The following is a 56,148-nucleotide window of genomic DNA, read 5'->3' as shown; positions in this document are numbered from 1 at the left end:
AAGAATTTGATGTTCTCTCTCACTCTAAAAAAGAAACTGTTGGTTGCGACGATCCAACTACAAAATACAACGAAATTTACATCGTAATGTCTGAAGCGCTTTTTGACGTCTCAACGAAGTGATACGCCACGACATCAAGGACATTGACTATCACATTTTTATTAGGTTTTTATTACCGTAATTATTAACATCTGTAACAAGCTAATCATCTAAATTCCGTCAAAGATGTATCCCTATCTCATATCTGTTGATGAAAACTAAACAAATATACACCGAATAAAGTTTCAGGTATTTTAAGTGACTTAATATGAGTTCAGTAAGGTGTAAGGCACAGTGGTAGTTGGGAGATTGTCTGTGACACCGTCTGTCACTGACTGTACTGTGTTGTTTCCCAGCTTTGGTTGTGATGAGTGTTATTGTACGAGGCTTCCTATGATGTGTATCACTGTGGTGCAGACTGAGTGCACAGTGGTACATAGCGGAGTCTGTCAGCCGCAGGCCGGCGATGGTTAAAACGCTGATTTTCTTGGCAGTGTCAAGAGAAGCAGAAATATGATCTCCAGTGGGGTTTCCTTCCTCTCCTGAGGGTTTTCTGCGGAACAGGCATTTCAGTTCCTCGCCAGGGGACTGACGGTACCAGGAGACGCTGAAATTCTGTCCACAGAATCCTGAGTATTGGCAATGTAAATTTATCCTCTCACCAGCAACAGCAGTTTGTTCAGGCGGTGACTGAGAAACTGTAAAACTTGATGCTGCGGAATGCAAATTGCAGGTTACTTAGAATCATGGAATTATGGAAATTTGCAGCACAGAAGGAGGACGTTCGGCCCTTCTTGTCTGTATCGGCTCTTTGAAATGAGCTATTCGATTGAATCCCACTCCCCCGCTATTGTCACATAACCCTGTATCATTCCTTCTGATGCATCTATCCCATTCCCTTCCGAAATTTATTATCGAATCTGTTTCCGACATTCTTTCAGGCAGTGCATTGCAGTCAGTAGCAAATATCATTTGAATTAAATTCTCCTCCTCTCCCCTCTGATGCTTTGACGAATTATCTTCAACTTGTGTTCCGTGGCTACTGACCCACTTAAGTAAGGAAACAGTTTCGGATTATCTACTCCATAAAATAACTCTTACAAGTTTCAACACTGGCATAAGTTCAGCAGTAAATATTCGATGCTCTGAGGAGAATATTTTCAAGCACTTTTGCCTTCATACACATGAATCCTCTCTTCACAAAAATTCATTCTGGTAAATTTCCTTTTTTTCCTGTCCAAGGCCTGGAATTTCTTTATACTAAATGTAAGGATGCTTTTAATAACAATGATAGAAAGAGAAGATTAATGCACTAAAATAGCGAGCTCTTGAAAATCAGACACTTTAGTCCAGACACAAGCTGTATAGCTATTTCTGCGACAACGTTCATGATATGCAATAAAATGACCATTTTAATTTGGCTTTGTTTGTCTAAACTTATACTCGTTTGCTTTGGTGAAGTCCACATTTAGTCTTTGGGTGTCTGTGATCATGGGAATGTTTAGCAGAGAACCAGGTGTCAGTTTTTACCGTTGACTCAGTGGGTTTACAGTTGAGGCAAATGGAAAGTTTCCCTTCTGTAAATGTCGTTACTTTAAAATCGCTGCTGGAGGAGGTTAAGTCTCTGGCTATTCGCCAACATCAGTAGCTCTCCGTACGAGAACAGCTCATTCAGTTCCATTTGTGCCAGAAGCAAAGTGCTTTTTGTCTGTCCCTCTCTATCTCTCTCACTTTCTTTCTAACATTTTTATGTGTTTATCTTTCTGTCGTTTTTTCAATGGAATTTCTTTCTTTCAGGAGTCGACTCAATGCACTTGTGTGTGAATTATGGTGCAATCTGTGTTTCTCTGTCTTTCTTTCACTTTCGTTACGACTTGTTTACTTAGATTTCTTGCTCCCACCTTAGCCCCACATAAATCTAACCGTCTCACTCCTCTCGGTTGGCCACTGCATCTGTGGTCGCCACAGTGCCTGCTCTATCATTTTATGCCGAGCCTTCAGGGTTTTTGCCCCCACACTGTGGCACACGGTCTAATAATCCCTAAGCCTCAAGCCTTCCCTTGTCTCTTTCAAGGGGCTGAATCACCTTACACTCCAACTCACTGGATTGCAACCTCCAAGCTCGGGTGTGCAGCGCATTGAGTCTTATATAATTATTTCAAATAAGAATAAGAGTACTGTATTGGTCACTAAAACTATCAGTGTTTGTGGGACACTGCTGTGTGCAATTGTCTCCCGCTTTTTGCCCACAAAATACAGTCAATTCACTTCGCAGGATATGCTGTGAAAAGCTTGGAGACGTCTCGATTGTGTGATAAGGCTCCACATCAAACGCAAAGATCATTATTATTAAAGGCCCTGAAAAATTTAACTTGATGTTGCTCCTTTAATTTCCTTTTATTATTTATCCTTGCATTGATTTTTCCAGTGTCAACGTCTGTTCATTCTTTGTACCTCTTTCTTATCTTCTTTGTAACAATCCTTGATATCTCATAGTTCATCTGTTTTCCAGTCTGCTTACCTAATATGCATTTATCTGTTCGCGATAATGGAATAATCAGTTCTAAGTTAAGTTTAACATCTTTCAAGACATAAAAATGGCTCAAAGCTCTTTACGTGATTATATTATTTTATGTGAACTGACGGTGAATGAAGGACACCTCAATACACCCCACGCACAGCTTTGTATTTGAGTGTTAGCTCACACTAGAATAGTTGAATATCGCGATATGGCAACTGCACACATAACCTTTCAACACTGAATGCAGTGCTGGAAACTGTACTGTACAGCCTAAGCCTCCAAAGCACTGCTTGTTGCGAAGTTACAGTTTTTATTATTACTTAATGTAACATTAGCAAATGCAAATTGTATCCCTGTCTACCAGATTTCAACATATTGAATCATTAGTTATTTATTTGCGTGATTGTGTATAATGATGCCAGGTTTCGCTGTTATCAGCGGTGACCTGGAATACTATAGACGTCTGTCACAGAAACTGGAATAGTGACGGTCGCACTGAGCGGAATTATTTCCTACATCCTGTGGCCAAACATGTCACCTTGGATCTGGCAATGAATCCGAACAATGCATTAGCAAATTCATCGGAATCAGTTTTTAAAAATAATATTTTCTAATTGTTCTCACTTACTTTTTGTTACAGTAACTGCGGTTCCTGTTCCATCTTTAGTTTTCTCTCTTTTTCCCACAGCGCAGCGATTTGCGTCATATCGAGCTCTGCAGTAATAGGTAGCACCGTCTTGAAATTCCAAGTCATTGATTTCTAGAGAAAATGAAGCCGAACCCTTATCTGCTTTTACAACAAATCGACCATCTACTGGGATCGACAACAACTGTGTCCCTTTTCCAATCTGTCTGAAAAATTCCATACTCTTGAAAGTCTCACCAGATCCGGCTTCAAAGACACAACGAATGGATACGGATCCGCATTCTTTTCTCGTAAGAGAGTTTGGTGTCTGCTTTACTGCGACACCGGCACCATCTGAAATATATACACAACATTTTAAAAATCATTAACTTTCTCTGCTCCAAACCTAATTGAATCCCAAGATTGGCTTGAATTTGTTTGATATTTCACATTGTAAATGTGATAGTTAGAGCCTCGGGACGCCCTCCAGGTGAGAAAGGCACTACGTAAACGCCATTTATAGTTGTTAACTCCAGGGTAACATTACAATTTAAATCTGCACTTTTGAAATGATAATATATTAAAGAGGCACAATTTGTAATCTGGTTACTATTCGCTTGCTGCCTTTAGTCCTCTCTTTGTATGTTGGGTAACAAAGGATAAAGTTGTATTTTAATGGGCAAGGCTATGGGGATAGGCAGTGATTGTTCTGCTCTTCCAAATTGTCTAAATCACCGCATTTTGTGCTCTAATATTCAATGATTCAATGATTTCATTCTGCTCAACACGGTATGCGAAATAGGCCAGAAGCCATCACGAAGCTTAACAGTACCGAAACTAAAATAAGGTTCCTGTGCCTTTCTAACAATATGCCCCTAGAATTTACACTATTCACCCCCATTGGAAACATGCTGCAAAGCTTGTCGTTGAAAATAATCTCTTGCGAACTATGCCACTGCTAGTCCAGCTTGGAAAAACGTACAAAACATTGCCACTTTTCCTTGCAGGGTTAATGGGAGCGGAGTGGTAAGAGACTATTTCCCCAGTTAGTGTACTGCTCTTCCAAATCATGTAACCTTGGAGCCAATTCAGTTCCGAGGATTTCGCCTTTTTACTCCGCTCGGGTGGATAGAGGGGATTCTGGACAGTATTTCGATCTGGCAGAGGCTACGTGAATTGGTTACATCCATTAAATTGAAATACGTCCTCTGGGCATATTCAGCTGGAAACGATGTCCAGGCAAAGTCGGTGACTTTACGTAACACGGAAATAAAAGCAGGTTATTTCAGAAGCAAGCTTCACACTGGAAGCTGCATAATGTTTTCCACATTATAAACATTTTTTTTAAGATTGCTCAAGTGTATTGCTAAAATGGCACAGTGGCATACAATTGGAAGCAATGAGTTCGAAAAATGCATTTTACATATTATTGTGAATAAAATGTAATTGCAATTCGATAGAATTTTTTTCTCACTAACATTTCGTTACAGTTACTTTGGTTCCAGTTCCATCTTCTGTGTATTCTGTGTGTCCATACCACAGTCCCACAGATCTCGTTCTACGAGGTGCAAAAACTGTTCTATGAGATCTTGGTTTAATACTGGCACGAAAACAAACAAATGCTGACAACATGGTCATTGATTCCTATCTTTCCAAAACTGTCCCATCTTCATAGCTTTCATTTGTATAAATCATGTTTATCTTCAATACTATTGCTACCAAACACAGATAGAGTGCACGTCTCATTGAATAAATCTTTACAAATAATTCCAGAAAATGTCTGCTTCAAATAATTAATTTTGAAAGCAAACTTTGGTCACCTTCAGCATCATTAAATAGGACACAGTTTTCAGTGATTAAGTCTCATATATTTTCACAAAAATAACTGTGCAGTATTTGTGCTGATGTTGTCCAATGTGACCATCCTACAGCGAACACAGTATTTAATGTCAATACAAAAATCAATGGATGGAAAATCAATTGGAATATTTTCTGCCATTTACACATGGCCAATCAATGATGTAATGTGGAACATTCTTTTGAATATTATTCTTTACAATCTGTCTCTTGCAATAAGCTGTTATGTACACGAATACGAGCAAAGTTCTAACATCAGATTCAAACTCGTTCACTTTTCCTAAGTTTTCATAACCATTGGTCGTGTCTCAAAGGCAGTGCTATTAAACAGCATTGTACATCACATCCTAATGGGGAACGTGCATTGAACTCATTGACAAGTTCACAATATCTGTGTTTTACATGCGAGTTGGTGAAGGGGCTTTTTGTATTGTTGGAAGCCCAGATACGGCATTGTGGTCCAAATTCGAGCTGTACATTTGTAGTCAGCGCTGTCTTCAACTTGCAAGTCATTAATTTCCAGAGAAGACGACTTCGATTCCGTGTCTGTCTTTACAGCAAACCTCCCTTCACGAGGGATGGGCTTCCAATCTGTTCCAATTGGGAATTGCCGAAAGAACTCCATACTTGTGAATTCGTCTCGACAACTTGGTGAGAAGACACAGTTGATGGTTAAAGCGTCGCATTCTTCTCTCATAATGGAGGATGGTGTCTGCGTTACTGAGGCGCTGAAAACATCTGAAAATTATACCCAATATTACATCAGTTTAACAGATTTTCAACATTGAACAATTCTATTAGAATTCCATTACAAGTTTTGGCTAGATCTGCCTTGATATCAGTTGATATAATATAATCAGGAATATGTAGTATAATTATAATATTAATTAATACACATGATTATAATATATAATGAAATTAAAGCTAAATAATTGACTGCCGCGTTTCGACCACAAAATTCAGTGCACAAACTATTATTTGAAGCGAACTGAGACGTCCCATCCACATCGTAACGATATACATCAATTTCAAGGATAATTTATATTGTTTAACTATACTACTGATGATACTCACTGGTGCTGTGTAGTGCTGTGTTATGGAAACAACCACTTACATTGTAAGAATAGGAAGAAGATGGAGATACAGAGGAGAGACATCCTTCCACCGCTGGGAGATACCGTCAGTCCCGACACCTCAGAGTGACTGTGAGTAAAACAGAGCTGTTCTGTAAGAGCGTTGGGGACTTGGTTTATTTGTGATGAACAACGTCACATCATGGCTGGTGTCAGTTGCTTTCAGGGGAGGGCGGGGTAGTGATTTGCGTGTGGAGGGGAAGAACATACATGAGGAGAGTGGCTGAATAACAGTGCCGGAGGGCATTTGGCATAGAGGGGAATTTGGGGATGACTGTTCCAGGATCATTTTATTTTAAATGGACAATTGACGGGGAAGCCAACGGGAGGGAGTGTAATCTGTCACTGAGAGGGTCAACGGCTGTGTGATGTGGAGAGGGGCTTTATTGAGAATTCGGAAAGGCACATAAAGAAACTACTACAGATTCCTGTAGCTCAGTGGTTAGAACACTCGCTTTGCAAGTGAGAGACCTGAGTTCAATTCCAGGCAGAGGGCGAAATCTCGGGCAAGTTTCCTTACTCCACACAGAGCCTAAAAATAATCGCTCATCAAACCAAAAACAATAACAAGTTGATCACTTTCAATCTACGACTGTTTGTGGGACATTGCTGTGCGCAATTGGCTGCCACGTTCGCCCAAAAATATACAGTCAATTCAATTTACAGTGTGTTCTGTGAAGCGCTTTGGGACGTCCTCCCGACGTGAAAAGCGCTATATCAAATGCAAGGATTATTACTATTATTATCATTATTATTAATTAACTCGAATTTTCTATCTCTATGTCTGTATTTCTGTGTGTTTCTCTTTCTGTTTGTTTGTCTTTCTCTCTCTCTCGCTCTCTCTGTCTCTCTGTCTCTGTCGTCAACTATATTTATTTGATTCCCCAGGAAAGTTTCCTTGATGCGCATACACACACACACATACAAACACACAAACACACACAGAGACACAGACAAACACAAATCACACACATACATACACACAAACACCCAAACACACACAGAGACACAGACAAACACACACGTACACAGATTGAGTGACCGAATTAATATTTTACTTATGAAATTATTGACATGTTTTAAAATAAACATGTAATTGGTTTATTTTAAGGGATTATGGCCGCCGGTAAGTTGATCTACAAACGAATAACATAAGTGTTCCTATTTACTGTTGTATATACAAAGGCGAGTGGGTCTTAACGTTTCTCCCCACCCGAGATCGAACTCAGATATTCTCGCTTGCGAAACTTGCGATCTAACCACTAAGCTAAAAGACTCCACATTATTGCACGAATGAGGTATCTTCCTAATGTGAAAACTGCTGTTGAAAGTCAGTTTTATTGTATTGTTATATGTCGACATCTGTCGGCATTTCAGTAGAATGTCAGTGTGTATTCTTGTTCTGAGTGACCTAATTATTATTATTTTATAAAGAGCTTATTATCCCCAGAACAGCAATCCATTAATCGACTAACAATCGTGATCCTGTTTACTGCTAAACAAACTGAGGTGTGTGGAGTAAGGAAAGTTGCCCAATATTTTGCTCGGCTGGGAATCAAACACAAGTCTCTCGCTTGCGAGGCGAGTGCTCTTACCACTGAGCTAGAAGGCTCCACGTTGGTTGGGTTTTTGTACAGGGAAGTCATTGAATTGCAGCACTGTGCTTCTGTACTTCAGCCGCAATAATAAGTGGCAGCGTCAGTAATAATGACACAGCATATGTTTAATGTGGTTTGTCTCTGATTCTTGTCAAGCTGTGAAGTGAAACGCCCTTTGGCGAAATCTGCAGTGTTGTCATTTCCATCGGTATCACGAGAGAGAATGTATTGGGCAGCGAAGCCTGGGTGATATCTGTACCAATACAGAGCAGCAAAGGACGAGCTGGTGGTATATGAGCAGCTCAGACTAATTGTGTCTCCCTCTTGTTTGCTCAGCCCCGCTGTCTGCTGTCAGACTGAATCTCCCAGCATCACATCTGCAACTAGAGGAATGGATGAACATCAAACATGGCGCTATTGCAGTCCTGTAGGTAAATGGTTTGTGCACTCGCCCAGCAAGCGACAGAACCAGAGTTCGATTCCCGGGCAGGACAGGGAGAAACCTTAGGCAGGTTTCCTTACTACTAAAAACACGCCCTACTAACCAAGCAATAAGGAGGAACCCAGTTGTTAGTCGATTGGCGGATTGTTTTTCGTCGGATAATAATGGATAAAAAATAAACGTGGTCTCTCAATGCACCACTTTCTGTGGAAGTATTCTGTGTCCAGTGGGCTGCCGCCTTTCTCTCACAACATATACGGTCATTTGACTTGTCAATGAATACTAAGACGTGCTTTGAGACGCCTCTTTATGTTAAGGCGTTTTATCAAATATAAGAATTACTGTTATTAGCTTTCCGTTCCTAACATGTCAAGTCGCAAACCCAACTTGGGTGACTAGGCAGGACTGCCAAACAAAATGAATCATCCAACTGATGAAAAAGCCTCTATATCAATCTTAATCTGCACTGTATGTTTCCCAACCTCATCTGACATAAAGTTCAATAGAAGAAGGTAGTCAATGGACAGCCACATTGTCGCTCTTCAGCAAGAAGCGTTTGCCATCAGAGTTTGATGATGGAAAGTGTGTGACGGGTTTCAACATCACATCCGTGGCACCACAGCAGTGTTTTCTTGACAAAATTACCCCGTGATCTTGTTGTCAGACTGCTAAATATGGCCGTTGGGCTACACTCATTTTCATGTTCATTCAATTCGGATCCACCGCAAAACGGTGTAAAAACTGATGTGAATAAAATTTTGGTGAGAAAGAATCTTAGTAATCCTTTCATTTCATAAAGCGTCGTTGAATCAACAATTACACCAACAAATTGTATTAAATAGCGCTTTTTGTTACTGCAGAACGTCCAAGGTCACTTGAGCGTGAAGGCTTTTGCATTCGAGCTGCAGTTTGGGAAGAGAGAGGGGTGGAGAGCCTGTTGTGATGACAAGGGATGATCCCTAAAGACACAGTTGTAAGGGAAGCTCTTGAGATGGAAGCGAGTGGACGGAGACAATTTATTTGTTGTTATATATCCTCCTACCACGATCAGTGCTACCCAACCTCAGCGCCTGCACGAACACTACCGTCCCGGACACTTATTTCGCTCTGTCAGGATATCGATAATCGTTTCGAGTCGTTACGTGAGATACTTAACATACACTTGAACAGACATGGATGGAGCTACCAATATTAAATATGACGGGCTTAATATCCCCCACAAAAGCGATAATTCGATCGATTTACAATGATTGTGCAAATGTTCAGCTGACAAGTTGATGTGCGGTGAATGTGGTTTCCTCTCAGTCTCGCTACAGACATATCTGCTCCCCGCAGGGCCTCAAGATCCGCAAGTTTCCGCACACACTTCAACAGACAGATCATCCCATGTACAAAGTGAAGGCAGTTTTTGTACGAGACCTGCAGTGCAGTCTATCACTGTGGTGACAGTAAAGGCGCAGTAATACACAGCGCTGTCAGACAACACCAGCTCAGAGATGGTTAAACTGGTGGTGGAGTTGGATTTCTGTAGCTGAGCAGAGAAACGGTTTCCAAACCCTTCTCCTTTGTCTTCATCGTCATCCGAAGAATATAGCACAACTATAAACTCTGGCTGCTTGACTGGGTAACGTCGGTACCAGAAGAGACGGTAATTGCTTTGAATCGTGGAATATGTACACTTTAACTTCACGGTTTCTGCTTCTCTCTTAAGCCTCGAGGCTTCTTTCTGATTGACAGTGTCCCCACCACAGAGTTCTGTATTAAACATGGAAGAGCACCGCGGTATATTATTTGCTCCTTGGCTGACATTCGGACCACATATTGGGTTATCCTCCACAAAGTAAAGGACCGATACACATGTCATTTTTTAAGAATAAAATAATATTTTTTACGGCGCAATTTCCCGGTGTTGAGACGTCTTTTTGCGCTGCATAAAGTACACTATAAAGTGAAATTGGTGGGCAAAATTGCTGTACATCAGTATAACACGACCGGTTATGGAATCCGTTATCCAATTATTATTGAAAAAAAACCTAATGTGTTATTCTCGCCGGAAAAGTGACCCGGCAATCCACTGAAAATGAATGAAGGGAGAATTATTATTTGGACGGTTTATTACCCACGCGCTGTATACCAATGTGCATGCTGCTTACAGCTTGATGAACAGAAGTGTGTCTGTATGTATCGAGTGAGAAAACTTGCCTTATAATAATAATAATCCTTGCATTTAATGTAGCGCTTTTTACGTCAAGAGGACGTCCCAAAGCGCTTCACAGAACACACTGTAAAGTGAATTGACTCTATAGTTGCGGGCGAACGCGTCAGCCAATTGCGCACAGCAATGTCCCACAAACAGTCGTAGATTTAAAATGACCAATTTATTATTGTTTTTGTTTTTGTAGGGATTATTATTAGGTGTGTGGAGTAAGAAAACTTGCCCAAGGTTTCGCCCTCTGCCTGGAATTGAACTCAGGTCTCTCGCTTGGAAAGCGAGTGCTCTAACCACTGAGCTACAGGACTCCACTTGGTTTCACACTGCCCGGGAATCGAACCCAGATCTTGTCGCTTGTTGGGCGAGAGCTCTGTACACTGAGCTACCGGTTTTCTTACTCCGGTTGTTATTGACATGGAGCTGACCATCAGCAGCAACACTGAATTAGCTCAACAAGGCCTCACCTGCCATAAAGGTTCCCAGCACAAGACAGACAGCAAACAGCCTCATTGCTGCTCTTCAGTCTGTGTGGTTATGTCTGTGCCATCAGTTTGCTGATAACCCGCAGTGATTACCGTCATTAGCGGAACCACAGTCTCATTGGCTGCGGCGCCTTGACGCGTCGTGAAGGCGACTGAAATCGCTTCACCCTCTGTACGCAAAGCGAACTGACTGCGTCTTTTATGGCCTCAACGCGGCAGCCAAATGTGCACAGCCATGTCCCACAAAGAGTCGAAGACTAAGCGATAAGATTATCAATAATATTTTATTTTGAAAGTACTATTAACTGAGAAACTGCGATTCGCCAGTCGAGTACCAAACGGGTTCCTACGTGTTGTGTGTGGAGTCAGGAAACTCGCCCAATGTTTCTCTTTTCCGGGAATCGGAACAGGGTCTCTCGCTTCCGAGGTGAGCGCTCTAACCACTGAGGTACAGGACTCCACGATTGTAAGCTATGCAATCGCTGTTGACTATTATTTGTCATAATTGATTACCTATCAGAATAGCAGCCTGGGTCACCCACATAATAACTCCCACGTCGTCTGAGCTCCATCAAATATTTTCGGGGTTAATAAAACCTTCAAAAAAATATTAATTACAAATTGGTCATTTAATCCACAGTTGTTTGTGGGACGCAAAATGGACTGCCGTATTTCGCCCATAACATGTAGATGATTCAGTTCACAGTATATTCTGTAAGCGCTTTAGCACGCCTCGAAGTCGTGATAAAGCGCTCTGTATAATGCAAAGTTGAATTAGCTATTAATTTTGCACAATATTATTTCCATTTTAGACATGACTTACAGGTCTGACCCATGTAGATGATGTGATAGAGAAAAGCTATCAATCCATCCCAATCCCCCACTGTTTCCACATATGTTTTCATTTGTAGCTAACTGTCCAATTCCTTTCAAGATCTAGAGCTATCGAATCTGGGTCCAGCATATTTTCAGACTGTGCATTCTGGACCGTAACAAGATTATTTGTTAAAGATTGTCTTCTCGTCTCCCCTCTGGTTATTTTGCAAAATGTCGTCAAACTGTGAAATAAATTCAGAAGGTGTAAACTTTTAATGTGTAAACGAAGTGTGACATACAGTATCAGTTAAGAGGTTGGACTGAAAATAGATACCCATTTAAATTATTATTCACTTACAAAACATGAATATCAACACATTATCTCGCTAAAATGTGTACAGTTAACCTTCACTCTGCCGAATGCTCCAAAATACCAATGAATATATTGAGAAAGCTGGTCGTATGACATTGATATATTGTGAAGCGCAGCAACTGCATCTTTCAGTTAATTCAATGAATTCACTTTACAGTATAAACTATGAAGCGCTTAGGGACATCTCAAAATTGGGATAATGCGCTATGTTCAATGTAAGTATTAGCATTATTTCTTTCACTATTTCCCCACATGAACCACTCTATCACATTTTGCTTGTGGTTTGGAGTAAGTCAGGTGTTTCCTCATGAGTGACGAAGCATCAAAGTCACAACTTGTCAAATAGGTCAACTGTCAGGAATAACATCTGTGCGGAGATGAAGCCCTTTCTCTCCTCTTTGGAGGTTTTTGTACATTGATGTATTCTAACAATAACAGTGTATTCTGTGAAGCGCTTTAACAGGCCTCGATGTCGTGATCAAGCGCTATATGTGTGTAATGGCACAATAAAGTGTTTCCGTGTCAGTTGGAGCCATGCGGAGCACAAGTACAGTGGATCTATTCCTGCTCGTGTCCAGATGAGCGGTGACATGTTGCGTGGAGTTCACCACTAAAAGTGTTTCCATCAAACTCCTGTCGCAGTGTGTACAGCGGACGTTCCAGTTGATAGTGACACTACAAGATCATTAAAGCATTCGTGAAATCAGCAGAGTTGATGCAGCTCAGGTTTGCAGTCTGGCCTGCTGTAACAGACACTTCATCTGTGGTGGTTCAACGCTGCCCTTATAGCCAGAAAGAACGTTTTATTCACTGCCACACAGACGCAAGAGGTAACTCCTCAAAATGTTGTAACGACGAGAGAGAATGACTTAAACATTAAGCCCAATAATAGTGAATTTAACAGCTCAAAGGATTTAACAGCATAAATGCGCAGCCGTGTTTTCCTAGAAAGCACATAGCAACTCAAATTTACAGTCAAAATATCACTGAAGTTATATTCCATACCGAAAGCGATACCAATGCCATTTCAAATCATTGATGATGTTGACTTCACCTCTGCAAGTAACGTAATTGCAATTATTGCATTTGATGGAGTGTTGTATATTTTCAACTTTAATGCACAGCAGTGAGCTACAAATAATCGTGGATTGAGGAGCAAAACCTATATTTGCCAATTAATTTCGCAGGGGTCATTACCCCAGAAAATAATCCGACAGTCGACCAACAACCGCGTACCTTTTTACTGCAAGCAAAAGAGAGACGCGAGTAATGAGTAAAGAAACTTGTCCAACTTTTCGCACTTCCTGGGATTCCAACCCAAGTCATCTCACTCAGCACTGAGGTACAAGTCTCCACTGACATCAAAATATCACTTTACAAAAACTGTGTGGAAATGTATGTCGCATCTTTTAAGAGCTCACTCTGACAATCAAAAACATAGGCTGCTTTATATTTACTACAAAGTATACTGTCAATTCAGTTTACAGAATATTCTGTGAAGCGCTTTGAGACGTCTCAATGACGAGCTGCAGCGGAAAAACAAAAGTAGGGATAACTCTATTTGTCATTGTGTTACTTGCTCCAACTGTTACTTTCAACATGTCTAATTTCCAACGAACACTTATCACAATTTAATATCTGTCGGTGAAAAATATCTCAAACATTCAGAAAGAAGTGTATCACATATTTTATTTGACCTGATATGAAATCAATAAGGTGAAAGCTATGGTGGCAGTTTGGAAAAGGTTTTTTACACTGTCTGTCACTAACTGTACTGTACTGTATCCCAGCTTTGGTTGGGCATTACCTCACCCCTCACGCTGCTAAAACCCTAGTTCATGCCTTTGTCACCTCAAGGCTAGACTATGGGAACTCTCTCCTCGCCGGCCTTCCCGCCACCTCCCTCCACACTGCAGGTCATTCAGAACTCTGCAGCTCGTGTACTGTCCCGCACCAGGCTTCGGGACCACATCACTCCTACACTCGCTCGCCTCCACTGGCTCCCCATCCCCCAGAGGATTGATTTCAAGATCCTCATCCTCACCTACAAGGCCATTCACGGCCTTGCTCCCTCCTACCTCTCCAATCTACCATCCCCCTACCTACCTGTCCGTACCCTCCGTTCCTCTGGCTCCGGTCTGCTCCACGTCCCCCGCCCCAACCGCCCTACCATCGGTGGTCGGGCCTTCAGCCTCTCAGCACCGAGGCTCTGGAACTCCATCCCCCAGTGCCTTCGCCTTGCTTCCTCCCTTTCCTCCTTCAAGGCCGGTCTCAAAACCTTTCTCTTTGACCGAGCCTTCAGCTCCCCTCTCGACTCTCTTCCCCCTCCTCGCTCCCCCCCTTCCCTCCCCTCACCCTGACCATTTCCCCCCTGCTCGGGTCATGACCCAACTGTGCAGCGCCTTGGGACGTCCTCCTGACGTGAAAGGCGCTTTATAAATGGAATCTTGTTGTTGTTGTTGTGATGAGGGTTATTGTACGAGGATTCCTCTGATGTGTATCACTGTGGTGCAGACTGAGTGAACAGTGATACAGAGCGGAGTCTGTCAGCCGCATGTCGGCGATGTTTAAAACGCTGATTTTCTTAGCAGTGTCAAGAGAAGCAGAAATGTGATCTCCATTGGAATTTCCTCCCTCTCCTGAGAGTTTTCTGTGGAACAGATATTTCGGTTCCTCGCCAGGGGACTGAAGGTAACAGGAGACGCTGAAATCCTGTCCACAGAATCCTGAATATTGGCAATGTAAATTTATCCTCTCACCAGCAACAGCAGTTTGTTCAGGCGGTGATTTGGAAAAATGTATAACTCGATCCAGCGAGATGTATGTTACAGGTTACTTAGATTCATTGCTTCTTATATCACAGTATTAATACATTCGGCCACCTATGAATGTTCAGATGGACTTTAAGTTCCCACTGCAGTTTTCGAAACGAGAAGGATGTTTCTTTCTCTAATTTTCATGAATGACAATCTACTAATTAAGAAAAAACTGTGTTTTGCTTCACGAATATTTGTCGGAACTTACTATTAACAAATTGGCTACCGCGTTACCCAACAAATCACAAAGTCACTTCACTTTAAATTGTACCATGTGAAACCCTTTGGGACGTTTCCCGCAGAGATGGCATTATAATTTTATAAATATCTTTAGTCATACAAACTTATAACTTTGCAGCACAGAAGAATGTCATTCCAGCCATTGTGTCAGTGTCGGCTCTCTGAAAAGAGTTATCCCATTCAATTTCAATCCACTACTCTCTCCCCATAGCCTTGCGAATATGAACTTCGCCGACAATTATCTATAGCAATGGTAGAAAGAACAGTGGAAATTATTATAACAGAGAGCTCCTGCAGGTGAGGCATATTTTAGTGCAAATACTAATCATTACATGTCTGAATTGCAACAAACATTTGCCGAATTCTGCTAAACATTGGAGAAAAACAAATATAAAGAACAGAAAATGAGCAAATTGATTTGAAATGAACTGAATAAGGTATAAACCACGGTGGCAGTTGGAAAGGGTTTGCTTACACTCTCTGTCACAAACTGCACTGTACTGTTTCCCAGCTTTGGTTGTGATGAGGGTTATTGTACGAGGCTTCCTATGATGTGTATCACTGTGGTGCAGACTGAGTGCACAGTGATACATAGCGGAGTCTGTCAGCCCCAGGCCGGTGATGGTTAAAACGCAGATTTTCTTGGCAGTGTCAAGAGAAGCAGAAATGTGATCTCCATTGGAATTTCCTCCCTCTTCTGAGGGGTTTCTGTGGAGCAGGTATTTCAGTCCCTCACCAGGGGACCGACGGTACCAGGAGACGCTGAAATTTTGTCCACAGGATCCTGAGTATTGGCAATGTAAATTTATCCTCTCACCAGCAAAAGCAGTTTGTTCAGGCGGTGACTGGGAAACTGTACAACTGGATCCTGCGGGATGCAAATTACAGGTTACTTAGAATCATGGAATTATGCAGAAGGAGGACATTCGGCCCTTCTTGCCTGTATTGGCTCTTTGAAATGAGCTATTCAATTAAACCCGACTCCCCCACTCGTGTCGCATAACACTCTATCATTCATTTTGATGCATCTATTCCCTTTCCCTTCCGAAATTTATTATCGAATCTGCTTCCCGCGACTCTTTCAGGCAGTGCATTGCAGTTAATAGCAACATTCATTTGAAATAATTTCTCCTTCTCTCCACTCTGAACCTTTGACCAATTATCTTCAACTTGCGATTCGTGGTTGCTGACCCACTTGACAAGCGAAACAATTTCTCACTCTCTACTCCATAAGAAATCTCTCACAAGTTTCAAAACTGGCATTAGTTTAGCAGTAAAACTTCAGTTCTCTAAGGAGAACATTTTCAGGCACTTTTGTCTTCATAACATGAATCCGCTCTTCCCAGAAATCATTCTGGTAAATTCCCTTTTCTCCCTGCCCAAGGCATGGAATTTCTCTATACTAAATGTAAGGATGCTTTTAGTAACAATGGTAGAAAGAGCAGATTAATGCACTAAAATAGCCAGCTCTTGAAAATCAGACACTTGAGTGCAGACACAAGCCACATGGCTACTTCTATGACAACGTTTATGATATGCAATAAATTCACCATTTTAATTAAGCTTTGTTTGTCTAATCTTATACTTGTTTGCTGTGGTGAAATCCACACTGAGGCTTTTGGTGTCTGTGATCATGGGAATGTTTAGCAGAGAACCAGGTGTCAGTTTTGTAACATTGACTCGGAGGGTTTACAGTTGAGGCAAATGGAAAGTTTCCTGCTGTAAATGTCGTTTCTTTAACATCGCTGCTGGAGGAGGTTTAATCTCTGGTTTGTTGCCAATATCAGTTGCTCTCAGTCTGTGAACTGCTCATTTCAGTTCCACTTGTGCCATCAGTGAAGTGTTTTGTGTATGTCACTCCCTTTCTCTCTTTCTCTCTTTCTCTCTCTCGCTCTCTTTATCTCTGTCTTTCTTTATTTCGTTCTTTCTTTTTTCTTTTCGTTCTTTATTTCTTTCCATCTTTTTATCTTTTATCTTTCTGTCGTTCTTTCAGTGGAATTTCTTTCGGTCACGAACCAACTGAATGCATTTGTTTCGGATGCTCTCCAGATGGAAAAATGCACTATGTATACGCAAGTTATAATTATTAGCTCAACGATACCAGTTACAGTGTACATCAGTAATTTGAACTAGCGAGAGAGTAAACAGAAACAAATCACCACTGGTGCGCTATCTACTTTCTGTCTCCGAATATGTTGGCAACAATTGATACATTTCTTAATATATGAGTAAAAATGTTATGGGGAAAGGGACTGACTGTTAGCTCTTCAAAATGTCTGAATGGCCCCAATCTGTGCTTTAATAATTAACGATGCAATGTTTATACTTTGCTCAACTGGGGCAGAAGCCATCAAAATTAAAATTATCCAAATTGTGAATTTAGTTCCCACATGACATTGCGCCTGCATCAAATATTCACACGTTGTTCAAACAGGAAAGCGTCATGACACGCTTTTATGAAAAAATTTTCTGACTAACTAATCGGCTGCATGTCCTGTCCAGCTTGAAAAGTCCTACCATTTATTGCACTTTTCCCAGCAGGTCTAATGGGAGCAGAGTGGTGAAGGAAGCTAACCTCAGTTATTGCTCTGTTCTTCCAACTCATGTCACATTGGAGCCAATTCATTTCCGATTAGATCGCCTTTTCCTTCCCCTCGGGAGGACAGAGGAGATTAGGGACAACATTTCTATCTGACAAAGGCTACATATATTGATTACCCGAATTTACACGAAATAAGTCCTCTGCGCATAGTCCTTTGCAATTACTCTCCAGAGAAAATCATTCACTTTACGAAACAAGGACTAAAGTAGGTCAATTGAAAAAATACGCTTCGAAGTGGAAACAGAATAAACTTTTCCACATCAAAAACATACAGATTTTCACGGTTGGTCAAGTGGATTGTTTCAATAGCACACTTGCAAATAGCAAATAGCAAATAACTATTTCGAGTAATGCGTTTTACAAATGCAGGTTAATATTCTTTTGTTTTATGTCAATAGAATTTATTCCCACTCACGTTTTGTTACAGTTACTTTGGTTTCTGATCCATCTTTCGTTTCTGTTTTCCAATGTACCACAGGCACTCAGATCTCATTCCACAAGGTACAAAAACTGTTCTTATAGATCATGCTTTCACACGGGCACCAAAACCGCTAAATTCTGACAAATTGATCATTAGTGCGTATCTCTCCACCGCTGTCGCATCTCCGTACTTTTCATCTGCCAAGTCACGTTTAGCTTCAATAATATTTCCACAGAAATAAAATAAACGTGCAACGCACAGAGAATCTCTTCCTTTAAATAACTCCAGAAATTCATGCTTAATATAATTAATTTCGGAAGCAAGCATTCGACACATTGAACAAAATGAAAAGTTTACGCAGTAATCAGTGTTCACGTCCAATGCTTTTTGATGAAAATAGCGGTACTGTATTTGCGCTAAGGTTTTCCATTGTGGCTTCCCAGAAAACCAGCACAGTATTTTATGTCAGTGCAAAATGGCTGTTTTGCGAAACAATTGAAATAATTTCTGCCTTTGAAATGATCAATCAATGACATAACAAGTAAAATTCTATTGAATATTTACCAAGTGGGACTGGACAATCCATCTGTCTCTTATGATTAAATTTGTTAATGTGAAAAGCAGCCGATGTCAATTTGTATACACTCTCTTTTCCTAACTATTCATAAATGATGATTGCTTCTCCAACGAAGTGTTATTCAACATCACAGCTTTTCAGAAACGAATGGGGAATGTGCGTTGAATTATTTGGCAAGTTCACATTTTCTATATTATTTCTATGAGGTGGGTGAAGGGCCTTTTTGTATTGTCGGAAGTCCCGATACAGCATTGTGGTATTCCGCTCATATCGAGCTCTGCATCTGTAGTCAGCGCTGTCTTCAACTTTCAAATCATTAATTTGCAAAGCAGACGTCTTTGATCCCGTGTCCGTCTTTACAACAAATCGTCCTCCATGGCTAATGCTCTTCCAATGTCTCCCATTCGAGAACTGCCAAAAGAAATTCAGTCTCCGGATATTCTCATACCATTCTGATAGAAAAGCGCAGTTGATGGTCAAAGATTCGCATTCTTGTTTCCTCAGAGACGATGGCGTCTGCTTCACTGTGAGACTGAAAACATCTGAAAATATTTTAAAATCTTAAATCAGTTTGAATCATCTTGTATCTTGACCACTTCGATTAAAATGACATCCCAAAGCTTGGCTTAGTATGCGATTGATATCAATTGATAACCATGACATGTAATATCATTATCGATTTACATAAAGAATTATCATATATAATATAATGAGAGTAAGATAATTGATCACAATCGCCTGCCGTGTTTCGCCGACAAGAAGCGCGGACAATTCATTTTACAGTATACACTGTGAAGCGCTTTGAGACGCCTCATCGAAGTGACAGGCGCTATGTCAAAGCAAGTATTATTATTATTATATCGCACACTGTAATGACATTCTCTGGTGCTGTGTGGTGATTTTTAATGGAAACAAACACTTACATTGTAAGAAGAGGAAGGAGATGGAGACACAGAGGAGAGACATCCTCTCACCGCTCGGAGACACCGTCAGCCCCGGACACCTCAGAGTGACTGTGAGTAACACAGGACTGTCCTGTAAGAGCGTTTGAGATTTGGTTCATTTGTGATGAACAGCGTCACTTCGTGGCTGGTGTCGGCGGCTTTGAGGGGTGGACGGGGTTTGGTTTGGTTGGGGGTTGACTCTACCTGAGGTAAGGGACTAAAACTAACTGAAACTAAAGGGAACAAACAAACTTTGCCCCAGAGCAGGTTGTAGATGTGTGGGATTTGAGGGTAACTCAATTAAGATTAAATGGACAATTGACGAAACACCAATTTCAGGAAGTATAAACCTACTCTGCGACTGGGAGAAGATTGTGTGATGTAGAGAGTGGCTTTACTGAGAGTCGGGAATGAAAAATAATGGAGCTACTCGTCTGGCTGAGGACGCCGTGCAAGGCAGCGAGGAGGAAAAATTTAGGGTGGAGTCCATATGTTGGGGCAGTAGTTGGAGTCTTTGAGTTTAGAGAGTGTGATACAGGGATTGGGTGCTGCAGGGGGACACAGAGCAGGACGAGGAGGGAGCCAGCATGGTGCACACTTTACATGATATCCTTTTATGCGTTTTAACGCGCCTCAATGGACAGAACATGCGCTGTATTACATCCAAGTCGCATTATTTGTTTGTGTCTAAGCCTGTCTTTTTATCGCGCTCTTTGTTTGTCTGTCTGTCTGTCTGTCTCTGTTTCTATGTGTAAGTCTGTCTGTCTCTGTTTCTGTGTGTAAGTCTGTCTGTCTATCGATCTCTGTTTCTATGTGTATGTCTGTCTGTCTATCTAACTCACTGTTTTTGTGGCTGCCTCTATGTCTGTGTCTCTGTCTGTCTGAGTCTGTCTGTGTTTGAAACCTCAGGCAAGTTTATTTACACCCCCATCGCCACTCCCATCAATATTCCCATCGCGCCCAGATACACACACACGCACACACACAGACATACATACACAGACAGAGACACACACACACACATAAATACACACCCACAGACCGACAAAGAGACACACACACATGTCTCTTCACCGACCAGTAGATATGATCCCGCGTTTTTATCCATTGGCTGATCGCTTTCCAGTGACAAGAAGCCCTTCAAAATAATAATAATTATTTGCTCACTATATCCACGACTGTTTGTGGATTGTGAATTTAAGACTATCTGCCAAGTATCGCCAAAAAACGCACTGTCACTGCACTTGGCAGTATATCGTGCGCAGCGCTTTGAGACGTCTCCATGATGTAACGAGGTGCGATATCAAATGTAAGAATCATTATTATTATGTTGTCTGTTTCGAAATGAAACAATCTTCTTTACAATCGGCATTTGTGTTGAGGATCGAGATGATTGAGGAAGTGTTATGTGGAGCTGATCATTCGTGCATAACAGAATTTTGTGATTATCTACAATATTACCAGTGTCTTTACTCCCTTGAGACGTCGTAACGACATCATAAGGTCTTATATCAGATGCAAGGATTATCTTATATATTTTAGACTGTTAATAAAAATAATAATCCTTGTATTCAGTATAAAATTTTACACATATTCTGAATATCTTAATGCGCTCCACAGGATACACCGTGGAGTGTAGTAACTGTTTGGTTGTGGGCGAAAAGCGGCAGCGAATTGCGCCAAGCGGTGTCCGCAAAAACAGTCGTGGAGTCAATAAACCAATTTATTATTGTGTTTTATTTCTTGAGCGATTATTATCAGGCATATCTGTGTATGTATGTGTGTCTGTGTCCGTGTTTATGTCTGTGTGTAGAGTAAGTACACTTGCACAAGGTTCCGCCACCTGCTGGGAATCGAACCCAGGACTCTCGCATGCGAATCGACGGATCGAACCACTGATATACCGGAATGCAACCATGATGAACTGGGAGGGGGGGGGTTGGGTGGTTGTGTCCATCCTGAAAGTCTATGCAATTTGGCTCTGTGTGTGAGGGTGAGGTGACAATATGAAGATACTGGAGCCAGGGATATGCAGATAATCATAATAATCTTCATAATTCACATGGACACTTATCACGTCTCAAAGCGTTTCACAAAATACGTTGTAAAGTGGGTTGACTATATATTGTGAGCAAAATTGGAAACAACAGTTTCCCAGAAACGGAGGTGAACAGTTTGACCGAACTACTATCTTACTCATGTTTGTATGTATTCATGTCTTTCTTTATTTACTTACAAATTGATGTACTTGCTTGTCTATTTACATTTGGTGTCCGTAGTTTACTGCAGTGCCTTGCGACGTCCTCCCGACGTGAAAGGCGCTCAATAAATGTTGTTGTTGTTGTTGTTGCAGAAAGCCATCCGAGAATGGATGGTCAATCGGGTTCCGACTCACGGCTGACTAAAGAAAGGCGTACGGTGTAGGAAATTGTCTAAGTTTTATTCGCCCCATGGGCCAAACCCAGGTCATTTCGCTTGCGGCACCAGTACTCTGAACTCTAAACTGCAGGACAACAAATTACTACAATGCTAAGCGCTGGTGAGGAGTTCTCTGGATGCGAAAGCTGCTTTGGAACAGCCAGTTTTATTGTATTGCTATATGGCGGCATCTAACGGTGTTTCAGGAGAATGACAGTGTATGTGTGGTCTCGGGATGAGTTGATTTATGAATCATGCAAATTGGTTTAGATTTATCCTTGTATACAGTGCAAGCAGTACAAGTCGTATAACATTAATATTCCTCTCGGATAAAGAACCTCCATCTCAACACATTCCTGCTCATCAACCCTTTCCCAACGTCTTTACTCCTTTCACTCAGTTCCGCCCCCAATTACTCACCACCGCAGCGTCCAATCCCACCTCCCATCTCCCCACACCAAACTCCCACCCCAACCATCTCTAAACACTTCCTTCAATACCCCCCACCCACACATCCTCCAAATCTTGGTTACAAAGCTCGACTATCCAAAGCATTGGGATATTTTCCCGAAGTAAAAATGGTTATACCAATATAACTTAGTCTTTGCTTTGAAGTGCAAGCGGCAATGTTGGTAAGTTTGCAAGGGGGTTCTGCTTGAAGTTAAATGGCCCAAATGTGACACATTTTGCAAAAGGAATATTTGGATCGAGCAAACGTCTTTGATGGTTTCTAGTCCGGTTCATGAGCCAGAGGGTCCATAGTATTCCAGGCACTCATTGCTCATGGCAGCACAGCCCAGCCTGGTCCAACTGCAAGAAATGGAATGGCCGACCAGTCACTAGGGGTAGGGAAATCTCCCACTCATCTCCTGTGAACCCTGCAGCCAAAAACCGAACAGCTAGGCCCTTGCTGGAGAAGCAGTGAGAAAGCTTGCCAAATAGCAATATCAAGGCCAAGCTGTGCCGTTTTAGCTGCTTAGTCTCCAGCCGATACTCAAGCAGCACAATCTGGATTTGATCAAGTCTCGGCTCTCGAGAAACTGCGCCTAATATTTTCTGGAATTTGGCATTCAGGGAGAGTGTGGGGCTTCTATTCCAACAAACTGTCTCTGCAATTTCCACGTGTAGGTGGGATCATTGGATATATCAGCTTGCTTTGGAAACAATTAATCATGTCCATGGGCTGCACTGTGTAATAGAAAACAGGATGACCCCAAACGACGGTGAAGTAAGTGTCTGTGCAAACGTTTGTGAGAATATTTTACAATATACGGTGCACATGTTTGCAGAAACAGACATCAAGGTAAAAGATTTATTTGGTCTCATGGATAGCTGGTGAGGAACATGCATACATTTTGCAGTGTATAATATGAAGCGCTTTGAGGATTTTCCATCACGTAAAAACGCGCTTTATCAAATGTGAAGTTTAATATTATTTCTTCCACCATTTACAAATATTTCTTTCAATGTGATACCACTGAATGTTTTTATGTGGTTGGAAACTAATCAGTGTTTCCTTTGAGAGACACAGCAGCAATTTCTCAATTTGTCAAATAGTTCAACTGTCAGGCTCAACATGTGTGCTGATCTGAATCCCTTTATCTTCCCTTTGGGGGTTGACGTTCAGAGATGTAGTCGCATTGAAGCAGTGTTATGTTTCCATATGAAACGCAAGAATTATTATTATGTCTGAAATGTCTCAAAACACTTGACAGGGTAACTGACATAAAAATATAATAATCATTGCATAGGATGTGGCGCCTTAAAACGTCTTCTATATGACTAAAGCCTTCACCGAATACAGTGTAACGCGAATTTTCTGTAGATTTTGTCGGTAAATGTGGAAATTGCAGTTTGTATCTATCCTCCTTTCTTCCTTAGAGTCAATCAAGCACTGTTACAAAATGTTTTGTTTCGCTGCATTTCCATAATACACCAAATCAATGGAAATGATGAAATCATAGAATTATACGGAACAAAAGGAGGCCATTCGGCCCATCGTTTCTGTTCCGGTTCTTTGAACAGAGCTACTCAATTCAAACACCTGCCCCGCACTTTCGCCATTAAACTGAAAACTGGTCGTCTCCAAATAGTTGTCTACCTCTCTCTTAAAAGTTGTTATCAAATCAGTGACCATCAACTTTTAAGGCAATGCATCCCAAATCCAAACAAATCGCTTTGGGAAAAAAACATTTCCACTCGCCTAACCTCTATTCCTTTGCAACGATTTTAAATCGGTGCCCTCGTATTTCCGAACAATCCGCTTTTGGAAATAGTTTCACCTTGGTAAACCTAATGAAGTCCTTTATCATTTTGAAACAATCTATCATGTCTCCTCTTAACCGCCCTGACAACTGAAGTCCCTCATTCCTGGTACCGTCCTGGTAAAGCTACTTTGCACCATCTCCAATGCATTGACATCCGTCTTAAGTGTGGGGCCCAGTCTGAGCACAGTCTCCAGCTGAGGCTTGAATAGTGTTTTATAAACGTTTGTCATAACTTTCTGATTTTCTCTTCTATTCCCGTATTTATAAAGCCTAATATTTCCCGTATGATTTTTTGGATAGCATTATCTACCTGTCCTGCCACCTTCAATGATTCACTTATATTACGTGGACTGTTGCAGCTAACTGAATGTTTATTTTGCGTTCTCAAGATATTGAGAAAAATAATAACGAGGATCTTCAGCAGACAGATTCACTTGTGGTGAATGTGGTTTTCCCTCAAACACGTTGCACACAAAGCCTGACTCTGAATATATATAAAGAGGTCAGATGGATAGACCAAGCTCACACACCCAGGGTAGTTATTGTACGAGGCTGTGCCTGGTTCCGATCACTGTGGGTATATCAGGAGAGAGAGCACAGAGATACACAGCGCTGTCAGACACCAGCAACTCAAAGATGGATAATCTGGTGGCAGATTGGGAAGTGAGAAGCCGAGAAGAGAATCGAATTCCAATTCCTTCTCCTATTCTTTCCTGATTGTAATATGAATCCCTTCGTAGTATGAATTCTGGCTGTTTGCCTGGGTAATGTCGGTACCAGAACAGGTAGTAATGTCTCTCAGTCGTGGAATAGCTACATTCAAACGTCACAGTTTCTCCATCTTTCTTCAGAATCAGTGCATCCTTCTGACTGACAGAGTCCCCACCGCAAAGGTCTGTAATAAACATTGAAGATCACGAAAATACATTATTCGCTATTTGCCTGAATTATTTTACACCAAACTGGGACATTCTCCTCCCGACATTTTGTTAATAATGCAGTTTACATTTTGTTAACAATGAAAAAATAATAAGTAATTTATTTCACTCAACACAATGCCACGTCGTTGAGACGACTCAAAGCGCTGCAGGGAATACAAAATGACGTGAACACTTTTATTTTCGTTGGCGAAATGTTGCAGCCAATTGCACTTTGCAGTGTCCCACAAACAGTCGTCGATTGAGTGAACAAATTATTATTTGGATCGGATTATTACACACGCGATCAACAGGTGGTTAAATAGCAACCGAGTTTGCTCTGCAAAAAGACGCGAGTGTGCGAAGTAAGGAAATATACCCTAGGATTTATCCTGGCTCGGAATCGAACCCGCCTCCTCTCGCACGTGAGGCGAGTGCTCTATCTAATAACATACAGGACTGCATTAATTGCTGTTGAACGCTGAATTTGCTCAACACGACATCACCTGTCATAAAGGTTCCCAGCACAAGACAGACAGCAAACAGCCTCATTGCTGCTCTTCAGTGAGTGTGGTTGTGTCTGTGCCATCAGTTTGCTGATAATCCGCAGTGATTGTCGGCATTGGCGGAGCTACAGTCTCACGTCACCTCATTGGCATCACAGCCGCGTTTCAACATAACAACCAATTGATTATATGCAGCGGCTTTCAGCAGTCACAGGGGGCAGGTAATCCTCTCACTCAGCTCCTGACAATCTTAGAAGCAAAAGTACTAACGGGAAGGATGGTGATTGATGGGCAAACAACGGGTAAGATTACCAGTAGAAGATATCAATGGCAAACGATGTGGTTTTAGCTGGTCAGACTCCAGCAGATACCCCGTCGCACATTCGGAGTTCCCCAAGTTTTGTCTCTTGCCTAATCCTCTCCAATGAGAGAGTTTGCATTCCATTTCAATAATGCGTCTTTGCGAATTGATGGAAGGATAAATGGAAATCTCAGCTTGGTTCGGATACTCTAATACTCCTTGGCGGTTTTCGTCATTTTCTTACCCCAACAAACACCCAAACCCATTGCAAAAAAAAAATCACACAGAGAGACTGAAACTGCAATGCATAAAGGATCACAATTACTTGCATAATTATTTGACTTGGAAATTGTTCTCACTCTTCGGTGGTGATATTGGTGTATCATTCATAACTTTCTCCGATCAGGCACCAATAATTCTTGACAAAATGTTATTCTTAACAGCCTTCTGTCGTTGCAGCATGTCAGTTGGCAGGAACTCTTTATATCATCGTGAGTTGGAAAATAATAGTAGATGATGCCCTCTATTGGCCAATGTGACACAGTTCATCATTGCTTCATATTTGATGGAAAACATGAATGAAAGCAATGACTGTAATAATAATATTTGTGGTTTCCAATGGCTTAGATCATCTGAGGCTCAGCGTACAGTAACACCCCACGCTGTCAACCGCTGTTAGCAGAGATACTGAAGCACCGCCTTCCCCACACTGAGCAATAATCAAAACAATAATAATAATATTAGTAATAATCCCTACAATTATTGTAGCGCCTCATCAATACTTTGAGACGTCTCAACGCGAATCACAGATTATACTCTAAAGCGAATTGAATGCTTAAATTGTCGGCGAAACGTTGAATTAATTGAATATTTTTTTTTAAAATAAGATGTCAAATATGACCAAAACGGGGATGTAGTTTTTTTAAAAAACAAGATAGTTTATTACAGTTGAAAACCGAAAGGAAAAATAGCACCTGGACTTGCAATACTTAATTCCATAATTCATTGTTGTCTGCATTTGTTGTGACAGAAAATGATGTGAAGGTTTTGCTGCTACGTTTATTTGAGGTGAATGTGGTTTCCTCTGAGTTGGCGACAGACATGACTGCCTCCGGCTGGGCCACAAGGCCTGACCAAGTTTCCGTCGACAGACAGATCATCCCCATGTGCAAAGTGAAGGCAGTTTTTGAACGAGACTTGCAGTGCAGTCTATCACTGTGGTGAGACGAAAGGCACAGTAATACACAGCGCTGTCAGACACCACCAGCTAAGAGATGGACAAAGTGGTGGATGGATTGGATTTGTGCAGCTGAGCAGAGAAACGGTTTCCAAATCCGGTTCCGTTCAACGGATCGTCATCCCAAGAATATCTCCTAATTATAAACTCCAACTGTTTGCCTGGGTAATGTCGGTACCAGGAGAGAATGAAATCGCTTTCAGTCTTGGAAGAGGTACATTGTGGAATCACAGTTTCTCCTGCTTTCTTAACCATCGTGACAGCTTTCTGAGTGACAGAGTCACCATCACAGAGTTGTGCAATAAACATGAAAGAGCATGAAAATATTATCTTTGTCCTTAGATGAGTCATTTTTGAGCGCCTTGTCATGTTCTTCCGACTGTAAAGGCACCGTACACGTTCCAGAGACAACAAATTATTATTTAAATAGTTTAATATATTATTGCCCCTGGAAAACAGATTCTAAACCCACTAAACACGCATCAAAATGGAAATTATTATGGTTTCGACGGGTGTGTAGCCCAGGATTGCAGAGCAATATTGTTCCTAGTTACCGTTAGGTAAATATAGGCGTATGTGTGGGAAAATCAAATGCAAGGATTATAAGTGGAAATGTGCCTCAGTAACGAAATTTGCCCAAGGTTTCGCCATTCCCGGAAATCGGACCCAGGTCCGCTCTCTTACGAAGCGAGTGCTCTACCCACCAAGATAGAGGACTCCACCAATTGTTGCTTAAATTGAGGTGACCATCAGCAGCGACACTGAATTAGCTCAACACGGCCTCACCTGACGTAAAGATTCCCAGCACAAGACAGACAGCAAACAGCCTGATTGCTGCTCTTCAGTCTGTTTGGTTGTGTCTGTGGCATCAGTTTGCTGATAACCCGCAGTGATTGACTTCACTGGCGGAGCCACAGTCTCACATCACCTTCATTGGCATCTCAGACGCGTTTCAATACTACAACCAATTGTTTTTATACAGCGGCTTTCACCAGTCGCTAGTGACAAGGATTCCTCTCACTCAGCTTCTTCTAATCTTGCAAGGCATAGCATTAAAGGGAAGGATGATCATAATAAAAATATAATGATTAATCTTCCGTTTGCTTTAGCAACTTATCAAACCATGCAAACGCCTCAAAGCTCCTAATAGAATACACAATATTGTGTAGTGACTGTATGTTCTTTGCGCGAAGCTCGGCAGCCAGTTGCACACAAAAAGTGGATCATAAAGATTCGTGGATTGAGTGACCAAATTATGTCTTATTATTATAGTTATTATTTTGAAGGAATTGCTATCGGGGGAAAAGCAAACCATCAATCAGGTTGCAACATATTGCAAGCTAAACACAGGTATGTAGAATAAGGAAACTTGAAAAATTTCGCCCTAACGGGAATCCAAACCAGGTCTCTCGCTTTCGAGGCCTGTGCTCTAACCACGGTTACTGCATGATCAGTTGAGATCATGGGATCATTGAGCTGTTTGCGTGAAAGTCGGATGAGCTGTGAATGAGATGTTCTCTTTGTGTTTTTGTCTCGTTTCCCTTCCCACAGGTAATCGCTGCTGCGGCCTAGAGAGACGGGAGCACAAACCCACTAAACGCCGTCAGTTTTTGTATGAGTCTCTCACTGTTTCCGATCACTGTGTTGTTCAAGAGCACAGTAATACACAGCGCTGTCAGACAGCTCCAACAGGGAGATGGTTAAACTGGTGAATTTTGTCGAGGTTTGGAGCTCTGCAGAGAAACGTTTTTTAGCAAAGTCTGCTTTATCTATATCACCACTAGAACCCTTTTTAAGCGGAAACTGTGGTTGCTTTTCTTGTTGTTCTCGATACCAGTATAAATAGTAGCCGTTAAGAGATGTCTCATAATGGCATTCCATGGTCACACTTCCTCCTTCTTTCCCAGTCACTGAAGCCACCTTCTCTGTCACAGAGTCTCCCTGGGTCAGGCCTGAAAGACAAGAACGTGGAATCCTGTAGCTCAGTAGTTAGAGCGCTCGCCTGGCAAGCGACAGGACCCGGGTTCGATTCCGGGACAGGACAGGGCATAAAATTAGGCTAATTTCCTTAAAGCACACACTTCTGATTATCCAACACTAAGTAGAAATATGTTGGTTAAACAATTAGCTGATCCCTATCCGGGAATAATATTCCGTTCAAAAAGAAAATAACAGACATTTAAAATGTAGTCAGTGAATCGTTGATTGTTTGGGGGACACTACTGTGCGCAATTGGCTACCGAATCTCCCCCGCGAAACAGAACGTCTCTGCAATTGACAGTATATTACTTGAAGCGCCTTGAGACTGCTCGAAAACATATTGAAGCGCCATATAAAACACGATTACAATTATTAATATGTTTAATAATATGAGCAGAAAAGGAAACCGATTCAGCTAAATGATTTAAAAAAAAATTGAAAGATTTATAATTGTTATAATAAATTACCTATTAAAATGGCAGCGAGAGCCAGACACCCACTGGCTCCCTCCAACCCCATCACTTACTCCGCAACTGAGCTCTTGAGTGGAAAAGTTATTGGTGTTGATTGGAGGCTTATGGTTTTGAATCAGGTGACACTTGATCGCGATGACCTCACTTCTTAATCAACTGACGTGAGCATCCCCTGCTCAACGTTGGAGGGAAGTTAAAGTTTCACAGTTTATTTTCTGGGGGGAGGGGTGAGCGAATTTCCTGCGAGCCAATTCGATTTGGTGACCGGCTTGACACTAAAATGAAGACCAAATGTGTTCGTTTCCATGATATCGCAGAGGCAGGATTAGAGATAACCATATAGGATTTAAAAGTGAGTCTGAGGATCTTGAATTCGGTCTCAGGCGGTTGAATTCGCTGTGGAATGGGAGCAAGTAGAGTGGGATAAGTTAAGATCAAAAAATTGTGTAATCGTGTGTGAAAATAACAGATCATACAGATTTTTGGATAGTCTGCAATTTGTGAATGGAAGGGTCAGATTGTAGAGTGACCAGACTTGTGGTGTAATCTAGCCTGGACATAATCATCGCAAGGATTTGGATGTAGAGTGATGAAACCGTGCAGCTTATCCTGAATGAATACATGATTACTTTCTATCATTAAGTCTGAGATGACATCCTCTCTCTGTTACATTTGCATTCTCTGATCTCGCAGAATGCTTTTCGTTCGACAATTTGCCGTCACCCATTTTATTAATACTTGTGGGGAAATTTATATGCGCAAATTGCCTATTGTATCACTTATTTCACAGTAACTGAAAATATCCTCTTTTCTCCCACCTCAATCATGAAAGGCCTACATTAAAGACAAGCAATATTATTATTATTGCGGTAAAATCCTGCATGGAATTACCAGAAAAGCTCGGGAAAAAATAGCTAAGATAATTATTCAATTCCTAAATTGAATTAAACAAGGACAGTTTCAATTTCCTACCCAAAATAACCAGAAAAAACCCACAATGTTGTCCTTAGCAAAGTCTAGCCGGTTGATTACCGCAGTGAGGTCCACTTAAAGGCGGCTGCTTATTTGAGAGAGCGACAATAAAATAGAAAAGGAGCAACAGAAATTGATTCTTGAGCAACCTAAACCTTGTGTCAATCATGCTATAGAGAAACCTTTCTACGTTTCAGCTGAAGCAGCGATAGTTTGTATGAGGGAAGCAATGTCAACTGTAACAGGAAGCACCTGTTATTGCTGCCAAGGAAATTAGTTACAGAGAGGAACCTGACACGTCTTGTAAGTGGCAACTCATGCTATATTTGTGTTTAGTTCACCATCTGCTGATGGCTTATGGCTACAGCAAGTGTGCAATTGCAGACACTTGAGAGAAAATTTTTGTCTCGTTTCACCCACTCACAATTTTGTTTTAAAGTATATTCTATGAAGCGCTTTCAGACGCCTCCATGACGCAATATGGTTCTATATCAAATGCTCATTTTTATTTTCAATACTGTTCTGAATGCATTCACTTGGTTGATTTTGAACCAAGCAGCCCAGCTTTAGAAAAAGTTTACTTTCTATCATCGTGGCTGAGGTGAAAATCTGTCTCTGTTACTGGTACTTGCTTTTATGCGTCTGAATGTTGTTGGTTTTGGACCCAGTTCGTCAGTTTCATCTCACAGGCGATACGAGATAGTTCTTGAATTCTTCAATTAAATTAAAATATGTCGGTTGTAATCTCTTTTTCAAGCTAAACCAATATCAATGACCGTATTGTTCTTTACAAAAAATAACACATTTATTACCGCAGTGAGATCCACAAAGAGGCCGCTGCTTATGTTGCAGAAACACAACACATATAAAAAGTGTCACAAATAATGCTTCTTGAGCAATGTATGTTTTGTGCGAATCATGTTTTAGACTAGATTTTTACACTTCAGCTGAAGAAGCAACAGTGTTTATGAGTGAACTATGTCAACTGTAACAAGACGCACCTGCTATTGCTGCCAAGTATTAGCTGCAGAAAGGAATGTGACAAATTATGTCAGTCGGAGCTCCTGTTATATATGTTTCCAGTGCGATATCTGCTGGCGGATTGCAGCTACAGCATTTCTGCATTTGTAGACAGTTGATAGCAAACAGTTTTCGACCCGTCATAACTTTCCCGTTATGAATTTCACTACGTACATGCAAGTTAAGGTTTCTGATGTTTTACTCTTTTTTCAAAGAACAGGGAAAGACACTTCCACGTGCAGGTCTCCCCAGAATGCAAAATATATGAAGTTATTTCTGTGAAAATAAAATAATCTTATTTAACAATAATTATCGTTGCAATTATTACAGTGCCAAACCATATCTTCGCAATGCCTCAAAGCGCTTTGCCGTGAATCGAACCGACGTATCTCGCTTGCTTGCTGCTTGCGAGTGCTGTAACCACTGAGCTGCAGGACTCCACATGGCAGTTTTTGTAGGGCGCAATCGCTGATCTGTGCCTCTGTGGGACTCAGTGCACAGTTATATGCCCCGGAGTCTGTAACTCTCACTTGGGCTATATTTAATGGGACGGTTCTACGACGTTCTTCCACTTTCGTTGAGAAACGTTCTTTTGCAAAGTCTGCACGTTGCGGTTGACCCCTGCTGTATGTCCAAAGGATATATTCTGGAGCTCTGTTGGGATAATGACGGTACCAGAACAGATAGGGAGTGGTGGTGCTTGTAGCTGTGTAATTACACTGCAGAGTAACATCCTCCCCTTCATTCACTGTTGAAGAAGATTCGAGCTGTGTCACTGAATCACCTCCACAATATCCTGGGAAACAGACACAATGCAACAACATTCAATACAATAATTATAATCACGTTGATAAAGCTTTCAATTCATATAGCGACTTACCACAGCTTGGAGATGTCCAAGCGCTTCATGTAATTCACATTAAGTGTATTTTCTGGGCAAAGCACCGCATCGTATGCGCACAGAAGTAACCGCTAACGAGTTCTGGATGGCGAGCACATATTATCATAGGTAATTTTTTTTAAGGGATTATCACACCACAAAAGGCATCTGCGGATCGACTTATAATCGGAAGCCTACGTACTGGTAGGTCAACACCGGCTTGTGTGTGGAGTAAGCATACTTGCCGAAGGTTTTAACCTGTGCCGCCAGTCGACCGCTAAAGCCCTGCAGCATATTGGTTATTGTATGCAATAAAACATAAGCATTGGATTTTATTTGCAGGGACCAGACTTAACGAGGGAGTTTATCGCTTACCTAACAAGGTAATGATGGCTGCTGCCCAATAGATATACATGTTCTTATATATTTAATGGCCCGGGGCGTTGAGAGACCGTTGATGGTGCAGTTGGAGAATTTTGGCTGGGATTCAGTAAGGCACTGAGAGGAGGGCTGATCAGGAAATGACACACAGAAGTTGGCATATACTGTGAGGGAGCAGGTCTGAGCGTTATGTACAAACCTTGTGTCTCTGTCACTTTCCGTCATCTTCTCTGCTCTGCCATCTCGCTCCTCCATTGGTTCTCTTCCATCGCTGACATTCATTTGTTTAGCTGAGTGTCTGACACCTGCAGGAAGTTACACCAGTATTTAAGTTCATCCAAAACGCATACATGAGTTCCGCAAATGTGTGCCATCCGTGGAGTCCTGGAGCTCACTCCCTCGCCACACAAGCGAGAGATCTGTGTTCCATTCCCGTCAATATAAAATGTTGGCCTAGTTTCCTTACTCCCGCACACACAACTGTGCACCAAGCATCAACTCGGAAATTTGTTGTCAGTCCATTGTCGATTTCCTTGTTGGGGGTAATAACCCCTTTCGTACTTGAAATGCACAATGACCACACATCAGAGTATATTCTGCTAAGAGCTTTAAGACGTCTCAGAGGCAAGATAAGGGGCTCTTCAAAATGCAAGTATTCTTATAATATCTCGTCAAAAGTAGGTAGTAGGAGATATTAAGTGGAAACGCCTGAGTGTGTACAGACGGCTGGACAATGGTCTAATGTGTGTTGGCTTCACATCTCCGGGGGCAGATGTCAATTTGGTAACGAGGTTAAAAGAGACATTGAGAGGGTTCGAAGCGAAATCGGAAGAGGCACGTGACGTCAGCAGTCTCTCGGCGGTCTCTGCCCCAGTTAGTTGACAGTGTCCTTCCGGCCTCTGTGCATTTGGGTTTCAGGAGTTTGGGTGCAAAATATTATAATTTCTGGCAAATTTCATTACTACAAGTTATTTTGCTCTGCTGTTTAAATCGCTGAATAACGCTTCATATATTAACGTTTATTGCTGTTAACCTGGTATCTGAAATATGTGGAAACCCATGACCATGCTTATGATGATTCAAATCAAACTGGGAGATATAATAATGATCCATGCGTGTGGTATATCGCCTCATCATGTCTACGAGACGTTTTAAAGCGCAAGACAGGTTATTCTAACAAGTGTAGTGACAGCGTTTTATTTGGCGGAAACGAATCGACGAATTTCACAAAGCAGTGTGACACAAATTGCGGTGGTCAGAGTAGCAATATTTTAAACTGTCTACTTTTTATGTTTTCTTTTTATTATTCAATTCCGTGCTTCCAAGCTGCACATTGAGTATTCCGTATATTGCAAACGAAATCCTTCTCTCTCTCATCTCTCTCTCTCTCTCTCTCTCTCTCTCTCTCTCTCTCTCTCTCTCTCTCTCTCACTCTCTCTTCTCTCTCACTCTCTCTTTCTCATCCCTCTCCCTCTCTTTCTCTCTCTCTCTCACTTTCTCTCTCTCGCTATCTCACTCTCACTCTCTCTCTATCTCTCTATCTCTCTTTCTCTCCCTCTCTCTCTCTCTCTCTCTCTCTCTCTCTCTCTCTATCCCTTTCTCTCTCTCTCTCTCTCTCTCTCTCTCTCTCTATCTATCTATCTCTCTCTCTTACCCTCTCTTTCTCATATCTCTCACTCTTATCTATCACTCACTCGCGCTCTCTCACTCTCTGAGTCTCGCTCTGTCTCTCTGGAATAACCATTTGTACTTGCTGAGTGGCTGAAAGTTTTAACAATAATGATAATCCTTGCATTTGTTATAGCGCCTCAATACATCTTCAAGACATCTGAAAGCCCTTCACAGTATCTACAGTAAAGTGTATAAATTAATTGAAGTTTTGCAAGAGGCAAAATTTAGGATCCTCTGAGTGTGGTTTAAGGTAACTCCTGGAGGTTAGCAAACTAACACTGGGTTAATTTCCAGCGCCTTATCACGTCTTCGAGAAGTCTCAACGCATGTTGCTGAATACAGCTGAGAGGCAATTTACGCTTTATTTTGTTTGCGAAACGCTGCAGCCAATTCTACACAGCAGCGAACAGCAAACTGTTGTAAATTGACTAAATCATAATTATTCCTTTACGAAGGGAATATACTCTAGAAAAAAACTATCCCCCAATCGACTAACAGCTGTATTCCTACTTATTGCTCGGTGCACCGTGGCGAGTGGGTGGAGTAAGGAGACTTGCCTAAGTTTCCGCACTCACCTGCCGGGGAATCGAACCAAGGTCCACTCTGTTTTCAGGCGAGTGCTATAACCACAACAATACAGGACTCCAGAGTCTGTACACCACACTCCCTGTTATAATTGTGGAAGCACATCCGTCTGTTCAAAAAACGAACTTAAATGTCTGAGACGAGGCCATGATTCTCTGCTGAGTTTTTGTACGGGGAATCTGCCTTCCTGTAACAGTGTGGGGTTCATGGCACAGTAATACACAGCGCTGTCACCCACAACAGCCCCGAGTATCTGCAGCTCAATTACTTTATTCTCCTTGATCAGCTCGGCATTGAAACGGTCAGGAGGATTGTCTACATTTCCAGAGACATATATCCTGAACAAGTACTGGAGAGCTCCATCAGGATATTGCCTGTAACAGAAGGCAACGTCTATTGTGGAATAACTGCAGTTCATTGTCACGTTTTGACCTTCAAAATCTGTTATCTCGGGAGTATGTTGGGTGACTACATCTTGCCCGCCGACTTCTGCAAGTAAAACAAAACATTTTGCTCAGCAAAATTCAGTGATGATTTGCAGTCATAATAATTATAATAATTATTTTATTTTCTGTAGCGCATTATCACACGGTTTGGGCGTCTCAATGCTCCCGCAGAATATATTATTATGTGAATTGACTACATTTTGAAGGAGAAACTTTGAAGCCAATTAAGCATTGCAGTGTCGCTCAAACCGTCATGGATTGATTGACGAAATTACTATTGATTGATTTATTCTTTAATATATTATTACTCTCGGATAGCTATCCCTGAAACAATTATCATCCGGGTTGCTACTTATTGCCGGTAAACAGACGGTTGAGCTGTAAGCAATCTTGCTGGAAGTTTCGAGTTGCCCGAGAATCGATCGCAGTTCCTCTCGCCTGTGAGATGAATGCTCTCAACACTAAGCTTCTGATATAATATAATGTAAAGGCCATGCACTGTATATGTCCACTCATACTTACTGGCTATGGTGAGGATTGCTATCAGTAACTGGCAGAGAGCTGTCATGTTGGCTGCTGAGGTGTGGACAGATAATGGAATCTCTTTCTTTGTATATCGTTGTGTTGCTGCTTCACTGAAAAGTTGTGAGGAAGCGGCTGATCTGACGTCTTTAGTGGTTTATTACTTCCAATTGTAGGCGTCTCCCACTCACCAGAGGATCTTAAATTTGATCTTCTGGCGATTGGTAGCCAATGGGCCTGGGATTAGATGGGAGCATCGACCGCCTTTCACACACAAAGAATGTAATTTACGTTATATTCTGTGATGCTATTTGAGACGTCTCGAATAGTAATGAGTCGCTGTATAAAGTGCAAAGTCTATTACCATTGCTATGATTGCTTTAGTTTGGCAGATTTTGAAGAATGCAGTCTCACCTAAGCGATTAAAGCTTTCATTTCTATCATCGAGGCTAAGGTGACAACCTTTCTCTGTTGATGGTAGTTTCTATTGTGAGTCAGAATGTTGTTGGTTCAGGAGACAAGTCGGCACTTTGAGCTCAGTGTCCACGTTATGAATATTCGTGGGGAAATTAATGCGTGAATATTGCTTTTTTTGTTTTGGCTCACAATGTGCAGTTACTGCTTTTTACAGAAATGTTATTTAATATCTTGGAACCACCTCCAACGTGAAAAGAGCTGTATCAAAGGCAAGGTTATTGTTATTATTATTATTGTTATCGATGGCCAAACCTTCTTATCATTGCATCAAAATAAGGAATCTGCAAACTAAGATACCTGAACCATATTAAAGAAAGTCAGCTTTAATCTTCTTCTGCATTGAAACCAAAACAAGCGAACATATTGCTGCTAACAAAATGAAGCACATTTGTTCCCGAAACGAGAACCATTAAGCGCGGCTGCTTACTTGGGAGCATGAGAATAAAACATAGAATGAGCAATTTAAATTGCTTCTTGAGTCACCTGAGGCCACGCCGTAGGCAAATCTTTGTAAATTAGAGTTGATCCAGTAACAATGTGTATGATGGAAGTATGTCACCTGTAACAGGAAGCACCTGTTATTGGTGACAAGTCAATTAGTTACAGAAAGGAACCGGACAAGTTATCTGAGTTGCAGCTCCTGTTATATATGTTTTGGTGCGCCATCTGCTGGTGGATTGTACCTAAAGCACGTGTACAGTTGGAGACATTTGACAGCAAATAGTTCACGGCTAATCTTATCATTTCGGATTGCGAATGTTGCTGTATAAAAGAAAGTTGTTGTTTCGGATGTACGTCTACTTATTTAAACAGCACAAATGGACATGCACACGCTGCGAGACTCCCAAGGAAGCAAGATGTTTAAAGTTATTCCTGTGAATATACATTTATTACATTTAATAATGATAATAAAATTCATTGCATTAATTCACTTGGTATAGCGCCATATCTCGTATTCCAGACACTTCAAATCGCTTCACAGAATAGGCTGTACGCTAATTGACTGCATATTGTGTGGGTGAAACGCGGCAGCCAATTGCTCACATCAGTGTCCCACAAGATTGAATGAATACTACAGAATAATATTGTTGTTTTGAAGAAAGTATTACCGCTGAGAAATCGATTCGGCAATCGAATAACAACCGGGTTCCTTCTTTTGCTGCTCGTTAAATATGATTGTGTGTGAAATAAGGAAACTCGCACAATGCGAGGTGAATCCGCTAATCATTGAGCTGCCGGACTCCACATGGCAGTTTTTGTAGGGCGGAATCGCTGATCTGTGCCGCTGTGGGGCTCAGTGCACAGTAATACACCGCGGAGTCTGTAACTCTCATTTGCAATATATTCATGTGAACCGTTGTCTCCGCTTGAGACACATTCGTTGAGAAACGTTCTTTTGCAAAGTCTGCAAGTTGCTGCTTGTTATTCCTGATGTACGTATTAAGGATATATTCTGGAGCTTTATTGGCATAATGACGGTACCAGAATAGATATGGATTGTCGCTTGTGGCTGTGTAATTACACTGCAGATAAACAGTCTCCCCTTCATTCACTGTCACAGTAGATTGGAGCTGTGTCACAGAATCTCCTCCACAATATCCTGGGAACAAGACAGAAATCAGCGTTCAATACAACAACAACGTTAATAATAATACTATTACCTCTATTTGATACAACGACTCATCGTGTCTTCGAAACATTACAAAGTACTTCACAGAAAACACGTGAATTGTATTTATTGGGACAATGCAGCTCTCAGTTATGCAGCAGCACACAAACAGTCGTGGTTTTATTGAACGAATCGTGAAGAAAATCGTAGGGATTATCCTACCATGTAAATCCATTCGCAAATTCACTTACAACGGATTCCTACAGCTATTGAAACAGCGTCGTGTGCTCCTCGTAACGAAGTTCACCTGAGGTTTCTTCCTGCCCAGGAAACAACCCAAGTCCTCTCTCTTGCGATGCGAGCGCCATATCAACTGAGCTACAGGACTCTACAACGCCAAAATTCCTGTAGCGTTTTGCTTATCTAATGCAAGAAAATAGGCATTGGACAATATCTGCGGGATAGAGACTTCTTAATCGAGTTGATGGCTTACCTGACAAGATAATGATGGCGGCTGCCACATAGATATACATTGTCATATGTATTTAATGGCAACGGGTGTTGACAGTGCGTTGATGGCGTAGTTGGAGAATGTTGACTGGGAGGAAGTACGATGCAGTGATGAGCTGAGTAAGAAATGATATAAAAGAAGTTGCCATATACTGTGAGGCAGCAGGTCTGAGGGTTATGTACAAACGTTGTGCCTCTGTCATGATGCATCATCTTCTCTGCTCTACCATCTCGATCCTCCAATGGTTCTCTTCCATTACTGACATGTCACTTTTGAACCGGGTGTCTGACACATGCATCACGTTAAACCCTCATTAAGTTTGAACAAAACTTATACATGTGTCCCACATTTGTGTTCACTAGAAGGACTCATCCTGATTACTTAACTTTGAACCAGGGCTAGAAGCATGTGAATCTATGTTCGGCTACATTCTGGACATGTACCTATTAATTCTCTTTTATTACTCATGTCCAGGCTTATTTATGCCAACTGTCTGTTGGCAGGATAATCCTCCCGTTCCTTCACAAACAGCAGATTTTTCACATCTCTGCTTCTATAGTGACAGTAATCAGTGCATTTGATATAGTTCCTGATCACATTACTGTGACCTCTCATAGCGCTTCTCAGCTTTTGCATTAAACTGTAGTGACTGTTTGTTATGTGGACTAAATGCGGCAGCCCATGTGGACGCAAGTTGTCTCACAAACAGTGCTAGACGTGGTGAGCACATTTGAAAAACAAGTCCTGTTGACGGGTATAACAACCTCTCAAAAGTTTTTCGCTGAAACCGCGACTGTTGTGTGAAATTGGTTCCCGAGTTTCCCCCATAAAATTCACAGTCACGACACATTATACTGTACTCTCTGCAGTGCTGTGAGGCATCGCGGAGACGAGATGAAGCGCTGTATCAAATGTCAAGAATTATTGTGATATAGATGGTTAAAACGAGGTAGGACGAGGAATTAAGTGGAAGCCCTGAGTGTGTGCAGACGGCTGGACACTTTCTACAAATTATTGTATTGTACGACTGAATTCGGGGAATGATCCTCCATACATAAACATGTGTTTTTTGTTAGCCTGGTGTCTGACATATCTGGAAACCATTTCCATGCATATGATTATCTAACCAACCTGTGAGTTGTAATAAAAGCGCTTGTAATTAACATAACGCTTTACCACATGTCCGATTCGATTGTACGGTCTTCAAAGGATACACTGTAAAGTTTATCGAAAGTGTATTTTCTGGACAATACCTGGCAGCCAATTGCATACTGCAGCGTCTCACAAACAGTCTTTGATCGAGTCATCCATTTTGCTGATGGATTATTACACCCGAAAAAGAGATCATCCAAACTGCTATGAATCGTTTCCTAGTCCCGCCTCAGTAACACATTAAAAATAATAAGGATCTTTGCATTTAATATAGCGCTCTATCACCTATTCGATGATACAAAGCATTTCGTAGACTGTACGGTGAAGTAAATTGACTGATTATGTTATGGTCGAAATGTCGCAGCCATTTGCGCGAAGCAGTGTCCCACAAACAGTTGTGGATTGAATTTTTTCTCTATTTATAGGAATTATTACCATCGGAAAAACGATCCGTCAGTCAACTAACAACCATATTCCGACTTACTGCTCGATATACAGACGCATGTGGAGTATCGAAACTTGGCCAACATTTTGCACTGCCCGATATTGAACCCAATTATCTCACTTGCGAAGCGAGTGCTCTAAACATTGAGCTGCAGGAACCTCAGCATGTTTTTGCACAGGTCCCTCTTAGACACACAGCACTGTGCCTTCTGCACAGAAGTAAGTGGCGCTGTCTGTCACACGAAGATTTTGGATTGTTAGTGTGCTGTTTCTCTCCCTTGTATTAGCCAAAGCGCTTATCCTGTCATTCTCACTGATGTCTCTTTTTCCCAAAACCAAGAACCGGATGGAACCGTTTCCATACTGTGTGTACCAATGAAAGTTTGGGCTGGACACAGTGGTGGTGCACTCCATAGATACATTTCCATTTTCATTCCCTGTCATGGCCTGAGGTGACTGTGAAACATCACTTTCAGCCAAGATACCTGGAAAAATAACAGAAATTAACATACTCGCAAAGGAATTAGTAAAGTGTCTGCCGCGATAAGCTGTAATTATTTAGAGGGTAAAAAGAATTGGTTTATCCAAATTCATACACTACTTACACCAAAGCTTTATTGTTACATACAAAATAATATACGTAGTGCTGAAAATCGGCTTCATTCTCAACTCTCTTCGATTCACGTCAATATATCCGGATGAATTGCAACCAGAAATCATCCAAGGTCAGCGCCTGGTAGATACACGTTTGTTCACTTGAGACGTTGACTTTTATCCCCGCGTCATTGCTTTGTCTCTGTTCATTGCTGCAGATGTATTGCGACTCCTCCTATCGCTTGTGTTCAGATTCACTTCGCCTCGCAGTGGCAAACCACAGTAACGTTTGAAGAGACAATGTAGAGGGTTCTAGTTACAAAGACGGAAGCAAAGGTACAGAAAAAATAACAATAATCCTTGCATTTGTTGTAACACCTTATCAGGTCATTGAGACGACTCAAAGCGCTTCACACAACATAATGTAAAGTTAATTGACTACATAATTTGTGGACGCAGAACTGCAGATAATTACCGACAGACGTGCCCCACAAATACTTGTGGCTTGAATGACTTATTTAGCCCTTCTAAGAGTAACTATTACCACTGAAATCTATCACCCATTTGAGTAGCAACCGGGTTACTATTTACTGCAAGTTTAAACCATGCCGTGTGGAGTAAGGATAAGTGGCTAACATTTTGCCCGAATAAGAATCGAACCAATACCGCCTGCTTGCGAGGAGAGTGCTCTAACCACTGAGCTATAGGCCCAGATGTCCTTAGTAAAGAGCCCAGATCTTGATAGCTTGGCGAATTGCCAGAATAGTGTATCAGGAACGTTGTGATTAAGGGAATGAGATCAATAGCTTCTCAGGGTTCCGTAGAATCGAACTTTACAATAGTTTAGGATATAAGTAAGAGATTTTCCAGTAATTGTGGGATCTGAACAGCCAGAGATTCCTAATGCACACTTATATTTTGTGGACTCATTACCTGCACTTGAAATGAACTGTGATCCAAATAATCTATGTTTCGAGTACATCTGTTTTTTTCCTGAATGGGACGTACAAACTGAGGAAAGGGACGGGAGTGACAGCTGTTATTCTGAAAACTATTGAAAAAAAGGTATAGGAATATGTGTTATTGAACCAGTTTTTAGCAGACTTTTTAGCGAGTGTTGCATGGGGAAAATATCAGAGCACCAGCGACACACGGTGTTCAGGCAACGCACTTCATTTACTAAAACCAAAATAACAGATATGATAATACGAATGATTGCATTTGATACAGCGCCGAGTAAACTGTTACAACAGTTTGGGTACAAAACATAAGTTTCCTAGCATAATTCAGTTCTACAAGTTACTGTGTTGTAAGATTTATTTCGCCGAATGATTCTTCGCAGATTCACATTTATTTTTCTTAACCGGTGTCTGACGTGTGTGGGGACACACATCACCATTCTTATGAGTATCGAAACCAACCTGTTTGTTATAATAATTGCCTTTGGTTTCATATCAAGCCTTATTAAATTCCTAGTAATTTATACTGTCTTCACAGTGCAAAATGTATCGACAGTGTATTTTGTGGACAAAACCTGGCAGCAAAATACACACAGCAGCTTCTCACAAACGGTCTTTGATTGAGTGATCCACTTTTTTGATCGAATAAAATAGATCATCCAAACTCCTATCAACCTGGTTCTTATTTCCCGCTCAGTAAACCAATAAAAATAATAATAAACATTGCATTTGATATGGCTCCTGATCACGTCTTCGAGATATTACACAGTATTTCATAGTTGTATTGTGAAGTGAATGGTTGTGTCTGTTATGGGAAAAATGCGGCAGCCGATTGCACACAGCCGTGTCCCATAAACTGTTGCAGAATAAAGAGAATTTTTCTTTTCCGATTTAAACAATTCTTGCATCGTGAAATGCGATATGCCAATCAATTAGCATCCAGTTTCCTACAGACTGCCAGGTGAGCAGACGCATGATGAGTAAGAAAACAAGCACAACATTTTGCCAGGACGGAAACCGAACCCAGGTCCTCACGCTTGCGAGCTGAGTGCTCTAACCATTGAGTTGCAGTAAACCTAATATGTTTTTGTACAGGTCCGTCTTAGGCACAGAACACTGTGCTCTCCGCACAGAAGTAAGTGGCGGTGTCTGACATTCGCACTTTTTCGATTGCTAGGGTACAGTTTTTCTGTTTACGCTCAGCGAAAGCTCTTATCCTATCCTTCGTATTTACGTCGATTTTTCCCAAAACCAAGTGGTCACAGTGGTACTGCACTCCATAGAAACATTTCCATTTTCATTCACTGTCATGGCCTGCGGTGTCTGTGAGACGTCACTTGCGGCCAAGACGCCTCGAAAGAAAGCAGAAATGAACATTGTTGAAACGGAATTGAGGTAAAGTCTACCACCAAAATTTGGAATTATTTATCAGGAAATAAAAGCATTCGCTTGCACACAACCATCATCTACTCACACCGTAGGAATATTATTACAATCAAAATAATATATTTCGCATTGTAATTCTGCTTCATTCTCAACTGCCGTCGATTCACGTCAATGTCTTCCGTTGAAATGCAACGAGAATTTATCTAAACGTAGCGTCTGGTTGATAAACCTTTCTCCATTTGAGGAGTTGTCTCCTATCCCCGCGTCATTATCTTGTCTGTGTTTTTTGGTGGAGGTACATTGCGACTCCCCCTACCGTTTACATTCAGATTCACTTCTCCTCGCTGTGGCAAACAATAGTAACGCATTAAAGAGACAGTCCAGAGAGACCTGATTACAAAGACTCAACAAATTATACAAATAATAATAATAAGTGCCTTATCAGGTTTTGGATACGTTTCGAATTGTTTCAAAGAATATACGGTAAAATAATTTGACTGTGCTTTCAGTGTGAACCTCGGCAGCCTGATGCACACAGCTGTGCCGTGCATACAGTCCTTGAATGAATGACCAATTTACCACTTTTTTAGGGTGTTATTCCCCTGGCAAACTGTTCGCCATTCGGCTGATAACCGGGTTCCTATTTACTGGTCGGTTAAACAGAAGCGTGTGCAGTAAGCAAATTTGCGCAGAATTGCTCAATGCTGTGAATCTCCACTGCTTGCGAGGCGTGTGTTCTAACCACCAACCTATAGGACTAAGATGTGCTTTGGCAAAGAGCACAGATCTTGATAATCGGTCGCCTTGCAGGAATACTGTATGAAGAAATTTGTGTTTCAGGAAAAGAGATACCAAAAATCTCTATATTCTGTAGAAACCAGGTTTAGGATTGATTCGGATATATGGAATAGATTTTTCATTAATCGTGGGAGCAGAACAGTCAGAGAATCCTGAAACACCCGTATATTATGTCGACTGATCCCCAACAATTTGTTACAAACTTTGATTCCAACAATCTTCGTTTCGAGTATACCTGTTGTTCAGAATGGAAAGTGTCAACCAAGCAATGGGATACGGTTAGCAACCTTCTGAAAACGGTTGTAAGCGGTGTGCAGGAATATGCTTTATTCAACCATTTTTCACAGGCTTTCAAGCCAGTGGTGTCTTGTCAGAATTTCAGCGCCTGAGAGACACCCAGTGGTAAGACACTGCAATATAAATTTTACCCTGAACCAGGAATAATAATACATATGCTTGCATCTGTTCCTTTGACATATGATGCCGTTGAGGCGTCTGAAAGCGCTTCGCAGAGTATACTGCATGAGTATGTTGCCTGAAAGATTGGTGGTAGCCAAATCGACGACATTTCAGGAGAGAAGCATTATACAGCAGAGAGATCGGATTAAGGGCGACTAGTTATTTGGGAGTCAGGCAATAATATATAAAAAGTGACACAGAAGCTGCTTCTTGAGTAAACTAAACCTTTTGTTACTTATGCTTTGGAGAAAACTTTGTATATTTCAGCTGAAGCAGCAATATTGTATGAGTAAACCAATGTTAAATGTAACAGGAAGCAGCTGTTAGTGTTACCAAGGAAGATAGTTGCAGAAAGGAAAGTGACAAGTTGTACAAGTTGCAGCTCATGTTGTATATGTGTTTGTTTCACCTTCTGCTGGTGAATTGCAGCTACATCACCTGTACAATTGGAGACATTTGATGGCAAATATTTTTCAGCCTATTTTTTATTTCCCGTTGTGTATGGCAGTACCTGAATATGAGTTGTTGTTTTTGATGGTATACTGCTGAATAATACCCAACAGAAAGGCTCGTAAATGCGGCGGCATTGCCCCAGAGAGCAGGACTTTGAGTTTATTACTGCGACAATAACATGATTATATTTAATTATAGTTTTAATCTTTTCATTCGCTATTGCATATTTTTACACCTTCCAGACGCCGCAAAGTACTTCACATATTACACTGTATACGAATGGGCTGCACATTGTGTGAGCGAAACACCGCAGCCAATCATTCGCATCTGTGTCCCATTGAGTTGAGTGACTAATTTGTTATCAGTATTGAAGGAACTTTACCCCTGTAATAGCCATCTGCCCCTAATCGAACAAGGTCCTTTCGCTCTCACCACTAAGCTATAGGACGCCACATGCCCTGCAGACATGACATGGACATCCCGTCATGAACAAGGAAATTGAGGGAGACTGAGAGGCAGTGAGTGCTGAGCAGTTATTGTGATGAACAAGAGGGGAATTGCTGACTGATCACTGGGGGTTTGTGTACGGCCTCTCTATGTGATTGTCTCAATGTGTCTCCACTGCACACAAGTAGGTGGCGGCGTCTGTTACTTCTGTGCGTGTGATGCTCAGATTACTGCCCTTCTCTCTATAGTTCATTGTAGCTGTGATCCTCTCCTTCTGCTGCTCTCCTGTCTTTCCTGTTATCAAGTGTTTGAGAACCTGGTTCCGATACTCTCTGTACCATTGAAGGCGGTATTCGATCCTGTTGCCGAACAGCTGATAAGCACTTGTTCCTTCTCCCGAACAGGCACAGAGAATGGCGACTGTAAGACTGTATCCTGACCACTGACTCCTGATAAGTATAAGAAAATCTCTCAATGAAACTCACTCGTTAATTGTGGTCGAATTAACTGCAATGTCTCACTAAGCTCAAGCGGGGTTTATCTGTGAAACATACTCACCCGCTGAGGAACACGGCAGCTTTCAGGAGGATGAAGAGTAAACTGTACTCGCCCTTCATAGCCAATCTTTCAGCGCTTTAATGAAGAAACTAAAATTGCCTTTAAAAGCTTAGGCAGTTTTCCTTATTCCACGCGTCTCTCTTTAACCGACAGTAGACAGGAACCCGACTGCGAGTCGGTCTGCGGATCGCTTTACAGGGCTATTGATCCCTCAAAAAGATTGTCACTCAATCCACAACTCTTCGAGATACTCTGCGGTGCACGGTTCGTTCTCGAGTTTCGCCGCCCAACCAATACACGGTCACAACACTTGAGAGTGTATTCTATGAAGCGATTTGAGACGCCTCAGAGACGAGATAAGGCACGTTATCAACGGTCAAAGATTATTATGGCATAGACTGTCAACAGAATGCAGGACGAGTTGCTCAGTGGAAGCCCCTGAGTGTGTGCAGACGGCTGCACAATGGCGTCTTGTGCGTTAGCTTCACATCCCCGGGGACGGGTGGCAATTTGGTAACGAGGTGAAACGAACCATTGAGAGGGTTCAAAGCGAAATGGTAGGAGCCATGTGACGTCAGCAGTTTCTCAGATGTCTCTGCCCCAATTAGTTGAAAGTTTCCTTCACTCCCCTTTCCTCTCTACACTTCTGGGTTACACCAGTTTGGGTGAAAAACACACGTTTTCAAGCATGACTCATTTCTACGAGCTTCTGTGTTGTACGATTTGTTTCGCTGAATGACGCTTCATATATTAACATTTATTTTTGTTACCGTGGTGTCTGACACATATGGAAACCAATCACCATGCCTATGGTTGTCCAACTCAACCTGTGAGTTATAATCAACCTTGCGTTTGATACAACGCCTTATCACTTGTCCGAGTTATCTGTCTATACGGCCTTCATGCGATACACGGTTAAGTGTATCGACAGTGTATTTTGTGGGGAAAATGCCAGTTGCGCAAAACAGCGTCTCACAAACAGTCGTTGATCGAGCGACCAATTTTTTTAATGGTATATTACCACCGAAAAAGCGCTCCTCCAATCTATTGATAACCGGGTTCATATTTGCGGCTCAGCAAACCAATAAAGTGAATAATAATAATCCTTCCATTTGACATAACGCATTATCACTTCTTCGAGACGTTACATAGTATTTCACAGACTCTACTGTGAAGTGAAATGACTGTACATGTTATGGACTAAATGCGGCAGCGAGTTGCGCAACGCAGTGTCCCACAAACAGATGTGCGTTGAGATAAAGAACTGATTATCATTATTATAATTATATCATTATTGTAAGGAATTATTATGCAGAGAAAGACGCTCCGCCAATCAACTAAAACCTCCGTATTGCTAGGTAATAAGACGCCTAATAATAATAATCCTTGCATTTGATATCGCGCTTTTCAAGTCGGGAGGACGACCCACAGCGCTTCACAGAACACACTGTAAAGTGAATTAACTGTACATTTGTGGGCGAGCGCGGCAGCCAATTGCGCACAGCAATGTCCCACAAACAGTCGGAGATTAAAAATAACCGATTTATTATTGTTTTTGGTTTTTGGAGGGATTATTATTAGGCGTCTGGGGTAAGGCAACTTGCCCAAGGTTTCGCCCTGCCTGGAATTGAACTCAGTTCTCTCGCTTGCAAAGCGAGTGCCCTAACGACTGAGCTACAGGATTCAGCAACAAGGAGTAAGGAAACATGTCCAATGTTTTGCCCTGCCGGGAATCAACCCAGGTCTCTCGTTTGCGAGGCGAGTGCTTTAAACCTTGAGCTCCAGTAACCTCAGCATGTTTTCGTACAGGTCCCTCTTAGACACACATCACTGTGCTGTCCGCACAGAAGTAAGTGGCGGTGTCTGACACTCGCACGTGTTGGATTGTTAGAGTGCAGCTTCTCTGTTTTGTATTAGCCAAAGCTCTTACCCTGTCCTTCACTGTTATGTCTCTTTTTCCCAAAACCAAGAACAGGATGGAGCCGTTTCCATCATGTGTGTACCACTGAAAAGTTGGACCCGACTCAGTGGTGGTGCACTCCATGGATACGTTTCCATTTTCAAGCTGTGTCACGGTCTGGGGTCTCTGTGATACATCGCTGTCAGCCAAAGTATCTGTGATTATAATAATATTACTAACAATTATTCTTGTTATTAGAGAGAGAGACTGAGCGAGAGAAAGACTGAAAGAAGGGAACAGAAAGACTGCGAGTGAATATATTATCAAGTGTCGGGACTTTGTGATTTGATGGAGACACTAATAGAGTGACTAAGGGAGACACAAATACTAAGGAGGAAAATATATTATAATGTGTAGGGACGTTGTTTTTTGAAGGAGAGACTGAGAGAGAGATTGACTGAGATTCATTGAGAGTCACTGAGATAAAGATACAGTGAGAGAGAGAGAGTCATTCCCTACTTACATAAGAATGATGTCATTATACTCTAAATAATAAATGTTGCCTTGATATTTTGCTTCATTCTCAACTCTCACGTAATTTTTGTGGGTTGAAATGCAAAGGCTAATCACCTAAAGGCGGATAAACGGTTAGAAACGTTTTTCGAGCGCCGTGAGCTGTGAAGGTTATGATTATATTCTCGGTGACGCCTTCACTGACTGCTCACTTCCTGTATATCTGGTTGTGCAAAATTCATTCACGAATCGACTAACACCTGGTCTCCTGTTTACTGATATGAAAACAGAGGCGATTGTGTTGATGAAAAAACAATCCCAACATTGCTCTCTGCTCGAGAAGTGAACACATGTACTCTCCCCTACAACGCTGCAGTCTTTCTCTCTCTCTCTCTCTCTGTATCTCAATCATGATTTCGCTGTCACTATCTCTTTCTCACTCATTCTATCGCTCTTTATTTCTATCTCATCCTCTCTCTCTCTTTCTCTCTCTTTCTAACACACACAAACACACAGACAAACAAGCACAATCCCAATCTTCCTCTCTCTCCCTCTTTCTCTCTCTCTCTCAGTCACACTCTCTCAGTCATGCACTTAGTCTCTCCATGAATCAGTCTCCATCACCATCTCTCTCTCTCTCCCTCTCTCAGTCTCTCTCAATCTTTCACACACAATTCCTCTCCAACCAGTAATCTGAAGGATTTCTACCGATTAATTTCCAGAGAGCAGCGGGATAGACTGGGGGCCCGACCGACAATAGTGAGAGGATTAGAGGTATCGGGCAGGTCTCCATGGTCTGGGATTGTCCCAAGGTTAGGTTATGGTCACAAGAGAGATTATCAGGATTACTTTTCTTAGACAGGGTGGAATGTCAGTCAGGTTCCCTTTTTCGACACACACACTTACCGAGCAGTAACAAGCTTGTTATCCGATTGGCAGATCGCTTTTTAGGTTTAATAATCCCTTAATATTAGTAATGGTAATTTGATTCAATCGAAGTTTGTATGTTGGACAATGCGGTGCATTTGTCTGCTACGTTTCCGCAAAAAAATGCACAGTGAATTAAATGTTCAGTGAAGATTGAAGAGTGTGAAGAGTGTGAGACGTTTCAAAATCATCGTAAGTCGCCATATCAAATAAAGTGATTATTATTATTATTGAAATTAGCAGTAGAAATAGCATTATTTATATCTCGTCACGTGATAATAATATTATTATACTAAGAGGATTATTAATGTTGTATTATCAGTCCTCCGACCTCAGAGACCTCCGACCTCTCCAGCAATCTATTCGTTCCCTCTGCTTAGAAGTCTCCTTCTGCTTCAGATTCCCTGCCACGTCTGCTCCAACATTGTCGGGCCGACCTTCAGCCACTCTTTGACCGCCCTCAGGGTGCAGTGCCACCGCCCCCCCCCACCACTTGGTTCCTTCAACACCCATCTCAAAACCCTCCTCTTCCAACTTGTCATCAGTTAACCTACTTCCCAACAGAAACACACCACCCAACCCCGTTTTCCACCGTCACGAATCCCCATCGGCCCAAACTCACCCCTGTGTTTACATCACCTCAAGGAGGACAAGTCATTTAATGATGAACATTGTGGGCAGTTACACAGCATAATATCACCCCCTGGCGGAGGTAACGAGTATTGCAGGCTTTATTTTAAATTTGAGCACATTGTAAATCACAGTAAAAGGTTACACAAATGCACAACAGCCACCCGGAGAGATGTAGAAGAACTGGTTTGGTTTCTCTGTCTGACCACTTTCTAGCATTAGATGATGATACCCAGAAAGAGGGAATGAGTAACACAATTAATGACATCGGATTCAGTGAGGAATTGCTTAATTATAAAAAATAGATTAAAAGGCAATGATAATGTATTTTTTCAATTACAGTGCAACACCGAATAATAGCTAGGGCTCGTGGTCTTACGTGAAAGAGGGAAAATAAACGCAGATTGTTTGTTCCTTTGTTGAAAAAGTAAGAATAATTTAAGTGAATTCACTGGAAGCTGTAATACACCTGTCAGCCACTGGAAGGTGTTGATGTATTGTGAACACAAAGAGGAATTACAGTGCAGCACCGAAAACTATTGCACATACGCGTGTACTTCAGCCCGCAAAGCCTCTCCAATCTGCCTGGACTTGGGGGCATTTTAAATTCCCCCTCATTCAGTGTGTGGTTATTGTCATCTTTGGGATTCCTGGAAAGTGAGGATGAATGGCCATCCAGTGGTTCAATTTAAAAGTCTTTCCGACGTAAAGGGCGTTATACAAGCGTAATTTGATGTTTTATATTGTTCTTTCCCCTCAATATCCTCAGCCACACTCAGTGCCTCCCCAACCTTATCAACACCCAGTCACACCCCAGCCTCACCCACACTCAGTCCCTCCCGATTCTCACCAACTCCCAGCCACTCCACATCCTCACCCACAACCAGCCCATCCCCGTCCTCATTCACAACTAGCCCCTTCCCCTCCTCAATGGCATCCAGCCCCTCCCCATCCGCAACCATAACCAGTCCGTCGCCTCCACACACAATCCCAGCACCTCACTCTGCGCTCCGACACCCAGCACCTCCCCATTCTCACCTATACCCTCACCCAGTACACCCACCTTCACCGACATTCAGACCCTCCCATTGCTCACCCACACGTACATTCACCTCCTCTCAATCCTCACCCACACCTATCCCTTCCCCATTCTTAACGCCACCCAGCCCCACATACTCAGGTATAATTAGTTCCTCCCCTTCCTCAAGCACACCAAGACCCTCCAATCCTCACCAACTCCCAGCCCATCCACTATCACACACTCCATCACCATCACCTCAACCCTACCCAGAACCACACGCCCTCACCCACACCTAACACCATTCGACTCACAAACTTTTTGATTACTCAACCACACCCAGCCTCTGTTTAACTTGCAGAAGTAGGAAACTGGTTGTTAGTGGATTCGCGGATCATAATTACAGGGATATTAATAGCTCAAGAAAAAACAGCAGTAACAATTTGGTGACTGCATACACCTCTGTTTGTGGAACCCTCATGTGCGCAACTCATTGCCACGTTGCGCCCACATATGTACAGTCAATTCACTTCACAGTATATTCTGTGAAGCTCATTGACACTTCTAGAAGACGGGAAATGCGTTACGTCATCTGTGATTTTCATTTCTATTTCAAAGAAGCACGATGGAATGCAAATCATGAACAGGCCAGACTGTTTTTCTTTTTAGATGTTCATCAGAACTCAATATGTTTTATTTTATTCACAATATTTATACTCACCCAACAAATAAAATGCTTCCGAGTAACAGGTTTTCAACACTTCTGTGTAGGAGAGCGCATTGAGCATTCTCAATCACATTTCGTAACATGTTTGCAACAGATGGTATTTCAATACACAAGAAACATTCCTCCTTATTTGTTAAAACAAACGAATCATGTTAATTGGTTCGTCATGGTATAAGGCTTCCCTTTTTAGTGGATGCATTCACTGATATTGCCTAAGTTTAACAGTGTGCAAAGTCAAGTCTTATAATAACTTTATGAATTTAGCAGCGATACGAAATGGATAAACTATTCCTTTCCGAAGCTCTTGTCTGAACTTGGTCTGAGTCAAAGCATAAATGCAGGTGTTGGTACAGCAACTCAACCTTTGAAGCATGATTCCGGTTTCTTGCACTATGTACCGCATATTATTGGCAAATATTGCAGTGTAATTAAAATTGGAAAGTTGCCATTTGAAGGAATATGAAACAAAAGTTAACCAAAGCAGTATAAGACTACCCGATATGGCGAAGAGTAAAATGACGGATTTTCTTCGGTTTTCTAACTCTGGATCAATAGTTTTCTCAGCATTTCTCTGACCCAGAAGCCTCCTGCGGGCCTTATTGGCCACAAGAATGTGCCTGATAGTCAGAGCGTTAAACAGGCAAACGAAAGCAAAACCAAACATGGGAAGAACAATACGTTGAAGCCTTTCAAAAGCTTTCCAGGTGTCCAAGATATGGAAGCTTGATTTGGTGATGCAGTACCACGGGGTGTTGTTAACTATAACATAAGAATCAAACGCAAAATAGCAGGGAATGCTCAGTGACCAGATGAAAATAGACAGAGTTACAATGACCACTGTGGCCATCCTCTCAGTGCAATATATTGGTTTCAGCTTTTGGCAGCAAATGGCTACAAAACGATCGAAAGTGAAAGCCACAGTGAACCACAGAGAGCTGTGCATAGCGACACTAAGCAACACAATTCTCGTACTACACACTGGAGTGTAGAATAAGATATTTAATGGGAAATACAGATTGTTTATTTTATTCAGCAACACATCTACAAGGACAACCAGGAGATCCGCCGCCGCCATGGCTACCAAATAGCGAGTGATGCACTTGGAGAGACCGCACTTTCCTCTTAAGAGGACCGCAATCGCCAGCAAATTAACTGCGAGATGCAATAAAAGCAGAAAACGTTACTTATACAAATAAAAATTGCTATGTTAAAAAGTTAAAAATGTGTCATATACGGTTGCGTTTTCATTCAATGGAAGTGGCGATAACAGAACATAAGCAAACAAGAATTTTATAATTTCTTGCAACCATTTATCTTCCACAGTAAATATTGAAACACTATCTTATACAAATAATCAATCTTGACGTAAAATAATATTACCCACTAAAGTTATCGTGCTTTGGAATCATATTCCTCTGTTCCATATAACAATAATGTAGAAGATCTGAAGTAAGCTTTGTCAGGAATAAAATATTTTGGGAATTATTTGTTGTTGAGCTTTTGCTATATAGCTCCCGCAATATGGCTCAATTTGATTTTTAAATGCAAAACTAATCTCTTCTTTTAATAGCAGGTTATCTGGATTAAAACCTACATACATTATATCAGATTGGAAACCACTTTCGATTCAGAGAAGTTATAATAGAACCAGAGAACTATACAACACAAAACAATCCGTTCGGCCGAGAGGGTCTACAGTGGCTCGCAGAAGAAAATTTGTATCGGTTTTATTGCCCAAAATATCCATATAGCTTTTAAATGCTCTTTTCTTTAAAATCTTATCCAGTTACCCCTTTAATCCCAAAATGGGCTATACCTCTATCGCAGTAATAGTCAGCCCACTCCACATCCCAACAATACTCTGAGCTAAAAGATCACCAAAAGCTCCCTATTTATTTCTTCTTGTGATTAACTTTTAACTTTGGCCACAAGGCACCGACTCACCATTGGTGCAAATAGTTTCTCACTCTTCACTCTTTCAAACTCCTACATAGTTGTATTCGTCTACGAGGTCCCTTACCAACCTTCTCTGCTCCAATGAAAAGAGACCCAACTTGTCCAATCGTTCCTCATTACCAAAACCCATCATCGCTGGTGTCATTCTTGTAAAGCTTCTCTCAAGTCTCCAAATAATTGACTGATTTCCTAAAAAACAGATCGAATGCAAATCTCCAGCAGCTGCCTATGCAATCCTTGTTAGAAAGTTAGAATTATTGCTTCAGTATCCTACTCTACGCTCCTTTATGAACTCTATCGGCAAAAATTGCTTGCATATAAAAAAATAACTCTCATGCATGGAGCAACCCTGTGAGCTGAAAAGCAGAAGGGCTTGTCACCAAGCTGGGGAGAGCGTGCGGAAGTGAATATTGAGTCCACCAAATAGTAAGGTATTCATATAAGATCTGAAAACAGGTAACTAGAGAACGCAGTGGAGGGATAGATGTAGACAGTTCTAGAGTCTGAGATGGGTAGTGTCTCAAACCACAGCCACTGGTGATGAATTAACGGAGACAAGAACCATATGGAATGGAAGCCAACTGAGTCAAAGCGGGGTAATTTTGTGCAATGTAAGCAGGTCAGAGAGATAAGGAGGTCAGGGAGGTGACAAGACTTGAATTGATTGGTGAGTAACGGTGAGGATTACGAAATCGATCCGTCAATCAATGAGGGTTTTAGTGTTGGTTATGAGACATGGTCTGAGGTGCGTAATGCAGACCATGAAATCGAATCGTTCTGGTCAGAGATGTCGGGAGGATAGATAGTTCGGGATCTATCATGTCGTGTAGGTTGTGCCAATTTCGGAAGCTGTTGACACTTTACGGGTGTTCGTTACTAAAGGACACAAGCATACGTGAGCGATGATGGCATCAAAAGGAAATTGCTCTTCCCAGAGGGCAGAGTGAATGAAGAAGTTGTTGCCTGAATTGATGATTTTATTTGGTGTATAGAAGAGGAAAATAGACATTCACCTGAGAGAGAGGGGAGAATTTAAGTTTATGGGAGAGAGTAATGACTTCTATGCATTACAACAACAACACCAAGATCAACTTGCACTTATCCAGCGCTCTGCATGCAGAGTAGCGAATCACACCACAGAAGACTGGCGGACATCCAATCGTGGAGCGGAGGGTGCTAGGGACAAGCGGGAGGCGCTGTGTTGTGGAGTGTGGAGTGAAGAGGTCGGATAGGTAAGGACTTGCCTTGGAGGTGCCATTATAAACACCAACATATCAGTGTCCCCATTCCGTGCCGTGCAATCTTTATACATCGTTGTATACCTTTTAACACAGCCCTTTACACTACTGATGCTACTTTCATAGACTTATGCACATCTAATCCCTGGTACATTTGCTCCTATGCGCATTAAAAATACTGTCTTTCGACACATACATATTTCTCTACGAACATGAATAACCTGATATGCCACTTTAATAAATATCTTCTGTCACCCAATGCAGTAACCTGTTGATCATAGATAATACTGCGACCAAATAGACTTACCAGGAATTCCAAATGCTGCAAGAATGGGGTAGTAAATAGCAATTACTGTGTACAACGTTGGATGTTCCATGCTCTCTGTTACATATTGATGCCGAAGGCAGAGACTTCAGTGAACACACTGCCATCACATTGAAATAAATTTGTACTTATAGGGAACGTGACAATACATATTGCACCATGAATACGATTAGTTCCAGACGAATGAACAAACAAGATGACGTGTTCACTTGAGAGTTGCGTATGTAATACTCGGATTAAATTTGTTATCGTGAATTGAAAACTAGACACATAAAACCACATAAAAAATTAAGCGTAGCATAAAATAAATGCAGTAAGAAAGGAGCAATATTATTCAAAACATCTTACAGGAATTACAAGAAGAACAAATAGAGCAAAAAACAAAACATCAAATTAGACTTGCATCGTGCCCTTCATGTCGGAAAGACGTTCCAGGGCGCTAGACAGTCAGGATTTCTTGTATCTATATCTGGCGAATATGATGCAGAATTACTGCGGGTAGTGCATGGGATTGTGTAAAGTTAAAAATATATTACACTCACATACTTGAACATAGAATTGAACATAGCGTATTGAGACACGAGGAAGGGATGTTTGCCAAGTGGGTGGGAAAAGGAAAGTTAAACAAGTGCCTGGTTAATGAGGAAATTCTTGATACGGACCATGAAAGAGATGCGTGAGCAAACGAGTCCTCGTTTCAAAACCAATAAAAACAACAATTTATCCGGAACCCCTGCGCTGAACCTTACCGGAAGGAATCGTCCCCTGCTTAATAGTTCTAATTGGCATGCAC

At 41.6% G+C, this 56,148-nt stretch overlaps 1 gene segment (V, D, J or C); it reads right to left on the bottom strand.

Moving 5' to 3' along the window:
- Nucleotides 1-37,971: 37,971 nt before the first annotated feature.
- On the bottom strand, nucleotides 37,972-38,893 carry LOC103172402. The segment is given in 2 exon segments: nucleotides 37,972-38,351; nucleotides 38,854-38,893. Coding segments are annotated over 2 exon segments (420 nt in total).
- Nucleotides 38,894-56,148: the final 17,255 nt, after the last annotated feature.

This window comes from Callorhinchus milii, unplaced genomic scaffold (genome assembly GCF_018977255.1).
Source record: "Callorhinchus milii isolate IMCB2004 unplaced genomic scaffold, IMCB_Cmil_1.0 Scaffold64, whole genome shotgun sequence".
NCBI classification, from domain to species: domain Eukaryota; kingdom Metazoa; phylum Chordata; class Chondrichthyes; order Chimaeriformes; family Callorhinchidae; genus Callorhinchus; species Callorhinchus milii.
The sequence above is the reverse complement of the archived record's forward strand: the minus strand, read 5'-3'. Positions and strand labels throughout refer to the sequence as shown.